General features: G+C 39.4%; 2 protein-coding genes and 1 non-coding gene across 3 annotated transcripts; 2 read left to right on the top strand and 1 right to left on the bottom strand.

The window, feature by feature from the left end:
- The first annotated feature begins 19710 nt into the window (after positions 1 to 19710).
- On the top strand, positions 19711 to 19991 carry sloth1 (sloth 1). Its single transcript, XM_068229235.1, has one exon. It carries the CDS (start codon positions 19761 to 19763, stop codon positions 19983 to 19985), a length of 225 nt encoding a protein of 74 aa, XP_068085336.1. The 5' UTR covers positions 19711 to 19760; the 3' UTR covers positions 19986 to 19991.
- Positions 19992 to 34341: 14350 nt separating this feature from the next.
- Positions 34342 to 59192, bottom strand: LOC136881001 (uncharacterized). The gene is made up of 2 exons (XM_067153576.2): positions 59102 to 59192; positions 34342 to 36035 (listed from the first exon to the last, which is right to left on the bottom strand). Exon 2 carries the CDS (start codon positions 36024 to 36026, stop codon positions 35331 to 35333), a length of 696 nt encoding a protein of 231 aa, XP_067009677.1. The 5' UTR covers positions 36027 to 36035; positions 59102 to 59192; the 3' UTR covers positions 34342 to 35330.
- TRNAS-UGA (transfer RNA serine (anticodon UGA)) lies at positions 45566 to 45642 on the top strand. Its single transcript has one exon. It is a non-coding gene; the product is annotated as a tRNA-Ser (tRNA).
- Positions 59193 to 72089: the final 12897 nt, after the last annotated feature.

Here is a 72089-nt window from a genome sequence, read left to right as displayed (position 1 = left end):
ATTATTATTATTATTATTATTATTATTATTATTATTATTATTATTATCTGTCTTACTCGTTGGTTTAAAACTGGACAGAACTCTGAGCTACAAAGAACATTTCACCAAGCTTTCTCACAAAAACGTTACAAGGAATAACATCCTACACAAGCTTTGTGGCAGTTCCTGGGGAGTCTCGGCTGACTGCTTACGATTAACGTGTATCAGTCTTGTCTACTCTGCAGCGGAATACTGTGCCCCAGTATGGCTGGAAAGTGCACATGTGCTTAAAGTGGATACTAAATTGAATGATGCCATGCGCTGCATAACTGGTACTGTAAAGTCAACACCTCGCCACTGGTTACCCGTACCTAGTCATATCCCACTACCGTACGTGAGGAGAAAGGAAGCTCTGCTGAGAGAAGCAAAGAAGATCTAGTCATCTCCCTCATTACCAGTTCACCAGGAATTTTGTTACCCATCGCCACGACGACTTCGATCTAGGGGACCAGCAAGTATACTCGCTGGCCGACTCTTGAGGGATAATTTTAATGTAAACAAGAGCTGGCTGGGTGAGTGGTCAATTTAAACATCTGGAACAAAAGCTCATGACCTAAATTCAGCCCTGAATATGAAGGGATTCGACCTCCCAAGAAAACTATGGTGTCGCCTCAACAGACTGAGAACTGGGCATGGACGCTTTTATTTCTTACGCCATAAGTGGGGTTGGATGGTTTCTCCAATGTGTGAATGCAATGAAGAGGAGCAGACCATGGACCATGTCATCCTGCGCTGCACTCTTCATGCCTACTCCGGAAGCCCCAGCGACCTGTTTTATCTTTCAGAAAGTGCTGTACAATGGCTGAAACTCTTGGATCTGGACTTATAAATTTGTAGTTATTATCACCATTCGATTAAATAAATAAAAGTTATTAGTTTTAGGTTCAGCCGTCTATGGACCACGCTTGACCACCTTTGCGGTATTTTTAGCCTTCTCTGCCATCACTCTCTGCCAATACTTTTCATTCTTTCTCCAACTTTCTTCCTCTGCTCTTCTGTATAGGACCTCCTTTTCCTCACTAGTGTTTCCCCAGTCTCCTGGAAACCGCGGAGCCTTTTTCTCTTCTGGATATCATCAAGTCCACCTCCATGTCCAATGTTTCTACTGCATACAGACTCTCGGGTTCAACAACGGTGTAAGATACAACATTTTGTTCTCCCTTTGATGATGACTATTATTATTATTATTATTATTATTATTATTATTATTATTATTATTATTATTATTATTATTATTATTATTATTACCGAATAAACAAAGATAAGTATCGCGACTGGCGTGCGCATGAGCCCTGAGCCAAAATAGGCAAAATTCTTCATTCCGACTGGGTTATGCTATGGATGTGAAAGCTAGACGGATGGGAAGAAGCAGATATTTCGGTTAGGGGAAATGGAGATGTAAATATGGAGGAGGATCACGGAAACAAGCTAGAATTAAAGGAAATCACACTTTCAAGTTCTAGATGAGATTGATTGAAGACAAATACTTGCCAGTACTTTTCTTATTTTTAGAAATCACACCTCGGAAACCTGAAGAATGTGATAAAATACAGGGACTGCAAAGGAATGTGGAGAGCGGCCGAGGAAAAAGGATGGTTACAGCAGATGATAATAATCATTGATGTAGTCTGCACTATGTACAGAGGCTGCCCAGCCGAGATGGTAAAGACTCAGGAGAACCCCACACGAAGTGAAAAATATTAGAATGCAGATTTCTATTTGTGGAGTGATACACGTATACCTTGGGTTACTTAAGTCTGCACCAGACATTAATGCAGGATGTATTTCTGTTAGCCACGGTAACATGATGTAGAGCTAACATTCTATACTCACCAAGTGCTGAGATTACAACTAGTAGAAACCTTTAACTTCTACTCCTCCGAAAACCTTCATGGGTTATATGAAGGTAGCTACACTGACTATGGTAGATACTTCCGAAGACTATTCCCTAAACAAGATGTTTTGGTGTTAACATTTATGCTTATTTCTTTTCGGACTTCAACATTTCTCACTCTGTCTCTCCTTGTCTTCCCTTGTAATAATAATGTTATTTGTTTTACGTCCCACTAACTACTTTTACGGTCTTCGCAGACACCGAGGTGCCGGAATTTAGTCCCGCAGGAGTTCTTTTACGTGCCAGCAAATATACCGACACGAGGCTGTCATATTTGAGCACCGTGAAATACCACCGGACTGAGCAAGGATCGAACCTGCCAAGTTGGAGTTAGAAGGCCAGCGCCTTAACCGTCTGAGCCACTCAGCCCGGCCCTGTACTTGTAGACATGTTATGGGCTTTTGGGCTTATGCCATGTCAAGAAAATAAGGTGAAATTTTTTACGTTTCGCAGAGAACTTTGCTCTGCGTCTTCAGAAGAAAATCTCGACTGTTCAAAAGGAATTTAAGAATCCTTTACCGTTGGGCATAGTAAGTGGTACGCTCATTCGTCACCAGATGGCTCGCTGTATGCTGGCACAGCGCTCCAAGCGGGAGCTGACAACACCATCTAAGCTACATTTAAGATGTCCCTGTTACACCGTATGTGCGTGTGATGTAACAGAAAGGTCATCAGACGGCATAGGGACGAATTTTCTCCTGAAGACACGGAGCAGAGATCTCTGCGTTATGTAAAGAATGTCACCTGGTTTTCTTGACACGCCATAAGCCTAAAAGGCTATATCATATCTCCAAGATGCTTTTTTAACTTCTTCCTCATCGCTGCTAAAGGTAGAAACGGATTGGCTGTATTGGGAATGCCCACTCATACCTCAAACACAACTCCTATCCGTCCTTAGAACATCTTGTAGATTTCTTTTAACTCACATGTTGGCGGCATCTTCGAGGTATGGCATTTCACTTCTCACCAGTGTTTCTCCCGTCTTCCGTTTACATATCTGGTAGTACTACATTCATATCCATTCATAATTGAAAAAATACGACCATTGTAATTCCTAGCTCATTGTTTACAAAACTGTCTGCTAACTCTGATAAATACAATGTTTGTGCATTAAAATAGGCTTACATGGTTTTTTAACTCCGTTTATACAGGAAAGAATATACTCATGAGCCGTATACCTTGTATACCTGTTTTCAGGCATACCTGTGAGGGAGGCGAACTACATGTACCTCTTCACCATACCTATACTAAAACTGCTGCCAATTTAAAATCTCCGCCAGCACCGGGAATTAAACCTGGGAGTGACAACAGCTGATAATTTGGTCGGAGGAGCTATACCAGATGAATGGAGAGTTGCTATAGTAGCCCCTGTGTATAAAGGAAAGGGTGATAGACATAAAGCTGAAAATTACAGGCCAGTTTGACATGCATTGCATGTAAGCTTTGGGAAGGCATTCTTTCTGATTATATTAGACATGTTTGTGAAATTAATAACTGGTTCGATAGAAGGCAATTCGGTTTTAGGAAAGGTTATTCCACTGAAGCTCAACTTGTAGGATTCCAGCAAGATATAGCAGATATCTTGGATTCTGGAGGTCAAATGGACTGTATCGCGATTGACCTGTCTAAAGCATTTGATAGAGTGGATAATGGGAGACTACTGGCAAAAATGAGTGCAATTGGACTAGACAAAAGAGTGACTGAATGGGTTGCTATATTTCTAGAAAATAGATCTCAGCGAATTAGAGTAGGTGAAGCTCTATCTGACCCTGTAATAATTCAGAGAGGAATTCCTCAAGGCAGTATTATCGGACCTTTATGTTTTCTTATATATATAAATGATATGAGTAAAGGAGTGGAATCGGAGGTAAGGCTGATGATGCGGATGATGTTATTCTCTATAGAGTGATAAATAAGTTACAAGATTGTGAGCAACTGCAACGTGACCTCGAAAATGTTGTGAGATGGACAGCAGGCAATGGTATGTTGATAAACGGGGTTAAAAGTCAGGTTGTGAGTTTCACAAATAGGAAAAGTCCTCTCAGTTTTAATTACTGCGTTGATGGGGTGAAAGTTCCTTTTGGGGATCATTGTAAGTATCTAGGTGTTAATATAAGGAAAGATCTTCATTGGGGTAATCACATAAATGGGATTGTAAATAAAGGGTACAGATCTCTGCACATGGTTATGAGGGTGTTTAGGGGTTGTAGTACGGATGTAAAGGAGAGTGCATATAAGTCACTAATAAGACCCCAACTAGAGTATGGTTCCAGTGTATGGGACCCTCACCAGGATTACCTGATTCAAGAACTGGAAAAAATCCAAAGAAAAGCAGCTCGATTTGTTCTGGGTGATTTCCGACAAAAGAGTAGCGTTACAAAAATATTGCAATGTTTGGGTTGGGAAGAACTGAGAGAAAAAAGAAGAGCTGCTCGACTAAGTGGTATGTTCCGAGCTGTCAGCGGAGAGATGGCGTGGAATGACATTAGTAGACGAATACGTTTGAATGGCGTTTATAAAAGTAGAAAAGATCACAATATGAAGATAAAGTTGGAATTCAAGAGGACAAACTGGGGCAAATATTCATTTATAGGCAGGGGAGTTAGGGTTTGGAATAACTTACCAAGGGAGATGTTCAATAAATTTCCAATTTCTTTGAAATCATTTAGGAAAAGGCTAGGAAAACAACAGATAGGGAATCTGCCACCTGGGCGATTGCCCTAAATGCAGATCAGTATTAATTGATTGATTGATTGATTGAATTGATTGATTGATCGATTGATTGATTGATCGATTGATTGATTGATTGATTGATTGATTGATTGATTGATTGATTGATTGATTGATTGATTGATTGATTGATTGATTGATTGATTGATTGATTGATTGATTGATTGATTGATTGATTGATTGATTGATTGATTGATTGATTGATTGATTGATTGATTGATTGATTGATTGATTGATTGATTGATTGATTGATTGATTGATTGATTATTACATTACGGAGGCAGACTACAGTTTTTGATATTCAATTCTCCACGAAGAAAGTACAACTCAAGCCCATCATCACCATCATCATCTTCATCATCTTTTTCATTTCACTATGTCCAGCTCCTGCCAGGCCGCTGTCATGACGGTTCTTCTCCTCCATTGTCTCTACTTGAACCACTCCTCTGCAGTAATTGTATTATATTCCAATCTTACTATTTTATACTCTTATTGACAGAGTCTATGCACCTCGTTCTGGGCCTCCCTCTTGCCCTCTTTCCCTTTGCTTTAGCCGCCAACACTTCTTATGTATCCTTCCCTCTTCCAACCTCATAACATGTCCAGACGATTTCAATTTATTCTTCCCCACCCTATCACTCAGTTTTTCTACCCTTACTTCTTTTCTGACTTCAACATTTCTTACTCTGTCTCTCCTTGTCTTCCCTAACATACTCCTTAAGGACTTCATATCACTGGCCAGAATCTTTCTCTCATCTCATATCTCGATGTCATTGTACAAGTCTTTGATGCATACGTTAATATAGGGGTACAACACATGTTGTACATGTTTAGGAACTTCTCTGTTCCACACCGAGTTCCTTACATACTGGTAGAATGTATTCCCCACGTGTAACCTTATGATAATCTCCTTATCCATCCTCGCATCTTGAATTACTTCACTTCCCAAATATTTGAAGCATTCAACAACCTCAGGGTTTTGTCTTCTAATATTAACGATTCGTTTTCCTTCTCTTTCGCCTCCTGTCATCACTACTGTTATGCTCTTCTCCACAGTGATTTTCATACCGTATTTTTCAATATTGTCATTTAAATAAGCCTCAAGTTGCATTTTCACTTCTGTATTGTTGACTCTCCACATCTCTATGTCATCCACACACATCAATATTTTCCTCTCCCAATGTATGTTGCCTTTGTTTCCTTCAGACCGGGCGAGTTGGCCATGCGGTTAGGGGCGCGCATCTTTGAGCTCGCATCCGGGGGATAGTGGGTTCGAAGCACACTGTCAGCAGCCCTGAGGATGGTTTTCCATGGTTTCCGATTTTCACACCAGGCAAATGCTACGGCTGTACCCTAACGAAGGCCACGGACGCTTCCTTCTCATTCATAGACCTTTCCTGTCCCATCGCCATAAGACCTATCTGTGTCGGTGCGACGTAAGCAAACTGAAAAAAAAAAAACCTTTAGAATTTTATCCTTAACCATAACATTGTATGTCCATGTAAGGTATAAATTTAGGAGACTTTACACAACTATGTAACAATAAATAAGTGCTGTTTGTCGAACCCATAACCTGTAACTTGAGAAATAGTCCATGCAGGCACCAGTGACCCATTTACCACTTCTATCGCGCGACATCCTGTGCAAGTATTACCCTACTTTACACCTTCTCTTGTTAGTATTGAGAGTAATTATGTGGCTGCTGTGTTCATCGTCCGTCCCGGCTAATGACTTAAGGGTCCGTCTCTTTCTACCTAAACTGTGGGGATAGATATCTGGAACAAGGCCCAGTCGCGAGCTTTTGGTCTTGAGCCTTAGCCCCCAGCCCCCGCAGTTCTCCCGCAAGTATCGTGTAGCACGGCAGCCGGCAATCCATCACTCACTACCCCCAAACCCCACTCTCACTGAGGGAGGGGGTGGGGCCGGTGCCTTGAAAACATCTTGTGACGTAATCAAGACGCTTAAACTTAAGTGCCATGCAATGTAGATTTAGACTAGTAAGTAAGAAGGCGACGCTGTTGCCATGTTTCATTACTGTAGTTGATCACGCAGCCGTAAGTCAAGTCACCTTACATGAGTGTGCGTGAGTCGGTGAGCCCACATGCCGGAGACAGGACAAGTCACTGTTTGAAGAGTTGAGGAATTCCCCCTGAAAAAAGCGACCTTCCTATGATATTAAAATTATGGATTTTTGGAAAGCAGGAATACTGTTTGAGGATTTGTACAAAATTAGGGTACAAAGCCCTCTTTTCTAAGACAGATGCAATATGACTTTAACAAATTAATATTAGCTTACAATGTACAGTTACAAATCCCGTTAAATGCCGGTAAGGGCAAGGGCCTACTTCCATCTCGTAGCTGTAGCTACTGTAAGCTGGACTCACTGGGTCCCTCTCAGTTTGTTTCTCCTGCTGTGGTTGATTCCATGCTATTAACATATAATTAATCACTAATAACTATCCTCTGTCCTTATTCCAGAACTGTCCGACTCAATGGCTAAATGGTTAGCGTGCTGACCTTTGGTACAGAGGGCCCCGGGTTCGATTCCCGGCCCGGTCGGAGAATTTAACCTTAAATGGTTAATTCCCTTGGCTCGGGGACTGTGTGTTTTTGCTGTCTCCAACATCCCTGCAACTCACACACCACACATAACACTACCTTCTACAACAATAACACGCAGTTACCTACGCATGGCAGATGCCGCCCAATCTCATCCGAGGGTCTGACTTGCCCGGCTAGAAATAGCGACACGAAATTAATTACTATTCCAATAATCTCAACCCTGAGAAAGTTTTGACTACTTATGTTTAAATTAAGAACGATTCTTTCCACTTCACTCTCTCTTGCTGTTCTGACCACATTACTGAATTCTTGAGGCCATCTCTCTAACGGACGGCTTCTGTTTCTTTTTCCTCTCGTGGGATCCCATATTGTTGCGGTGCAAGCCCCTATCTTGATGCATCCAGGCCACCTATCCACCCTAAGTCCATCTAAGAGACTTCGTTTTGATGTGTGCATCTTCCTTACCACTTCTTCTTCGTAGTTCTTCATCCCGCAATTTATCAGTGAGGTAAATTCCCAAAATTCGTCTCCCCATTTTCCGTTGACGCACTTGTAACATCTTCATCTGTCTCTTTGTGAGAGTCCAAGTCTGGCTTCTATATAGAAGAAATTGAATGATTTCAAAATTTCAAACCTTTTTTGAATGTTAATATATTTTCTCAGGAGAATGAATTTTAGTCCCCAGAATGTTCCCCATGCAAGTCTGACAAGTTGAATACATTATGCTGTATACCCCGGTTCCTGCCCGTTAACCGACAGTGCGAGAGGTCAGTACTTGAAAGGGTGACCGCATGGGAACACCTCTCAAAAGACGGACGAGTTAGCGTAGTGGCTTAGTTACTGATTCTCCACCCGGTTTACTGAGGTTCGAGTCTCAGTCGATATTGGATTAGTATTTTCTCCTGTACAATAAAATGGCGTCTAGAAGGGCATGCAGTCCTAAATCCCCAGACAATAAAAAAATATAAAATGAGAGGCAGCAGCAACCCCAGAATTACTAGGATAAGTTGAAAAAGAAATAATAAAGATACAAAGGAAAATGATTATGAAGAAGAAAATTCTGATGGAATACATTAAGAGATTCTGGAGCATGGGCAGTCGAGTATGTTGGGACTTGTGAAGAGCTTTCGCGTGCTCTGGTATCTTGACTCCACATTTCCCCACTCATATTCTCAGTCTTTCCCACAATACTCAGATACGCTGTGGATACAGCAAAGCTGCAACCAATCTTTCTACGCTTATTGTCACTTCTTTGCGTCTCTTAACTTTTCTGTTAAGGTAATATCGAATAAATAAGTTGAATAAGTAACATTTTTAAAGGTATTTCTTCACCTTTGGCGTGCTGAAAATATTTTCTTCGCCTGATGTATGCCCGTTGTTTCCATCGAAAATTTGTATTACACATTAGGAAGATGTACTTTTACACTTTCTTCTCCGGAAAAGTTACTGTTCTCATCCTCGTGGACATAATTACTTTGCCATTCTATTTTGAAATTTTGGTAACCGGCGATAGTCCGAAGGCATAACAAACATTTAGAATTTTTCTCTTCAGAAGTAAAGAATAACTGCAAATCCCAGTCCGTTTTAAAGGATTGTGAAGTATCTGCTCTTCTTCGCTACTTGATGAGGTTTCCATATTATCATGCGCGTGTTAACTGAAATCTTGAGATAAGAAATTCAGACTGAACCAGAGGAGTCAGGATCAGTCTAAGAACTTGCCTAACCACCAAGTAGTTAGTGACTTAGGCGCGGTGGTTCCCCCTTCACCTTACGTCTTTTGTACAGCGAAGGGAACGTACAAAGTAGTGGGTTGCGCTGAGTTCACACTTCGTGCTTGGCGGCGTTTGGCCAGCCCTCACGTAGGGTATGTTGTTGATATAAATAATTACCTAAATCATTTAGTGCATGAAACATATAAATATTATTGTTATTATTATTAATATTATATTATTAATTATTGGATTAGTTTTCAATAAATGTGATGCAATTTGTTTGGAATAAGAAAGAAGGGCTAGCTCCAGTTAAACATTTTAATCTCCAGTTTCATGGTAAACTACGTATTTTATACATTACTTACTTGTATGTCAATCTTACACTAGCCTGTGTTCATTAAATTCATCTCACTCGAGCATCCTCTCTCTTTTTCTCTCTCTCACACACACATACATCTCTCTCTTTTCCAACATAAAATAAAAATTCTTCAGTCAATCAGTTCAGCTTTCTCATGATCTTCAGTTTCTGGCGAAACTCAAATAGGGACAGCTGTTTCATTTCAGGAGGAAGGCTTTTCCAAAGCCGGGCAGACGGACAGTGAAATCCTGTAAGTACACTCCGGATGTTTGGCCAGTAACAGGTTAGAATGCACACTAATTTGGTTATTAAGAAGTGTCGTCTAGTCCATTCTCCCGTTATGTAGCAAAACTTAAATTCTAGGGGTTCTATTAGGTTCAACCCCTAAAGTTTAAGCAAAACTCATAACACAACCGTTGTGTAGGGTAGAAGTGTCGTCTAGCCCATTCTCCCGTTATGTAGCAAAACATAAATTCCAGGGGTTCTGTTCGGCTCAACCCCTAAAGTTTATGCAAATCTCATAACACAACCGTTGTGTAGGGTAGACTATACTTGTTGCCCGCTTCAATAAGTTTGCATTCTGTCTAGGAATCTGGACTCCACCTGTAAGGTATGCTGTTGTTCTTGCCTAAGGAATGGTGCAGTGTGGCAAGATGGTTGAAGGTGTTGAAGAGGGGGCTGTTCAATTACGTTGGCTATGAAATAACGGAAGAATCTAATGTCAATTTGTCTGTAAAAATATTTAATTGTTGGCCGAGATTTTTTAAATTTTGTTACCTGATTTATTAATTAGTCGCTTTGCTGAGTTTCAAATTTTTTCCTGTTTGTTAATGTTTTCGTCAGTGCTACATTGCCAGGCAGGAAGATAGTCCACCAGAATGAATATAGTAATTCAGTTAGCTCAAAAAGCTAAATATTTCATAAAAGGTTTACAAGGATTTTAAAAAATCTCAAAACTATTTTGTAAATGGTGACGAAATTACGTGTAAACAAATTTTATTTAACCCGGGAGAGGTCGCTTCAAAAGAGTTACGTGATTGTTCGCGCACTGTCGATTTGACCGGGGAGTATACAATACAAGTTTTCGTAGCAAAACGCATTGCATCTTTATGGAAAAACATGTCCATGGAACGAAACGCAATTTTTTCTTACAAATCACATCGTATTTTTTAAGAAAAGTATATCCGTGAAACTAATAATGAAGAATGTATTCATGAAACAAAATACCGACTTTCTTGCAAAACGCATTGTAATGTTAAGTAAAAATACATCCATGAAACAAAATACACAACAAAACACGCTATATTATTAAAGAAGAGCATGTTTATGATACAAAAAACCAGTTTTAGTGCAGAACACATGGTATTATTGAAGATACATATATCCATGAAACTCACAAAATACTTCTATACCGACAACAAAGACTGCGCATGGCGAACACTAGCAGTCACACACGGTGGAAATGACCCTGTAATAAGGCAACGTCACGAGTCGCGCACGGTGGAAACGACAAGGTTTAGAGGAAAAGCTTTCCACTGACTGAGCGGTGAGGAAAGTAGGGAACAGTGAAAGTAAGCACATGTAGTTGACGAGTCCATGTAAGAGTACAGTAACAGTGTTGCCAACTTACATTTTAAAGATCCGCTAAATACTACTATAAATCCGCTAAAATTCCGCCAAGAAATCAGATCTCAAATAATGAGCAATAAAAATTAGCAATAATAATAATAATAATAATAATAATAATAATAATAATAATAATAATAATAATAATAATAATAATAATAATAATAATAATAATAATAAATGTCTGCACTCACCTGATCTGTGAGTTTCACTGGGATTAATCCCCTGCCTGCGAGCCGGCGTGCTAAAATTTGTAGGTGTTTTAGGGCCGGGTGCAAACTGGGTGAATCCCCTACCTCAAGGGCACACATAAAAGAGGCCATTTCATTAAACGGTCTTCCTTCATAGCATAAATATAAATGCTACTTTCTCACAATTTCATTATCTGTCGGCATTCGCCAGCTAAGAGAAAAGTACCCTTTCCCCATGCATTACAACTGTATGATACCATCATCTCATAACATCAAATCCAAGTAACATGTTTTCCTCATGTGACTGCTAGCTTCTGATAAGAAATACGGAATGGCTTGGAGACAGGCTGGAGTACAAATTTTTTAAAAACGTAAAATGGATAAAACACTCAATTACGCTATAATAAATCTAGAATTCCGCCAAAAAATCCGCTGTCCCCTAAATGACAGACTTCTAATTCCGCCAAATTTAGCGGAAAATCCGCAAAGTTGGCAACACTGTACAGGAAGGGATGAAGCTTCATACCGATAAACTATTTCGAAAGAATAAAAGACCGCGACGAGCCCCCTCGCGGATTAAGGAGCATTTGTAATTACTGAGGTATAAAAACTTTGAAATTTCACACATTTAAGCTCACGAAAGAGGTACCGTCCTCCTAACCTTTGATTCTACAGATTCATTTCTTGTGTATTTGTAATATGTGTCATCAGTTATACTGAATTTTAGTGTGTCTTCGTGGACGTGGTAGATAAGCAGATATGCCTGCATTGGAACAAAATGAGGAAGAATATTAAAAGTAGGGTATAGCATTGTGAGGAACGAGATGCGCGAACGTTTATACAGATATCGTAAGTGTACCGTGACGGCACTATTGATGTTGCTCGTAGACCGTGACTAGCCAGTCAATGAGGCAGCAAAAACACTTCACTGTCTCTCTTGTGCAGTTTTAAATAGTGACATCTGTCGGCGTATTAACGTTTGTGAAGCTGCAGGACTAGCTAGAGTTTATGGTCCACAGAGTTTCAACCATTCTTAATTTCTTACTGTAGTTACACGCTATTTGTTGTATTAAAAAGGATGAGCCAGATCATTTATGACGTAGATTATGTCCCTCGTTTCCATCGCGTACTGTGCCCAGTGAAAAAGGGAAGATCAAAGGATTTATGTTGGATCAGGAAGAAGAAGAATTCAACATCTAGATGACGTGAAAGATGGGAAGAGATACAGCAGAATGAAGGGAGGAGCTGAAAACAGGGAACATTGGTATCATAAATTCTCCGTACGAAGACACGGACCTGCCACTAGGCGGAATACTGTATAATAATAATAATAATAATAATAATAATAATAATAATAATAATAATAATAATAATAATAATAATAATAATAATAATAATAATACAAGATGTGATAAGACTAGGCCACAAGAACAAGAACCCTCCTATTGACTGTCTAGCATTTGCAGACGATCTCGCGGTTTTCGCTGATTCCTTGGATGTAGCCACGAAGCAGGTCAACCATCTTCAAACACAAGCTGCAAAGGCAGGCCTCCAAATCTCCTTTGAGAAAGCGAATTTCATTACAAACATCAAACTGGCGCCAAGTGAGCTAGAAGGGACTCACGGAAAAGTCATGCGATTTGAAAAATTTAAGTATCTTGGTGAATGGATAGAACCTAACTTGTCGGAAAATGAAGCCTTTTCTTCACGCATGAATAAAATGGAAATGGCTTACCATCTGAAAAAATGTCTATAACGAACACTATGAACACTATTGCACTGTCATCCGGCTAGAGGCTCTATATGCAGCGGAATGTCTCGCCATGAACAAAAAAGGCATGATGGAGAAATTGGAGGCCAAGGAAAGAAAGATTTTGAGAAAAATCTTAGGTCCAGTCAAAGACAACGGCGAGTTTAGGAGACGGCACAACCAGGAGTTGTACTCGTATGTGGAGAAAATAACCAATAAGATGCGAAAGAGGAGGATTACTTATTATGGACGCATGGCCCGAATGAATTCAACACGGTTAACCAACCGCATTTTCACTTTCCTCCAAGAGAACAAGGCAAAGGGGGCATGGTTCAGTGAGGTACAGACAGATCTGCAGAGATTGGGATCTCATTTGAAGATATCCAGGAGCGTGTCCCACTTAAGAAAAAAAACTCCAAGAACATCAGAGTTTCCTACCAAAGCCGAAGATGAAAACTGGAAAGGCATAGACGAAAGAGCGAAAGGAGCAAAACCGTATACGAATGAAGGAATACTGGACCAACATTAAAGCTCAAAGGAAACAGTTGAAATGACGTGGTCCTTAGTTGGCCGAAACGAAACAAGAATACAAGATGTGATAAGATAATAAAGGCATCTATCTATCTATCTATCTATCTATCTATCTATCTATCTACGTTAGCCACGGGAAACACACAGAACCAGAATGTACCAGCAAACCACATGAAACCCTTTCTTAAATGAAATATAAAAAATGCTATTCGTTAGCATTGAAACAGGTACCGACCCGCCGTTAACCTCAGATGCGTAGACTTGTAGAAAATGAGTTCTCACATGAAAATAAATCGTTTTAAACCCATGTGTATATAACATATTTTGTTTTTCTCCGTGTGCGGAATGTATATCGAAAGTCTGTCCATACAGTATTGTGTCACCTTGTAGTTCATATACATGACATGTGCTTTACATTTCTAATGCTTCAGCTCAGAGAACAATGAAACCACATGCTGGCGCAAATAGGAGACGTATTATGTAGAAATGTGTTCATCTTAATGGTTGATCTATTTCGAGACTGCTTAGTGTGTATTAATACGAGTCTGATTGTGTGTGTATTTGAGTCACTCTGTCACCTTCGTGTGAAATAGTGATCTTGATGGACATGCAAAGAGCAAATCAACATGCACTAACTGACGGATGGAGGTACATTAAAGCTGACTGCCGAGTGTAGGTTTTATGAATACAGAACAAATCAGGCGAGAAATTGCTTTCTCATATGTCTCTTGATGGAAAAATATTGGAAGATGTAAGAGCGTGATTACGAGCAAGAAGTGCTCGGTATAAAGGTTTCTACGAGAGTTGTAGTCATTATTATTGATGCTAGTGGAAAAATTAGTTTCGGGAGAGGCACAGAAAATTCTAAGGAAGAAAATTAAATTTGAAGAATCTCATAAAATAACCTCTGTAATATTCGGAAGGGTAATATGAATTCATTTCTTAATTCAGCTCATCAGAAAAAGAATCTTAGGTCGGGAAATGACAGACTTACAGGGAGGAAACTGTATCACAGGGGGGAGCTTATTAATTCTAGGTAATTACTGGGAAGTGTGAAGAATATCAGTCCAAAAACATTTAGGCTTTTCCCAATCGTGAAATTACCAGCGTTTCGCCCCAGTGTAGCAATGAACTCATCACTTGGATTGCTTCACATTTCCAAGACGCTGGCGGCTAGTGCGCCTTTCGGACACCACTGCAAGCCTCTTATGTAGGACAATACAGTGACAGTGCACTAGGGGAAGCATGTGCCTCCACTTCTATAAATGCCTTTATAGCGATAATTATTTCCAGTTGTTGTATGGAATCCAGCAAATAATATATATACATTGCACAGGTCGAAAAAAACCAAAATAGTCATTTAAAATACTTACATTTCAAAAAGCCGGTAATTAGACCTGTCCATACACAGCATACAACGAACTTCTCCTAAATTTTGAAATGGAAAGCTTGGAACTGAGGAGACAAAACGATGACATGAAATTTCTGTACAAAACTGTAAATTCTGTTACTGATAACCCTGACTTTTTATGCCTCTTGAGCTTCCACGTGCCCCGCTTTAATGCAAGGACAAATGTAACTTTTCATAATAAAAATGTTAGAACAACGCTCACAAAATTTCCCCACTTTACAGGATATGCAATGTCTACAACGGTGCTGTTCAGAAAAATAATTCTTTAGACTTCTGTGCACTTCTAGACCTGTTTTAACAACAATTCCCCATCTCCATGAAAACTCTCCAATTTGTAATGCTGATTTGAACCACAAAATGTTAAGCCCTATCCCGTAAATGTAATTATAAGTGTTAGAACTAGAAGAAAATAATACTTTGTAAATATGATATTACGATTTTTACTTTTTAAATTTTTATTTTACTCTTTCTTGTAATGATTAAATTAGGTTAGATGTGAAATACTGTTCCTTTCTCATTGTAAATATTGAGAATGGTTCAGATATAAGGTTGTTAGACTAGTTTAGATACGAAATTATGTTTATTATCTACTTGTTTCTTTTACGGATTGGATAAGTAATATTTCTTTCTCAACGTAAATATAATATTAGAATGGTTGAGATACTAAGTTATTGGACTAAGTCGAAGCATTAAAACAACCTCATGTAAACATTTGCCACTGTAATTGGGATTAGAAATCCTGTAGTGCGCAACAAATAAATAAATAAATAAATAAATAAATAAATAAATAAATAAATAAATAAATAAATAAATAAATAAATAAATAAATAAATAAATAAATAAATAAATAAATAAATAAATAAATAAATAAATAAATAAATAAATATATAAATAAATAAATAAATAAATAAATAAATAAATAAATAAATAAATAAATAAATAAATAAATAAATAAATAAATAAATAAATAAATAAATAAATAAATAAATAAATAAATAAATAAATAAATAAATAAATAAGTGCTAATTTCTTTCCACAACCGTGTACCTCGTCATATTTTAGGCAGTCGTTTGTACAAATGCTGTCATATGCTTTACCTAGTGCACCGTCACTGCATTGTCCTACATAAGAGGCTCGCATTTGTATCTCAACGGCGCCCACTCCTACACTGGCGCGAAACGCTGGTAATTTCACCATTGATAAAGCCTAAAGAGCTTAAATGTTTTTAACATTTGCAATCGATAAAATTAAGTTATAGTTTCCTTCTGGGAACCTTATTTTTTGAAATTCCAGTCCAGGTCCATGGCGTAGGACTAAGGCTTTTGGCTGTTTCTCGGAACACCTGCGTCCAGTTCCTCACTCGTTTAGGGATTAAAATAATTTCATTTAGCACCGTGTAACAAAATGAGGAGTAGTTAATTTTTGCTAGCATATTTTTTAACGTCACACTAACAAATCGGAGGTTTTTGGCGAAGCAAGAATGGGAGGTGTTTGGGAAGGTAGCGGTCGTAGTCTTAGTTAATGTAGAGCCGCTGCATTTGCCTGGTGTTAAAGGATGAAACCACCAAAGCCATCTTCAGCGCTTCTGGTGGAGCGAATCCACCATCTACTGAATGGAACCTCACCGTTACACATCCTAACTGCATGGCCAAGCCTTTCTGTCGAAATGTGGAGCTATCTGATATGAGGGATAGTGGACTGAGTCACGAAAGCCACGCCATACAGCTGGGGAAGTAGTCATGCTGACAACGGGACACTCAAGTATTTTCAGGACACCTGGATGGCCAGTAATAGCATTGACGGGCATCTTAACCTCTCGAGGGCTAAGTATTTCCAGTTAAACAAATTATAATGCTAATTCATTACCACAACCACGTACCTCTATGTATTTTAAAGTCTGTTAAACGCATCCAGCCTCTTAAGTACTTCATCGTGTGATTGTGTAGTTCAGTATTATTTACAAAGTGTTTACTGAGATGAAAGAACCTAGATGATGTTTCTGTTGTGAAACGATTAGCCGGCAATTTCATCGTTGCCCTGGGAACGCCCGATTGCTTGGTAACTGCTAAATGAGTCGCAGTGTTCGTGGAGGCACCTTTCTTGATACAAGATGTGAATGTTGACAAGAACAATCCAATGCTCTCTGTACCCAACATTCTCACAGAGGATTATCTCCTACAAGCCACTCCGAGTGCTTTGGACATTTCAAAATACTGGGCAGGTGTATTATGAAGATCTCACATGTTATGCGTTATGTCCTTCAACATGACCCGTACATTAACTGTAAATTTGTATATTTTCGACTTGAGAATTGTAATAATAACAATAATAATAATTTACAAAGTTATCTTCATCACTCAACTGGAGAAATGGGACTTGGAGTGAACGAAGTGAAAATTAAGTATATGGTGGTTCATAATAACAGAACCCGTAGTTCAGCAGTGTCACATATTAAAATAATGGATCTCAAATTTGGTAGAGTCCAGACTTTTATCTACCTAGATTGCCTGGTGGAGGACACCAATGATGTAACAGAGACAAGTAAGGGAATTGAGAATGCTAACAGATGCCGTTTTGAGACGATGTCCTGCTACATGGCTAAATGGTTAGCGTGCTGGCGTTTGGTTCCTGTATTCCCAGATTCGATTCCGGGCCGGGCCGAAGATTTTAACCGTAGTTAAGAAAGGCTGCTCATATCGTTGCATCACCATGAACACCGACACTTTCTCCATGATACTTATCATGATCACTGATCACTCTCTACAAGCTCAGTAAAGCCATTAACCACCTCATAATAAGCCACATGAGTCAGCAGTGATTCAAGAATAGAACAATACTCATTACTTTTTGTCCTTGAAGCAGACACGGAGACCAACTGAGTCGTTGCGTTATGGGACATACGAGTACACATTGACACATTGTGGATTATTGAACTCGGTCCAAGAAAAAAAAAACAAGGAACTCAATGCCAACATTTAAAACAATACTCTAGCAAAGAAGACTGGCTGGAATTACAAAGCATGAGAGGTAACTCTTGTAGGGAGACAAAATTCTGGCATCGCGGTAGCTCTCAAAATGTTTAAAAAGAGTTAGTGGGGCGTAAAAACCATGAAAATTATTGTTACAGTTGTCCGGCTCCATGACTAAGTGGTTAGCGTGCTGGCCGTTCGTCACAGCGGTCCTGGGTTCGATTCCCGGCAGGGTCGGGAATTCAACCATAATTAATTTCGCAGGCACGGGAGCTGGGTGTACGTGCCATCTTCATCATCATTTCATTCTCATCACGACACGCAGGTGGCCTAAGGGAGGCACCTGGCGAGCCGAACATGTCCTCGGACACTAGAAGCCATACGCCATTTCATTTCATTGTTGCAATGAGATACTGAACACTGCCGTCGCATGTCTAAACTTTCTTGTTTATAACACTCACTGGCCCAGCAGCGGTCCCAAAACTATAGACATACAGCATTTGACTTCAAAAGAAAGTTTGTGCAGAGAGTGCAGACAAGAGCAGGAGGAAGCCCAGCCTTCCTCTCTAACCAAGTAGGAGTCATCGTTAATCTTGGTTGAAGCGGCCGCTTATCTCACTACAGGTTCATTAACAGCCAACTGCTGCTTAAAATGCATAACGATCAGCGACACGATACAAGCCTTGTCCGACCTTAAATAGGCGCCACAAGATGAGGCTGCTCTCCTCCCTCTCTTTAAAAAGCTCTTCACACAGTCGCTTTGTCTACCTCCTGATTGGAAGCTTGTCCTTTGTTACATTGACATTATCTCATGCTTTCTTCACTTTTCGTAAAAGAGATTGAAATCTGCCTTATTCAAGGAAGTTGATGGGAGAATAATCAAAACACTTCATCAAGTTCCTTCACACAAGCTTCATCACATAAAGGTACTTTATAAACAAAACAGCAACTTTGAATACGCATCCCATTAACGTGTTCGCAAACTTGATGAATGGTAAATCCTATAAATATTTTTATGGGCTCACATAAGGAGCTTCACAATTCATCATCCCTATGCCACTAAAAGAATTGTCAGATAGCATGCGTTAATGCGGATTATGTACTCGTAACTAATCAATCGAGGCAATCGAGGAAACAGATAAGTTATAACTTGCCGTTTTAGAGCGGAGCAGAAACGTCTTGTGTATTTAAACAGGATTTATAGTATATCTTGTAATGAGATTTATATATGTCAATCATAAAAGTTATACAAATGACTCCTCAAAATATAAACAGAACCCTCAAGATCCACCTAGACCGCCGCGTGTTCTAGCCTGAACAGCGTATAGAATTGTGAAAATTAGGATGTTATTGTGCCTCTAACTCCAGAAAAATACTCACTACTTATATAGATGTTAACTTATATTCTAATAATACGTTTATTGCAGCCAATGGCCATAGAGAAACTTACATACTGTACAAAGTAGATTATTATAAATTACAAATAATTCTCAGTCTGCACAGTATTAACTCTCTTCCGAGCAGAATTTCTTAAGCGACATACGCCGGTTCTCACAAAATTGCACGTGGTATCGATCGCATAGCTTGCCACACAATGAACAACTGCAGTCTTCACATAGCTCATGGAATCGATCCGTGCAACAGACTTTGAAGTGAAAGCCGTGGATCGCGAACCTTGTCACGAGGTGCCTCAGCTCGTAGTTCGCATCCTTCCAGTCATTTGTCGTCATCGCGTCTGTGCTGTAGAAGTCAACCCAGATGTCTTTCTTTTTCCTCTGGTGTTCGGAGACTATTTCTTCGTAAGCTGGCGTGGATGGCAATCCAAGTTGTAGGCGGAGGTGGAGCCCGGGTACGTCCCGTCAGGGGCTAACGTCGAGTTGTGCTTAATATGAGTTTTCATTGTGAATCGAGCCCAAATCAACGTCACGAACTTCATTGTGAATCCTAATACGCAGTTTTCGGGAAGCCTTTGATCGTAGTGATATTGATGAGGGTGTATAGCAAAACACTTAAGGAATTTCTGGATGCATGGCCTGGAAAGAAACGCTTTGGAATCTATCGATTCCTACCCCTATTCTTCTTACTGGGTGCAAGTTTGGAATTCAGTATGATTAACTGGCATGTTGGTGAAGTAAACTTTTATCGCACTTACAAACGTCGTCAAGCAAGGAAAATTGCCGAAGAAATACTAGCTAGTAGGGAAAGTACTTAACTAATGGAAACAATGCCTGCCGAGTTACTTGGCCGACCTACCTGAAATTCCCCGCTTCTGCAATGATATCTATGTTCGCAGGTGCCCAGGTAGTTCATGTGTATTACAAGCCTCTTGACGATATGAACGTTTTGGTAGAAAAGGAACTGGATAGACTAAAGACAGACAAATCTTCGAGCTAATCGATGAAGGTATTCTCTCGAGATGTGTGACTTAGCTGTTGATAGTTTTGAGGTTATAGGCCGAAATGAATGATTTCTTAACTTATATTTTGTTTTGTAGAATTGTATTACTGGTTCGTAGGCTTCGCCTTTCTCTTTACGAATATCCACTGGTAGAGTTTCAGAGGCCTCAGTTCTAACTGTAGGGTCAAACAATGAGTCGATCCGGATCGAATAGCTATCATATGGCAGGGTCCATTGAGCACAAGTCCATGTACATCCTCGTGTACTTTATTCTGACGATCCCTTCAGGTATCAGCGATCAAGGTCCAAATACGGTGATGACGGGCATTTCTAAAGACTTCACAACTTTTGCAGGCACTCAAGACCGTGCAAGTTTTTCTATCTCAATGTGGCAACAATCTCCATAGTATGATTTTGAACTTTGAACACCGTTCCTCAGGCCACGTTCTTCTTCTTCTTTTCGTTTTGGTGATTTGAAGGCCAAGTTAATTCCTTCTTCGTTCCTTCTGGTCCTTCCCCTTGTCCAGTATTCTTTCATTCTCATAATTTGCAAACTTCTTCGCTCTTCTGTTCATGGCTATTTTGTTCCGGACCTAGTTCTGTCTTGAGACCGGCGTGAGCCTGAATTTTTAAATCACTGTTGTATAACTCCAGTTCCTGTATTCCCATTTCTTCTAGATCCCTTTGTACCTCTTGGGTGTCTTGTTCTTAAGGAACTGTATTACTTGCAGTGTTAACCTCTCCTGGTCCATTCTCAGGATATGTCCGAAGAACCCGCTCCTTCTTTTCGGTATTATGTCCGAGCTTTTCTCTGACTTCTTATACAGTTCTTGATTCTCTCTTCTCTAAACTGACCGTCCTCTGTTCTTCGTGGTCGAAATATCTTCCTGAGAATCTTTCGTTCCACCATTTATAATCATTTATGTACTCCTGTTCTGACTAGTTTAAGAGTTTCTGCTGTTTAGGGACTGTATGTCTTCAGGAAGGATCATTGTCTGAAATGTCTCAGTTTACATTAATCGAAATATTATTCTTGTTGTAGACGTTCATATTTAGTTTGTATGCTAAATTAATTTTCTTTATTTTACCTCCAATTGTTTTTTCTGTTTTTATCCATTCTCCTAGGTGTTTAAATCTCCCCACCTTCGGCATTTTACCTCCTTCTATTGCCATGCATCTAGGAGCTTCTTTGATGTTTGTCATATATTGTGATTTTCGATAGAGATTTGCAGGCCTGCTTTAGCCCTTTGTCCCTTTAGCCCCTTGTCCCTTTAGCTGTGTAGTTTTGTTAACCACCCCTTCTAATTATTCCGACAATATCACAACATCGCTTGCTAAGGCTACATTCTCTCTCACTCTCCTCAACGTGATGGTTGGTGGGTAGCATGACTGTCCTCGTCCAATGACCTTCTATCCTGAGTCATCTGCTTGATTAGTTGATATGGATGTCGCCCTTTAATGCCATCGAGGAACCCTGCCCTTGGTCTTCTTCTTCTAGTCTTTCCTTCCAGTTTCCCTTCAAGCAGTGCGGTGCACCATGTTGAATGCCGGAGTAAATGACGTCTCCAACTACATCTTCTTTCCGCGATCATTTTCTCTAGACTGATGGTTTCTTCAGCTCTCTTGAGAACTTCTTAATTTGTTTGAGTCCAAGGAATTCGTAACATTCGACGCCGGCACCACATTTCAAATGCACTTATTCTTTTCTTATCAGCCTTTAATAGAGTCTAGGTTTCAGAGCCATAGGTCTCAATGCTCCAAATGAAGCTCTTGATGAAATGCTTTCTTACTGGTAGGGATATTGCCTTGGAGGTCAACAGGCTTCTTTTTTTAAGCTTCTTTAGCCTGGGCTATTCGAGAACGGACATCCTTTTCACACCTCCCATCAGATGTAATGATGCTTCCCAAATAACTAAACTGATTTACTTGAGTCAAATTTTCTCCTTCCAACCAAACATTAACATCCTGTTTACCATCCGGAGTACATTGCATTATCTTGGTTTTTGTTTTGTTAACCTTCGTATTACATTTTAGTATTAGTAGATCATTCAGTTTCTTTAGTGAGGTCTCTATCTCTTTCTCAATTTCAGCTATGAGAGCAATATCATCCGTGAAAGGTATTGTTTGGTATAGTTGGCCATCTATTTTTATTGCATGGGTGGAGGAGGCTGAAAACTCTTTCATTGCTTCTTCTAAATACACATTGAAAAATAGAGGTGACAGACCACATCCTTGCCTTACTCCTTTTTTGGCGTTGATTTGCTCCTTTTCCATAAGCACTGTCTGGTTCTTGTACAGCTGATAGATGATTTTCCGATCTCTGTAGTCCACTTTCAGACTTCTAAGGGCTTTAAACATAATATTCCAATTAACATTATCAAACGCTTTCTCTATATCAGTGAAAGCAATTAGGATGTTCTTATTGATTCTTAGGGTTTGTTCAATAATTTTTCTAAGGCTCAGAATTGCTTCTCTTGTTCCTCTGTTTCTTCTAAACCCGAATTGATCTTCTGAGAGATTTTTCTTCTATTCTTTTCTCCATGCGATGGTAAACACTTCTTGTAATAATTTTCAAGGCATGTGTTACCAGGCTTAACGCTCTATAATCTTGACCTCTCTTTGCATGATTACTACCCATATTCTTTTTTCCTTGCACCTCAGTCGTATTTCACCCACTACTTTCATTTCTCGTCTCCATTCGCTGATAACCCCATCACGTGCACAATTAAAGAGCAAAGGGGAGAGTCCGTCTCCTTGTCTCACTCGTGTTGTAATCTTGAAGGCCTGTAAAAGCTTTTCTCTGAACCTAACCTTGGATGCTGCGTTGCTTAAGGTCTGTTTAACCTGTTCACTGAATTTTCTATCCAAACTCATCTCCTCTAAAATTTGGAACACCATTCTTCTCTGTACTGAATCATAGGCTACGAATGTGAGCACATAATTCTTGCTGCGATTGTTGTTATTGTTATTATTATTATGAAAGTTATGTTTTGCTATCTATTCTGCTATCTAGTTTAAAATATAAAATAATTATCAGATAACGTTATGAGCGTAGAAGATTTTAAAAACACTTCACCATCTCCTTAATCTTTGATTTAACATAGAGAAAAGAGTGTTTGTGTGTTTTAGCTGTAAACGTCAGAGCTGGGAGTGGTAAGTAGTACGGAATGTGCTGTGTAGCAAGAAAAGAAGTAGAAGGACACATAAGACTGTTTTTCATGCCCGTCCAAGCATGACACAAGCCGGCCGAGATTACGTATTCCTTCTGCACTCTAACGGACTGGAACACAGAGCGGGAAAACACAGACAGCCGAAATGCCTCTGACTTGTGGATTCTGTTTTAGAGCAGCTAAATGGTATTAGAGGAGAAACTGGTGTTATTAATGCTTTCTCAAAAAACATAAAGCCAAAGCGGCGTGCTGAAACTGAAATCACGTTAGTTTTGTAGTCAGACCATGAGGAAGACGAGAACGCATATTGTGTCGGCGACTGGCTGACAGCTTTTGTTACGGAGCTTATTGTGTTAGTGGGAGATTTAACTTGACAAGCACTTGTTTCACGCAAAGAGGTTTCACAGTCTTCAATCTACACCAAAGGGAGGAATATACAACACAATTCTCAAAGTTAAATGAAAAGATTAACATTAAATAGGTGAGCATTATACGTCATAATATTTCACGTGTGTGACAAAATGCTTTTTCACAGGTAGAAAATGTAATTTCCAGGAATGTTATATATGGATAAATCTTGAGAACATATGACTTTCTACTATTTTAAGAGATAGCACAAAGAGCACTTCAACCCACAAGGTACGTAATAATAATAATAATAATAATAATAATAATAATAATAATAATAATAATAATAATAATTGTACCGGGAGGTACACCTCTACTCCGCTCATTCAAAATAAGCGCCTTAATAAACTCCTCTATCGACCAAAAGGTGAACTGATACCACATGAACTTAGAACTTTAATCAGAAGATGCCACCATTGAAATATTAAGTAATTGAGTTATGGTAAAGTTTCCTAAACTGATTGAATTTCTCCTTGTTTTATTTTGCTATACATCAATAAGTTTGGACATGTTTACATAGATGTCACTACCAAAAAGGAACTCTGATTTTGCACTCTGGTGCAAGGTTGAAGAACTTATAACTTAAAGAAGTTTTGTATTCCTAGGTTTTCCATAACTGAATCTATGTTCATTTATTTTTGGGTTGGCAACACTTCTCTTTCGTTCCGCAAGTTTTGAATCTGGCCAATCAGGAATTTTTGTAATTAATTTCCAACCAATCCCGCATTTCTTGTTCACTTTGACTTAACCAATAAAAATTAAGAGGGTGTGTCCTGATTAGTCCTGAATTATCTCGAACCTTCCCTGAAGGTATATAAACTGCGGCTTTTCTGGCTACCCTGCCATCGGCCAGCGGAACATCTACAAGGTAATGGCCAAATAAATTCTATCTTTCTAGCTGTTTCCGCTAATTAGTCCGAGGGGAAGGTCCGAATCTTTAATTATGTAACAAACTTTTCTAAAATGTAAACCTTCTTTCGGCTAATGTAAAAATTTCATAAAGTGTTAACTGTAAATCGGGGATAGAGAGTGAGTTACCCTCTCGAGCTCCCCTTCATCGTGGTTTAAGGTGACTACGTTTTCACAACCTTTCGTTTCTGTAATGTATTACAGTCTTTTTTCCATACGAGCCACCTCAGTAGTTTGGGAATAGCCCCAGTTTCATCAGCCGAGAGCCCTTTAGGTTTAATTTTTCATTTTCCATTCAGTTTGTGTTCGGGCCGTTTATTTAAACTGTTCTTTTTCGCAAAGGCCCTGTAGGTTGGGTACTAGACACCGCTGTTTAAAGTTATTCCCATTCGTAATTCGTGCCTTCTGAGGCCAAAGATTGTAATATTTTGATTGCAATGTTGCCCTGCGTGGGCTGTAAGAAAATGAGAGCGGGCAAGCTCTTTTCAAAGTGTTGTAACAGTAAAGAGTGCCTCTGGAAGGCTAAATATTTTAATTTAGGGAGCAAGCGCTCTTGAATTAGGGGATTTTTGCCCTTGACTAAATTGTTCCTCATTTTGAATTGAAATTGTGTAAAGTTGAGCTCGCAGCTCAGAAAGTGTAAAACTAGGGGCTTGAAGCCCAAAAATGTTAAAGTTATGAATCTTGGATTTTTCCAAGTCTTGTTTCAAGATTGCTAATTGTACCTGTCATGATGTTATTTGTTAATTTTTGAAATTCTAAAGAAATATAACCTTTGTTAAAGTTTTAATTCAATTCTTGATGTTGTAGTTAGACCCATTCAAGCCCGCACCTTCTTTCACCTCTCGGCGTTCCACAAATACCCCGGAATAATAATAATAATAATAATAATAATAATAATAATAATACTTCGGCCCTCATTACCATTACTATTATATAATAAAATATGAATAATATACTTAGTCACCCCATTTGGTGGTGCCACTTTGAGCTAACCCTAGGATTTCCACATCAAATATGCTCTACTTTTGGGCAATCACCTTGTAATTAACTGATTGATTACGCATACAATAAGCTGAAATTCTAGTACGTTAATTGGTGATGGCCGCCAGGTACAAAGAAAAGTAACAATTATAGAGCGAGACATTTGAATACCTCTAGGATATGCGGTAATAAGCTTACTTGACAGCATAACCTATAATAGGTTCTTGGAAAGTTCATGGGCATTTGGTTCTCACATAGAATTTGGGATTACTTGTTTTACCATGAAATAAAACAATTAACTGCACATGATACTAAGCAAATTGTATTCGTAAAGTTTGAGATGGAAATGTGAGATTTGCCGCGATACTGAAATTATGATATAAAAGTCTGAAATTAAAATGGAATGAAGCTCTAGACCAGGGCCTCTCAAACGCCCAAACTCTCACGCGTGCAGAGCGAGGTGCATAGGCTCTGTGCACTGTGCATCGGTACGCTTCGCCTCAACTCGGCTTGACTCGGATGGTGTAGTGTGCTGAGAGCGACGAAGCGTTTGGTGGTAGACGACGTGTTTATCAGTGAAATAGATAAGCGCACGACAACAACATAATAATGGAGCAACCTGTTTCGAAGAAAGCAAAGATTTCCGAAAGTCCATTTCAATCGAACTGGGAACTTTCGTTTTTTTTTTTTTTTTTTTTTTTTTTTTTGTCTGTCGTGACGATAACGCCAAATGCTTAATCTGTGGGACGATAGGGACGATAATTACGTGCGTAAGAAAATCGTCTGCTGAAAGACACTACAACAGACTACATTCGGAAAATTATTGTGAAATCATAGGAGACGTCAGAGAGAAAGAATTAAGGAAGTTGAAACATCTTGAAGAAGAGCATTGTATATCCACAAATGAGGTTTGTTCCAGTACTGTAGCATTTTCATTGTGGTTACGGGTTCTGCATTTTTTAAAATTATGTTTACATTCCTCTCAAACATGTATGTGTATTTCTAATTCACTTTTTTAATTTTTTTAATAACACTGGTAACCTTGTCCCATACAACTGAGCGTCTCCGCTCACCACACGTAAACATTTCGCAGTGGGGGAGAAACAGCAGTGAAGGTGAGGAACGCGGAGACAGGCCGAACGGGTGAGACAGGTGTGGGGAGAGAGGAGTGGAGGGGCCTGCACTCTGGTCAACCAAGCGAAGTCGTCTTTGCACCGTGCACAGTGCATGCACCACGCGCATGCACCCTGAGAGGCCCTGCTCTAGACATTAAATTTAAAATTCACTTAACCGGACATTTGACTTCATTATACGTGGTATCCCTGACTGGTTCACATTACATTAGACACTTTAAGTGTTGTTGTGACGTGTTTCTTGGAACTGGCATCAGGTGCAGTTCTCTGATCCGATTTGCGGACCGATCCTCTTATCGGTGACCCACCTTTACCAACGGAAGATAGTATGGCCTATACAATAAAAACATTGCCCAATCAGTTATACACGTTTCCCTCCGCACTGTTAGTCTCCATAAGTGACTCGACTGAACATATAATACGTCTGATCACTAAAGACTCCATCCGTATGATTAAGATTCGCCATCCATCTGAGAAAGACTCTCCATCCACCTGGCTACTCACTATAGGATACAATATGTTTTAGAGATTCTAATTGTCGCATGGTTTACCCTTAAGTTATGGGTAAATCAGACCATGACCTCATTCAAACAAAGCTTAAAAGTATTGCACCTTATTTACAATAGCCGTGGGTAGGGTAAATTTCCCTGAGAGCACTTTCTGCTTCAAAATTAACGCAGTGACGTATGATATTAGCTTGACTGTACACTAAATGTAACTGATTGCACCACCTATTGCAACTCCTTAAACTTCCGTTCACATAATAAATTAACCTCTTACACGTAGAAGCGAATCTCGCCGTATATACATTCCCTTAATTCTAACACACACATGCATATGGTACATATTAGATGAAGTGAAACTGAACGAGCGATAAAACAAATTAATAGAGAAATCAGATATTAGAAATTAATATAAAAATAATAGTGGATAATAATAATATATGCTGAGGTATGTTTGTAACGGGATTTGAACCTTACAGTACACACAAGTACGCACGGAACGACTATCGTTTGTTTGTCTCTTGCGGCCTTCTCGCAAAGGACTGAGTCGAGCGGTGCACAATGCTGCCAACCTGCTCACTTTGGAACTAAGACCATTGGTCTGGATTGGTTAGAGTAGGGCCTGGACAGGACCACTGGTCTTGGCTGGTTAGGTTAGGGCGAGGACAAGACTATAAAATGTGCTTTTAATCTGTTGGGTTTGGTAACGTAACCCAAGTAAAATCATTAACGACAATGACGTCGCGTGGCAATTCCGTTTGGCCAATAGGAATGCAAGTTGCTACTTCAGTAATGAAAAATGGCGAGTAATGCTCTTCCTTGGGTTATGGAAGTGCGCGTACTTCTGGGGCCGAGATGGTTGGTTCCCAGACATGGCTATGAACACATCTCTCCTCTGACATGCACTCGAAGTCAGATTCCTTTCATTTCTACTTCCTTAATATTAGACACGATATGTAACGAGGGATGAATATTTGCCAATGATATAAATCCACAGCCGGTTTTCAGTCATTCGACCGGGTCAGGAATGGAATGAATGAAGCCCCCATCCAGCTGCGAGGATAGGAATTGTTCCGGCTACCTAAGCCTGTCGCACTCCTCAGGGGCAGTGATTATTGACTGACAGAAGAAAATAAGTGATATTGGAGAATATTGCCAGGATGGGAGGAGACAGGGAAAACCTCAGTACCCGGAAGGAAAACCTGACCCGCCTGTCCAAGACAATTCTCACGTTGATTGGCCGAAATTTGAACCAGGAAACCGAACAGTGATAGGTTGACGCGCTGCCACCGGAGCTACGAAGGTTCTAGTAATAATAACAATGTAGTAAATTGCATGTATTTGGATAGAAGAATAATTGCAAATTAAAGATTTAAAATTAACAAAATACAGGCACCAAACACATCATCCAAAGAGTCTATACCACCATCTTCTCCTTGTTTTAGCCCCGTTTTCTATTGTCTTTTTCCGTACTGCCAACACCAACGGTGCAATAATAATAATAATAATAATAATAATAATAATAATAATAATAATAATAATAATAATAATAATAATAATAATAATAATAATAATAGTGCCGGACTGAATGAGTCATACGGTTGAGTCTCTGACTTTCTGACCCCAACTTGGCAGGTTTGATCCTGGCTCATTCCTGCGCTATTTGATGGTGCTCAAATACGACAGCCTCGTGTCGGTAGATTTACTGGCACGTGAAATAACTCCTACCAAGCAAGTGGCTGTGCGGTTTGGGTCACGTAGCTATCAGCTTGTATTCGGGAGATAGTGAATTCGAAACCCACTGTCAGCAGCCCTGAAAATGGTTATCCGTGGTTTCCCATTTTCACGCCTTGTAAATGCTGAGGGTGTACCTTAATTAAGGCTACGGCCGCTTCCTTCCGGTTCCGAGAGATCTCCTATCCCATCGTCACCTATCTGTGTCGGTACGACGTAAAGCAGAGCGTAACAAACTCCTGCGGAACTAACTTCCGGCACCTCAGCGTCTCCGTAAACGGTAAAAGTATTTAGTGGGACGTAAAGCCCATGACATTATTTTATTATTTCATAACAATAATAATAATAATAATCATAATAATAAAAAAATATTATTAAATTATTAAATATTAAATAATTCTTCTTCTTCTCCTTCTCATTGACATTCTTCTTCTTCTTCTTCTTCTTCTTCTTCTTCTTATTATTATTATTATTATTATTATTATTATTATTATTATTATTATTATACTGGGACTTTGGAGTGAAGTACAAATGAGCAGCACTACAAGTACAGTGAAAAGATCACGGGCACAATGCGGAAACGAAGGCTGGACTTCTACCGAAACCTTGTAAGAATGTATGACAAACGACTGACCAAAAGGATCTTCAGATACATCATGCGGTTAAAGGTCACCTCCAAGTGGGTAGATGAGGTCAAGAGGAATGCGGAAGAAGTTGGAATTACACTAGGGATCATCCAGAATATAAGAGTTCAGAACAAGAGCCGACAGTTTAAAATTCGTTGAAGAGAAACCCCCTTAAAAGGAGACCCAAACTGATAATCTCCGAAGAGGAGAGAGAGAAGAGAAGAGATAAGATAAGATGCCTTAAAGTCTATGCGGTCTATAGAGGGGAAAACATGGCGGTAGGCTGTTAGTATTGTAACGTAAGTGCGTCCAGTATCCAGTATTCGGGAGATAGTGGGTTCGAACCCCACTGTCGGCAGCCCTGAAGATGGTTTTCCGTGGTTTCCTATTTTCACACCAGGAAAATGCTGGGTCTGTACCTTAATTTTAAGGCCATGGCCTCTTCCTTCCCACTCCTAGCCCTTCCCTGTCCCATCGTCGCCATAAGATGTATCTCTGTCGGTGCGACGTAAAGCAACTTGCATGGTATACTAATGTAACGGCTGTATTGTTTTGAGAGTTATTAGAAATAAAAATTACATTTTATGCGGGTAAAATATTTTGTTCAATAGAACGTGATACCCGGTGTAGTATAGGTCTGTGATATGATAATTAAATCATTCTTTCCCATTATTAAATTTGTTACTCTATACAACTGACCACAGTGTATTCACAAAGACAACTAACCTCCAACTGAGTGCGCGAGTCAACACAGCGCCATCTCATAACGGAGTATGCGTGTGACGTCACATATTTAGCACAACCTTTTGCCTCACATTGAAGCGCTATTTAATGAAAACCACGGTTCAGATTTTCATTTCTTTTTTTGCGACAGGCAGGCTCGTCTTTTATCTGTAAATTGAGATAATAAACATAATCGTACGTTACATATTCTCGGCGATCTACGCGTTCTGCACGAACACTGAAAGAGTCTTAACATTTTTCTTTCCACCTACCCGTTGTCGGGGAACGTTAGTCTACGTTAGAAATTCTTTGGCCATTTCTAGCTGGGTGTAGTCCTTGTAAGGCAGACCCTCCGGTGAGGGTGGGCGGCATCTGCCATGGGTCGATAACTGCATGTTATGGTGGTGGAGGGTAGTGTTGCGTATGGTGTGTGTGAATTACTGGGATATTAGGGGCAGCACAGCTCTGAGCCAAAGGGATTTCACAGCTTTAAAAACCGAGTTTTAACCCTCGAACCAGTCGGGAGTTGAACTTGAGGGCCTGAGGACTCAAACCCAAGACGCACTCCTCCAAATTATGGAAAGTAAATAGCCAGGGTTCTCATATTTTGAGGCACGTTACAATTGAGTTTCTGTATTCGGAAGATAGTGGGTTCGAGCCGCACTCTCGGCAGCCCTGAAGATGGTTTTCCACGGTGTCCCACATTGACATCAGGCAAATGCTGGGGCTGTGACTTAATTAAGGCCACAGCCGCTTCCTTCTCTCTCCTAGTCATTTCCGGTCCTATCATCGCCATAAGTCCAACTCATTGGCTGAACGGTCAGCGTACTGGCCTTCGGTTCAGAGGGTCCCGGGTTCGATTCCCGGCCGGGCCGGGGATTTTAACCTTAATTGGTTTATTCCTACGGCACGGGGTCTGGGTGTATGTGTTGTATTCATCATCATTTCATCCTCATCACGACGCGCAGGTCGCCTACGGGCGTCGAATATAAAGACCTGCACCTGGCGAGCCGAACCCGTCCTGGGATATCCCGGCACTAAAAGCCATACGACATTTCATTTATCGCCATAAGACTTCTCTGTGTCAGTGCGACATAAAGCAACTTGTAAAGAAATGAGATTTTATAAAAATGTCAAATTCATGTTTAAAGAATGTTCTTTGAAGCTCAGGGTTGGACAGAATTTAATTTAAGAAATCCATCAGGGGCCATGTCATGCATCAAGTTGAACATGCAGAAAAGGGAAAATACAAATTTTAGAGGTAGATATACTCCAATAAACAAAAGTCAGATGTTTTCAAATTTGTCATTGTTCTTCTTCTTCTTCTTGTGTCATCTCCGCTCCCCCAGACGTTGACGTTTACGCTAGAGAGAGCACCCCTTTGTTCCCTAACTTGAAAAGTTCTTCGGTGTTGTTGTTTATGGTGTTTCGAAACCGTGACATCCATGGTCTACCAGCTCTTTGCTCTTTTCTTGTAACGTGAGATGTAGAAGCCCGTACTTTCTATCTCGTAGAACACGGCCTAAATAAGCTGTTTTCCTGGATTTGACAATGTTTGTTATCTCACGCTCAGCTCTGGCTCTCCTTAACACTTCATTATTCGTTACAAAATATGTCCAGGCTGTTCTGAGCATTCTCCTATGTAACCACATTTCAAAGTCCTCTAGTATGTTCATGGAGGAAACTTAGAGTTACCAGGTCTCTACTCCATAAAGCAGCGTTGACCAGAAATAACATCTCAACAGCTTTTGCCTGAGTTTGAGGTTTAGGTTAGCATCACAAAAGAATGACTTCATATTTTCGAAATATGACCTGGAAATCTCATTACGGAGTGTGACTTCTTTTCCAGAGTCCAGATTGTCTATTATGATGCTCCAAAGCTATGTGAACTGATTCACTCGTTCAATGATTTGATTATTTACTGAATTGGAGAAACCTTCATGGTGGATTCTGTTAAATGCCATGAACTTGATTTTTGTAGTATTTGATGTTTAGACCATACTTAATCCACTGAGATGAATTCTACAGAGCAGTCCTTGAAGATCTTCAATGTTGCCGCATATAATTAGGGTGCATCTGCATATATAATATTCATTATGGAGACTCAATTTTAGACCTAGCTCAGTATCCCCCTGTGGGTGGGGGCGGTAGAATAACACCCACGGTATCTCCTGCCTGTCGTAAGAGGCTACTAAAAGGATCCTCAGGGGCTCTGAACTTTGGAGCGTGGGTTGGCGACCACGGGGCCCTTAGCTGAGTTCTGGCATTTCTTCCACTTACTTGTGCCAGGCTCCTCACTTTCATCTATCCTATCCGACCTCCCTTGGCCATTCTTGTTCTTTTCCGACCCCGACGCTATTTGGTTTGCGAAGGCTAGGGTGTCTTTCATTTTCACGCCCTTCGTGGCCCTTGTCTTCCTTTGGCCGATATCTTCATTTTTCGAAGTGTCGGATCCCTTCCATTTTTTTCCCTCTGATTAGTGTTATATAGAGGATGGTTGCCTAGGTGTACTTCCTCTTAAAACAATAATCACCACCACCACTAGCTCAGTATTATCTTCTTTCAAGATGTGATCGGAATAGAGGTTGAATATGAGCGGTGAAAGTCCTCTTTTGATTCCCATTCCTGAACATCTTGTTCGTCCAATCTTGGGTGAGATTCGCTGGTTTCAGTGAAGAATTTGTATGATGCGGATATGTGACACTAATCACAACAAAATGAAAATAATAAATTACATTTCTGCGGGATTGAGCACAACGATCTTATTCAACATAGATTTCTGGTCTGTTGATTGATAACATTGTTATTTCGTACCCCTTCTAGCAAACAAACGAATCTGTAAATTGTCAACAAATTAGGGTAGCTGAAAGAAGTGATTACTCAAGTCAGATCTATTTTATAATTCATGATTGGTTTCATATGTTAGCCATACAGAACGAGCTTCAGATGTGAGACTATGTCAGAGGGTAGACGTTATGTAAATCATAAAATCCAGATAAAAACTTCATAACTACAGATTCTCCAGTTTGTCACATTCGCTAGTTTGCCATAGTGTGGAGGATTTTTGAATATGGCAAACCATTTCCAATTGTGCGTTTGACCTTAAAGGAATATTTGATAGTGATAACACTAAATTTTAAAGCCAATTCCTCTTTTCTAATTTTACTTGTTTCAGTAAAAAAATGCTGTCAGCCACATTAAACAACTATTTTTGTTGCTTGATTCAGATGATCCCAAGGAATACTATGTGAAGAAGACTCGTGTGAATATAATCAAACATTTGAGCGTTGGTGGTTGTAGTATGTATATTTTCTGGTTCGTAGATTCGTGGTCCACTCCAACAAAACTTCCTTACAAATTTTTCATCTACAACTTCAGTAGATATCGTCAGTGACATGGCTGCTACGGTAGAAGTTTACTTCGCCTGGTACAGACCTTAATTTCGCCCATACATGTTACAGGTGGAAAGAGGCATTCTGTATTTATACAAGTGAGAGCAGGAATCCTAGAATATTTTTGAAGAGCATATATTCTGCTTATGAAAGACGTCAATGTGTTTTAGTCAGATCTCTTTACCTTTCAGAAGGAAAAATTAGATGAGATAAGGAAAAGCGTTAGTATTCAAATCTAGTAGTGATAGGCTTATTGTTAGTTTGAACATATTTTAGCATAGAGATGGCCAGATCATTAGAATGAGTGAGAATTATGATCGAATTGACCGTCTTGCAGATAGATAGGTAGGCTAACTTATGGTTGGTTGAGGAAAAAGTGTCTGTTGATTGATATTCCCAGTTACTTACTGTACAGCTCCTATACGTCACACATTTTCTCAATAAGAACGTAGTCAAATTCTTTATTGTGTCGATCTGTTTCCATCGCTATTGAATTGCTATAAATGAATAATTGACAGTATAAGCAGGGAGAATGAAAACACAGCATTCACAAAATATTTAACAGAGTTTATTATTTTTTCGTTGAACTTACAGAAACATATTTCTAGATAATTTTGACATCTGGGATACATCAAATGTATTTATTCACTGGTAGCAATTGATGATAAATCTGGAGGAAATTCATGTATTAGCCACAAGGTATATTTGGGGCAGTCTCTATGAAGGAGCTCCAAAATTTTCTTACTTCTCTGATATAAGGTGGAGATGAAAAGGGGTATTGTTATTCAAGATTTAGGTTTATTACCTGCTGTAACATGTTTTCAGTCTGTATGTGCGTGTCCTACAAACAGGGTACAGGGCCAGCCTCTCCGTGTACGCATTCGTAGGCACCACGAATCCAAGGTTTTCACTGAAGACGGTGGATGAAACGATCAGCTCGCAGACACATTCACTGTGAGTACCATCCCTTCCACTCCACATATTACTTGCTCCTCCTACACACGCTACTCCCATCTTGCTAGGGTCATAGATCTGACAAAGGAAATGTCATGCCCTTCATGCCGAAATTCCTTGCAAGACACACATTTCTGAATGCTCAGGGTACTTTATATCCTTTGTTTAGAAAATATAATTTGAATCGCCTGGAAGATTCATGTGGTGAGCCAATTTCCGTATCCTTATCTATAAAATCGTGGTCATTAGATCAGTCCTGCCTCATAGGTTTGATTTATCGAGAGTTTGGAAATGAAGAAGGGAAGGTTAACCAGCGCACTAAACCTTACATTTAGTCTGGTTAAGGAAACACATGTAGTAAAAACCAATCAAATGCCAAGTGGATACCAATAATATCCCACCCGAATAACTTAAATCGGTAACAGGCAATGTAGCATTTAAGAGAATAAATTAAACATTCCCAGATATACGAAAAGAGTTTGCGAAACAACCATGAATGTTGATGGTGAACGGCATGTATTCACGACGACACATAAACGTAAGTACGAACTGTGGTTACTCTAGTGGATATTATTGAGGATGACGAGACATGAAATTGTTGAAACCACCATCGATGAAAGACTGTCATTTTCTACACTTCCCACAGGTAAATTCAGCTGCGCTGGTTGCTCCTACACAGACCTCATGGTACCACACTAGACAGGACTGGCACTGAACCTTGGAGGCGAACTGTGCTGAGCAGGGCATGGAGAAATCCCTTTCACAGAAACCGCACTTCCTATCCGCATCTTCTCTCTCTTTTAGAAGTCTTTCTTCTTGCTTTTGTCTTTCCAGTCTCAATTTCTTCTTTAATCTAGAGTCGTAGAATGGGTAGTTTTCCGATACAACCACCTCCTGCCCAGTGTCCTTGAAGAGTCCCGTTGGTTTTCGAAGCGTCAGGTTGTGCCGCTTGATGAAAGACGCAAACCACGCAGATCCTGCCATCCTCTGCTTCTTATTGAACGGATGGTCCAGTTTATTTTCCTCAACATATTCGTATGCCAGTCGTCGGACATCATCTCTAGTAGGCTCAAACCCTCTTTCCTGAAGTCGGATTATGATGTCCTTGAGTTTCTTCTCACACTTGCTGGACAGAACAGTCTGTCCCCCTCTTGAGCTTACGAAACCCTTCGCACGACGTATGATGGATGTTCTTGGGATCTTGTACCTGTGAGCGGCCTCCCTCAAGCTCATACCCTGACGAACGGACTCCACCGCAGCTTCCGCATCCTCCTCCGTCCACGCCTTCTGAGAAGTCTTTCTCTTGTATACTCGCACCATGGGGTTGACCTGAAACATAGCACCACAGATTTATCAAAATAATTATTCCAATTTGCTTTGCGCCGCACCGATACAGATAGGTCTTATAGCGACGCTGGGATAGAAAAGGCCTAGGAGTGGGATGTATGCGGCTGTGGTCATAATTAATGTACAACCCCAGCATTTGCTGGTGTTAAAATTGGAAACCGCGGTAAACCACCTTTAGGGCTGCCAACAGTGGGGTTCTTACCCACTATCTCCCGGTTTCCAGCTCACAGCTGAGATCCTCTGGCCAACTCGCCCGGTCAAAATAACTAGAAATAAATATTTTTGTCAACTAAGATTTTCATATTTTTTATAACTGTTAGGTTCTCCAGCCTACCGAAACTTTTATTAATTAATGTATGTACAAACTGTCCTCCTCTGTGGCGTAGTGGTTCGTGTGATGATTAGTTGCCACCCTCCGGAAGCCCGGGTTCGATTCCCGACTCTGCCAAGAAATTGGAAAAGTGGTAAGAGGGCTGGAACTGGGTCCACTCAACCTCGGGAGGTCAGCTGAGTAGAGGGGTGTTTCAATTCCCACCTCAGCCACCCTCGAAGTATTTTTCTGTGGTTTCCCGGGATTGTACCTAACTTAAGGCCACGGCCACTTCCTTCCCTCTTTTTTGTCTAGTCCTTCCGATTTTCCCATCCTCCCACAAGGCCCCTGTTCAGCATAGCAGGTGAGGCATCCTGGGCGAGGCACTGGTCCTCCTTCCCACTTGTATCCCCGACGAAATCTCTCTTCCTTCAGAGCACTGCCCTTGAGGCGGTAGAGATAGGATCTCTCGCTGAGTCCTGGAGAAAAACCAACCCTGAAGTGTAAACGTATTAGAAAAGAAATGCTTAAACTATCTGAAATAAAGCGCATGGTAACAGTACCATGTGTTTTAATTTTCAGGTAACATTTAAATTTATTACTCAAAATTAGTTTTGGCAGACTGAAGAATCTGATAGTTCTAAATTAACTGACTTGAAACTGAAAATTTGTTACAAACTAAGAATCAGGATAAGTGCAATATGATTGAAAGCTATATAAATGTTTCTGGACTAACAATGAATGGTCGCGATTAGCATGAAACCTGGTCATGGAAATCCAACAGATTCCTTTAAAAATTTCTCTCCTATAAGAATTCGTATTATACCTATATTTATATAACAAGTGGCTAAAGAGAAAATCACATGAGTAAAATATAGCACCCGTTTAATCATTAGTTATATATAGACCCCGGATTTGTATGTAGTAATAGGTTAGAATGCAAACGAATTTGGTTATTAGGAGGTGTCGACTAGACCGCTCTTCCGTAGTGTAGCAAGGAAAACATAAATTCTAGGGGTTCTGATGAGTAGAACCCCTAATGTTTATGCACATCTCATAGCATAACAATTGTGTAAATTAGACTATGCTTGTTACCCGCTTCAGTGAGTTACACCGGGCTCTAGTTATATACAAAAATGTTTTCATTCGAATATTTGCCGAAAAATGTATAACATGTAATGATGAATATAATGGAAACAATCCAGTTTTTTGTACTGTAGCATATTATTTCTGGAAGGCTGTGGTTATAAAGGTTTAATTGTTTCCAAGTTAGCTACGATGTAAATTTTGTTATTAAACTTTTTGAATTGATCATTTTTTGATTTGCTTTACGTCTCACCGACACGGATAGACCTCATGGCGATGATGGGATAGGAAAGAGCTAGGAGTGGAAAGGAAGCGGCCGTGGTGGTGGCCTTAATTAAGGTATAGCCCCAGCATTTTCCTGGTGTGAAAATGGGAAACCACAGAAAAGCAACTTCCCGGATGCAAGCTCATAGCTGCGCGTCCCCAAACGCCAACTCACCCGGTTTCGAATTGATCATCGACTGAGTTAGGGTAATTACAAGGGAAAAGTCTTGCATTTAGTTCCTCTGTGTTAATACCAGCAAATTATTGCACTTACAGTGTAGATATTGATTACTAGATGGAAAGGCAAATCTAACCTAAGACCACCATATCTTCAATAAGAAAGTTCCACAGTGTGTCCATAAATTAAGGATCAATGTATCATCCGATATTTTATGGTAAGTAGATGCTCACCGCATGATTTCTTGTGTTACGGTTAATGGTCCTTGTAATGCACGTTTTCTTTAGAACTCACTCCACAGCCTGAATCTAACAACTTCATCTTTTACAAACATGGAGAATTTGTTTCGTGATGTCGATTGAAATCACTTGAAAATAACTTGACATATAGAAGCATCAACTCGTAAAATCAACAAAACAAGGACTTGTCAGTCACCTGTTTGTGATGCCGCTGATATATTTGTCGGAGATACAGGTAATGTCCCTAAGTGACCAACTAGCGAGTGGATTCCAGATACCACGGAAGGCTCCCCGAATAGAATTACACCAGTGCGGGTTTAATGCTGCATAACTGGAACGTCCTGCAGGCTCCGTTGTGTGACTTTACAGCTCTGTGTTAGACTATTCGTATATAATATTCAGCCATAAAAGTTTGATCGAGAAATTTCTCTATACAGTCCCGGAAACTGGACTGTGGATTAAAATGTTCAGCTTTGAGTTGTAAAGATCAGCGGTCCTTGTTCGTCCAGTACACAATCTTATTCAAATATTTATAAAACATTTTATTTGTCAGATCAATTTCTGAGCTTTGGCTATCCAATAAAGAAATAACTGCCAAGGTACCACCCCTTATTTCAAAAGTACCTGGGCGTCACTCTAGATAGAACTCTATCCTTCAAGCAACACCTAACGTGTGGCGCTGCAAAATTGAACAATGGAGACAACTTTCTCCCCAAGCTGTGTGGTGGAACATGAGGATCAAGCATCACTACCCTGGGCTACTCAGCCATTGGTCTAGTATTTCCTGCTGCTGAGTACTGTGCCCCGGTGCCTTTAAACAGTCCACATGTATGAAAATTCATGTACAACAAACAACACGTTGAGAATAATTTCAGGCACGGTAATGTCAACGCCAATACAGTGGCTTCCTGTTCTCTGCCATATTACTCCCCCATACCTTTGCAGACTTATCGCTCTGGTCAGAGAATATCAGAGGATACAGCTAAATCAACAGCTACCAATCCATACTGATATCGCTAACCTACAGACTAGTAGGCTCAAATCGTGGGATCCAGCCCTATGCACAGCTCAGAGACTTACAGTTGAGAACTTCGACCTTATAAACCAGTGGAACCTGAACTGAAAATCGACTTCTACTTCAGAATTCCATGGTATGCCGTCTATAAAAGTGAAGGATCCTGGTTTCCATGTACCCAGAAGGACGTGGAGTAGGCTGAATAGAAGTTTTGATTGACCATGGTGTTTTCGCTGATGCACTGTTCAGTTGGAGGAAGTTATCATATCTCGCGTGTGATTGTGGTGCCGATGGATAGACTGTCGCTCACATTGTACATGAGTGATCTTTGAGAATTTACCACGGCAACCTCAGGGTAGTTGTATACGTAGCCCCTGACTTAGTGCAGTACCTAAGAAATTTGGAAATTAATTTGTGAACTGTGTGAGTATTTGTCGACCTCGTGGTATAGGTGTAGCGGGCCTGCCTCTCACCCGGAGGGACCGGTTTAAATTCAAAACCAGGACAGGCATTTTTACCTGACCTGAAGACTGGTTCGAGGTTCACTCAGCTTACGTGATTATATTTGAGGAGCTTTCTGGCGGTGAGATGGCGGCCCCGGTCTAGAAAGCCAAGAATAACGGCCGAGAGGATTAGTCGTGCTGACCACACGGCCCCTCGTAATCTGTAGGCCATCGGGATGAGGTCAAGGCCCTTCGGGGCTGTTGCGCCATGGGGTTTGGGTATGTAAATATGTTTGTATTCATATTGTCCTTGTATAACAGTATTGTATGCCATACTATTAATAATAGCGGATTTGAAAAATGCACTTTCTCCTAGATGATGATGATGATGATTATGACTGGAAATAAGAGGGATGTAATGTGGAGGTCATCGATTCATTCCCACCTAGAAAATTGCGTCGATTGAGGGGGCAATTATTCAACTTTATTTCATAATATGTTAGTACTTCCGGACATGTAATGTATAAAGATCTGAAATGTAATTGTTCGACACCAGGCGAGTTGGCCGTGTTGTTAGGGGCGCGCAGCTGTTAGCTTGCATCCGGAAGAAAGTGGGTTCGAACCACACTTTCGGCAGCCCTGAATGTGGTTTTCCGTGGTTTCCAGTTTTAACACCAGGCTGTACCTTAATTAAGGCTACGGCCGCTTCCTTCCCACTCCCAGTCCTTTTCAATCCCATCGTCGCCATAAGGCCTATCTGGGTCGATGCGACGTAAAGCCAATCGTAAAACAAGTTCGACATCCCATGTGCACGTTGGACATGTAATTAGAATACGTTTGGCAAGCATAGTATGTAGAACTCAGGGAATACGGACACTATATTTAATGACTAAGATAAATCGAAAGTACTACACCCACAACAAACCCAATTCCTGGGTCATATACTACCCATTAAGAAATTTGTTTTGCAGGAGATCAGTCAGATACCCTACAGATATCGGAGTGCCTTGCGGTCGGTGTGGCGACGGTTCCAGCCGCATTGCACAGATTCTGTACTTGAGACTACCATCTCTTCGGTCAAACCCAGGAGACCCTTGGTCAGCGGTTAAAATATCTGTATTTCAAATGAATCGAATCAGAGACCTTCCGGTAAGGCGTATAAACAGGTTGGACTAATTGGAATAGCGTACTGGCTAACAATATTTTTAACTTATTGATACACTGAGTGATTGCTCGATAGATTGTTTGATTGTTTGAATAAATGTTTATTTGTTGGCTTGATTGGTTGATTGGTAATTTATTTTCAAGTATTTGTTCTGCGGTCTGAAATTTACTCTCTGTTATCAACTGGTTATTGAAGAATTTAGTAAATAATATATTGTGTCCAGGTTTATGTGGACATAACGTGGAAAGTGTAATTTGGTGTGCAAATAACACTGATTGACTCCTAAAAATGCCCTGTGAAGTTATGAGTGAGGACTTACAGTGATGTATAGGAGAATGGATGAATGATTTAACACTTTGAGGGCCACAAGGGACACCGATGACTGTTTCTCTATTTCCTACTACGTCAAGGCACATACGAATGTCTGCTTGCACTGGGTACAAGTAAATTGTCGGCCCACAGAGCAAAATTTCTACTAAAAAGAGAAAGATTGGCGTAAAGCGAGTTAGAGGCGGATGGAGGAACGCTCAATGGAGTGGCAGACGTTCTCCCCTTTACACCTTTATGATACAGAAAGTAAGAATTCAAAATCTTGATTAACTATCTCTAGTTAACTGCGATGGGGGGGTCTACGAATGGGGGATTCATTGTGCAAAGTTTTACTTCATTCCTTGGTATGTTCTTCTCTTAATTGTGAGATGAACGTTCCCTCCTCGCAGGGGTATAGAAGCTACCCTATTCCCCGGGGGGTAATCAAGCTACTCCACCTTTCATAATGCGTGTTAAATGGTGCACTTCCCTTCAATGGCTGCACACACACAATGAAGCGAATCTGATAATATCAAATTAGACTAGGGGGTGAAGTTTCTACAAAATTACAGTTGGATCCTGGAGGGCAGAAAGATGTTAATTTCTGCATTAATTGTGAGGTGGGGGAATAGAAATTTTAATATTGGAAAGGAACGTAAAACTTCCTTGACAGTCCGGGTGGTGGTAAAAATGGCTTGCTTTATTGGAGTAACTTCCACTAAATTAACAAAATGTTTGCTTGTTATCCTGGAAAACCTTTTGTAATTTTATTATTACTTAGGATAGCATTTCTCTATATCTGGATCCTCTGGTAAGGTTCTTAAAGGGAACAATAGAAACCAAAACGTAATAATGTACATAGTTATAAACCAAGTTAAATCTTGAAGATAGGATCGGGTAAAATACAAAAGGACAGTTGACGCAATGCTTTTTATTCTGTCATTCATCGTCTAGTATAAATTTTTATTCGTAATCAACTAACTATATTTATCTCATCCAATGTAAAGGTATGTCATGAATGCCATCAAGGTTTTTGCCTATTTTGTAATGTATTCACTTAGACTATAAAAAATACCTGAAGGTATGAAGAAATTAAACTATATGAGAAGCAAACTAATTTCCAGTCTGCGTAAGGTGTTTTGCTAAACACAATACTGCCCTGTACATACATTTATGAACTCAGTTTAGATATGGGAAAAATAATATAGCAGTTCCTTTCGATCCGTTACACTGTTGTCTCCATTACTATGTAGCGATCTTCCATCCCGAGATCGTCCTAGGTGACTGCAGCCGGAAGAGATGAGAGGAAACAAACATCTTTTCGCGCTGTTATCGTAGCCGTTGTCTGCACGATTACGCCAGCAGCATCTTTAATCTCAGATGTAATATAGTGACTACTTCAAGTAGGTAAATTTACGTGTCCCGCGGTACTTTCGCGTAGATATTTGTTACAGACCAATCTGGATGAGCAATTAATTTCGTGTCTTTGTACATTTAGTACTGGCTTATATTTGTTGTGAATGCTATATTTATTACTATCGCTTTTTTATTACATATATACTGAGTGTGTTGGCCATGCGGTTAGGGGCGCGCAGCTGTGAACTTGCATTCCGATGATAGTGGGTTCGAACCCACTGTCAAAAGCCCTGAAGTCGGGTTTCCCTGATTTACTATTTGTACACCAGGTAAATACCAGAGCTGCACCTTAATTAAGGCAATGGCCAGTTCCTTCCCACTCCTAGGCCATTCCTTTCCCATCGTCGGTGCGACGTAAAGCCAATTGTAAAAATAATATCTTTAAGGTATAATAAGTATGTCAGTGGCTGAAATATCAGCAATGTAAGGAAACTATATCTATATAGTCCTCGAAATAATTCGGAATATAATTGTCTATAAATGTAAATACTTCATTTTTACGAAGATTATATATACAAAGATATATAAGGCTTAATCACCTTAATAGGAATACCAGCCTAGTTATGTGTTGCCCCGCTTTGCGGCTGACAAACATCTGGGGACGGATTTCACAAGGTGATGCATGCCAACCATGTACAATCCAAGCCATACCTCCCACAGGATGTCGAATAGTTGGTGCACATTTTGTGGAGCCGAGATTATGAGTCAAAGGACACTTAACTTAAATTGCTTTTACTGTTTTTCCGTATGATAGCAGCAAAAAAAAAAAAAAAAAAAAAAAATGTGTATTCCTGACTATCAGTGTTTACATTTCTGTACAGCGTAATTCAACCTACCAGTAATAAAACAGTGTGGAATGTACAGTACAGTAATGCTATTTTCAGTACGAAAAGAAGGCAATTATATATCGAAATGTGAATTAAATGTCGTTAAGTATATTGATGAGCTTTATCTGCAGCTGGTAATGTATGTACTGTAATTAAATATTTCGGCTTTTTTTTCACAGAAGTATACTCTGAGTAATAAAGTAAGCGGTGACAGTTCATGCCTGATGACACTATACCACGTGGAGACAACGACACAGATAACGAGCTGAACTCTGCTCTGCACATGAGACAGTGATGGGTAAACGAAGCGACTTCAGCGACTTCGACTGCAAGCAGGTGATTGGAACCCGGTAGTGCGTTTCTACATTAGCCAATCTCGTTGGCTGTTCCCGTACAACGGTATCGAGGGTATACCATGAGAGGAGGAATCGTGGTCAAGCATCGAGCAGGAGAAAAATCTGCGGTTGGCCACGATTGATTGATCGCGAGGCGAGCGTGGGATGTCAGGACTGATATCACTACAACGACTGTCCAAAGTGGAGCATTCCAACAAAGACCATGTGATGTACCTTGAGTTGACTCGTATTTTGTAGCCGTATATTAAGAAGGATGCTCCGGATGACATCACATAATCGGAAACAACACCTCGCACTGGCCCAGGAAAGGCGTCAGCGGACCTCGGACGCACGGAGGAGGGTTATCTGAAGTGACGAGTTCCATTTCCTGTTTCACCGTACTTACTGCTGAGTGCTCACGGAGCATTGTCATCTATAGGATTGATTATTGCATTCATGGTATTTTTGTAGACCATGAGTCAGTTCCCCATTTTCAATGCACTGAATCCTACACTTCTCCACTCCAAATTCGTTACACCGAGCTCGATAGCTGCAGTCGCGTAAGTGCGGCCAGTATCCAGTAATCGGGAGATAGTGAGTTCGAGGCCCACTGTCGGCAGTCAGTCCTGAAGATGGTTTTCCGTGGTTTCCCATTTTCACACCAGGCAAGTGCCGGGGCTGTACCTTAATTAAGGCCACGGCCGATTCCTTCCAATTCCTAGGCCTTTACTATCCCATCGTCGCCATAAAACATATCTGTGCCGGTGCGACGTAAAGCAAATAGCAAACAAAAGCATAGCAAATTCGTTACAAAAGTCTTTCAAAACCGATTCGTTAGATACAAATAAAACAAATTAATGGATAACAATTTGAGTTTCATTTAATGAAAGACATATTTATGATAATTTGATTTTCCGAAAGTGTAATCTGACACCACTTTTCATTATTATACACCAGCATGAACGACAAGGCATATTATGTATTTCCCACCTGCTGAAATTCACCTGTCTCAGCGAGTATAGAAATCGTAATGGAATTTTCAATGCTAGACATAAGAGTGCCGGCCCAGTGGTGTAGGGGTAGCGTACCTGCCTCTTACCCGGAGGTCCCGGGTTCGGTTCCGGGCCAGGTCAGAGATTTTTACCTGGACCTGAGGGCTGGCTCGAGGTCCACCCAGCCTACGTGATTAGAATTGAGGAGCTATCTGACGGTGAGATAGCGGTCCTGGTCTCGAAAGCCAAGAGTAACGGCTGAGAGGATTCGTCGTGCTGACCACACGACACCTCGTAATCTGCCGGCCTTCGGGCTGAGCAGCGGTCGCTTGGTAGGCCAAGGCCCTTGAAGGGCTGTAGTGCCATGGGGGGGTTTAGACATAATAGTACAGCCCCATAATTCCTGCAACATCTATGTGGTAAACGTACTTCAATTTGAGAGGAGCAGGGTGATAAAAATGGAAAGGGACAAATAAGTTTTAGTATTGAATATTGAATTTTCACGACCGCATTGTAATCGAAACAGATTTTCAACGTATTAGGTCGTGTTACGTACATGTAGTACGTGTTGAAGAGATGTTAAGTACAGAACAAAAATGGCCAGCCGGACACCAGTGGGATCCGAACCCACAACCTCCCGATTTCGCGTCGGTTGCTCTACCAATTGAGCTATGGTGGCCTAGGCCATCTTTGCTCTGTTTGAAAGGATCTGAGCTACAGGTCTGGCACTGCTGCTAGCACACTGTAGAGTGCGTTTAAGTCGCCCGTTGTGGGGCATGTCAATGAATATTGAATTTTCACGACCGCATTGTAATCGAAACAGACTTTCAACGTATTAGGTCGTGTTACGTACATGTAGTACGTGTTGAAGAGATGTTAAGTACAGAACAAAAATGGCCAGCCCGCAGTGGGAACAGAACGAAGATGGCCTAGGCCACCATAGCTCAATTGGTAGAGCAACCGACGTGAAATCGGGAGGTTGTGGGTTCGGATCCCACTGGTGTCCGGCTGGCCATTTTTGTTCTGTACTTAACATCTCTTCAACACGTACTACATGTACGTAACACGACCTAATACGTTGAAAGTCTGTTTCGATTAAGTTTTAGTATTATTTAATGATAATCAATCAAATTGTTATTATTTCTCCCAAGCGATCAATTATAATGAAATAAATTTTCTTTACTGTTCTATCGCATTTAAAAAAAGAACTCTAATTATTTTATATAAATATTTATTTCTAGACCAATCCACCGAATAGTGATGAACCAGGGATATGGTTACAAAGATTGTAGTTCCAAACGAAAAGTAACAGCGACAAACAACGGTTACTTTCACGTTTCATATAATTTAGTTACCAGTATTGTTGGGCGTTGTGTTACGCCGAGAGGCAGTGAAATGTAACTACGGTAATCACCTTTACACGTATGGCCACAATGTAATCTGCGCACAAGGATCAGTACCGGTAAACGCGATATGAACCGTGGTCGTACTCACATGATTCACCACGACTATTGCTTGTTTTCATCATTTAAAATAGCAAGCTATAACTTGGCGCCCAATAACAAGTAGAGTTTGCCTTAAACTATGTAATAATATAATAAATATCTAGAGCCCGAAAGTTAGGCAATATGGCTATTTTTAACTGGGTGATATAAATTATCAAAGTGTCGAATAGAGATAAACCTTGTTCCCTACATTTAGGAATATTAGGATTGGTTATTATTTTACCTTTATTTGCCTAATTTCGCTCCCGTTGCCTATTTGAAAGATTAATATCTCTTTGAGTTGTTATGGATATTTTCTGCTATTATTTACATATTAAAATTAATAAGTGGAAATAAAATCAAATCTAAGTCCAATGTACTGTATTAATAAGAAATAGATCAATTTCATTTTATTTAATAGATAACAAATAGCATTTGCACTAACAATATTCTTTTAGTACAATATTTCTACTGAAAATCTCATTCCACAAGTGTACGGATTGAGGAGTTCACAGGTCCCATACCTGCTAAGTAAGTTTCAGAAATAAAATGAGGCTCGGTTGTGTAATAAGTAAGTTACATTAAATCATTTCTCTTAATTCAATTGTGGAATCAGACCCCGCTATATTCAATCGACCTCCCGAGGCTGAATGTACTTATTGGTACATTGGAGACTAGCATCTTCAATAGCTAAGAAATGTCGAGTAGGCAATATCGCCTGTAAGAACATCTAACTCTTTAGCACTAACATACCGCGATCTTCGCTGTGTATCGCAGGCCAGTATATGTAGCTAGGAAACACGTAGCGCGGGACTGTATCATCGCCTGTGTCGATGCTCAGCTGCAAGGTGCATCGGAGAACTGAGGATTATTTGCATAATGTACATACGATTGCCTCTATATTCTCGTATTTACTTGTAGATTAATAAAACTTATTCTAGATTTTATTATTAATGAATCTTTCAATATCAACAGAATAATCAGAGAACCATGAACATAATTCGTCCAAACAGTGAGGGAGGAACTATCTCTGCATGAAATGAAACGATGTCTTTGCTAATGAACATGTGAGGAATAAAATTAGAGTCAAGATATGATAATTAAGTAATGATTCCTATAAAGATAACACAGAGTTTTATTGCGGTAGTTATGAGTGTATTCTTCATTAACCGGACCTCTTCCGGTAAGAATTAATATTAAAAATTGAAGTTACTGTACATGCATGTACATAAATAGTGTCCCTATATATGTAAAACATAACACATTGTTGCAGATAAACAGCCCGTTACAAGAGTGTTGTGGTTTAAATGGGCACAGTGTTGGATGTATAGCAATTCAAACACTGTACCTTCAGCATTACCCGATCACTCCCTTCCTCTCTTTTTCCGTACTAGAGTGGATCAGTGTTGATTTTTTATGTCCGGACACCATTTCTCTGCATGTGTGTACATATGTTTTGCGAAATCTGTCTGGTAATCTGTCTCTATGGCATAGAGCTATATTTATAGCTATTCCCTTGGTTTGATTAAGGAACAGCCCATATATCAGATTTCATTTTAGATTTGTGTGGGATTTGAAGGAAATCATGTCTGAAATTTTAGAATGTATGATTGACTCAGGACCATTGCATTCCATTTCACATTCTCACGACAATGCTAAATTTGCGACAGGGCCGGAAATCGAACACAGGGCAATTGGATTAGGAGTTTATTTATCAAACCCTATTCCGTGAATTCAATTTCTTTCTAAATTCTCCAAAGATATATTCGTCATATCCAAACCATGTTAAGTGAATATTAGATTATATTTCCCATATTCTTTGCTCTAGAAGTAACATGAACAAGGGAAGAGCGTCCTCGAAGATTGTGAGGATGACTGCCCAGTCCTACTTCCTCTTAAGACAATGATAATCTCGATCGAAGATTGGGTGATACACATTTTTTGCGTTCCCTGGGCAACGCTGTAGTATCAGCCAATATTTGCAGAACCGGTAAAAATACGAATTCAACTCACCTGATAATTTCTAGAAACTCAAAGTTAGTCCACATGCTGAAAAGAGAAGAAAGCCCATACTATTACAATATTCGATTTTATGGCTCTGTTGGTGGTTCTATTTCATACCAATACGTTCTTAGGATACCTCTTCTGAATTCGAATCTGCTATTGAATCACAGACCTTCCGCAGCGAATTGACTGTTTCTAATTCCTGACAACGAAAGGAAGTGAAAGGAAGCAATATCATGAGTATTGAATATTAAATTTTGTTATAAAGGTTACTATGAGAAAATTATCAAAGGCATTAAGTTGAAACCTCTCTGGGGGCATACAAGTCTAAGTCTAATTATGTCGTGATAGGAAGAGGCGAGAGTAAGGAGAAGGTTCGTGGAGATGATTAAATTAACTCCCTAGACAATAATATTAAACTTAGGTAGATGCTGGAAGGACAACGCTCTAGATTCTCAAGTGAGTATCCATGGAAATATCGTTTCCTGTTGACCGTAAACACAAATACGTAAGGTGTGTGAAACCTGATTGTAGACTTGTACAACACTAACATGGTGCATGAGGATATAATAAAATGGGATTGGTGTTAGCTCATTAATCATTGCTCTGGAATTTATCTGCAGTAAAAGTCTTTGAAAGTTTTATAAGAATATTTGAACCCATTTTTCTTCCAAATTGTCCTCCCAAATGTCGTACCAGAGCATGACTTCATGGCTTTTCATCCTTATAAATAGTCTTAAATTCATGAGCAATCTGAGAATCGAACTTGGGCCTGTCAAGAAGAAATCTACCTCCCTAAATCTTAGACCACCAAGTATTCTGCGTATGTGCAGTAGGTCAGAAATAAAATCCTCGACCTACCTTACTACTCTGAGCCTAGCCCATGAAGCCATCCAGTCGGATTAGCTGGCCAATGCAACCGAAAATAACATTAACCGAAGGTGGAAAGAGTGACCATGCTAACTGTGAAAAAGAGAAGGGAAGAGATTCAAATATTCATATTTTGAGGAAGCAAAATACGCGATTGGTTTCCGTCATGTCAGTATATCCAAAATCCATAAAAACAGTAAAATAGCGAGGTCTATAGAGCTAATAGATATTTAGCTATGTAGTCTCATTTCCCCCATGGCGCTATAGCATTGATGGGCTTTGGCCTACAACGTGACTCATGCTCACTCCCGAAGACCTGCAGATTACGAGGAGACCCATAGTCAGTTCGACGAATTCCCTTGGCCGCTATTTTACATTTTATATATCAGGATCGTCATCTTTTCGTCAGATGGCTCCTCCATTGTAATCACGTAAGCTGACTGGACCTCGATTAAAATGTCTTGACCTGGCCGGGAATCAAACTCAGGGCCTCTGGACGGCAGACAGGCTCGCTACCGCTAGACCGTCGGGTCAGCAGAATAGTACGTACTAAGGACTATTTTCAAAATTTATGCCATATCTCACACAAATGCTAAAGTGTTGCTCCTTCCCCATCATGAGCACGTATTAATGACGCCAAAATATTTTCCACAGCAAATCGTTGGGCTTTAAACATCCTTTAACAAAAGAGAAACATTTTCGGTTCATAGTATAACCTACAGAGGCAAGAATATCACCTTTAAACTATATTGCATGGCATATCAAATATGTATGGTATTGGCACATCATTTGAACCGATATTGGAGTAAGTACTTTCTTTCTTTCTTAGTCTGTGGTAGAGGGTACCACCTTAAGGGCAGTGTCCTGCAGAGTGCGTCTTCGAGTCGGGAGATACAACTGGGATGGAGGAGCAGTACCTCGCTCATGTGGCCTCACCTCGCATGATGAACATGGGTCTTGTGGAGGGGTTGGGAAGTTCGGAAAGAATATATATATATATTTGCTAGTTGCTTTACGTCGCACCGACACAGATAGGTCTTATGGCGACGATTGGCAAGGAAGGGCTAGAAGTGGGAAGTAAGCGGTCGTGGCCTTGATTAAGGTACAGCCCCAGCATTTGCCTGGTGTGAAAATGGAAAACCACGGAAAACCATTTTCAGGGCTGCCGACAGTGGTGTTGGAACCTACTATCTCCCGAATACTGGATACTGGCCGCACTTAAGCGACTGCAGCTATCGAGCTCGGTACGGAAAGAATAGACAAGGAATACGGAAAGAAGCGGCCGTGGCCTTAAATGAATTACCATTCCGGCATTTGCCTGGAGGGGAAGTCGGAAACAACGGAAAGCCACTTCTAGGATGGCTGGGGCGAGAAATGATCTCCCCTCTACTCAATTGACCTCACGAGGCTGAATGGACCGTGTTCCAGGACTCATACCACTTTTAAATTTCATGGCAAAGCCAGGAAGCGAACCCGGGCCTCCCCTCCGAGGGCGGCAGCTAATCTCACAAATCACCACACACACAGGCGGCCTTGAGTAAGTATGTTGCAATATTACTTTGTCCTCGTTTGAAGACAGGGTTTGAGGGGAATGTTACTTCTAGAATTAATTTGAATTTCCTTAAATAAGAAAGGATTCAGAGTTACACGACAAACTTGTTTTCCTCTTTTGGAAATAAAACTCTGAATAGGGGATCTTCTATGTTAAGTAGATTTAACCCGACTATTACAATACCAATCCAATGATAATAATATGTGGGTAACTTTTCTATACATTCCGATACAGTTATTTATCCCCTCCCACACCGAATTCCAGATACCTTTAGTCATTATTCATATAGTGGAATCCAAGGTTAGTTGGAGTTCTGGAATAACGGGGCGGCCTGATGAATTCAGTAGATCAATCTGTTACGTTACTGGCATGCCAGGCTTGGTTAAAAGTAGTGGAGGTGCTGCCAGGCTCATACCAGTGTCTAATTTTGTGGCAGTGTTATGCCACGCGGTGGATTAACAACGCAAATGTTACGGGTTAAATAGGGAGAGAGAGAGAGAGAGAGACGACCAGTCAGATAGACGTAGTCGTAAATCTGATTAATTCATTTAGGCAAGTTGCTCATAAGACTGAGGTATTTTATGTGAACTTTGACTAAGTGTGATTACGTTTAACATGTTGAAAATATTATTTGTCCAAAAGTAAATGTACTAATATCAAATAGATTTTTTTTATTGAATAAGGAATGATGTCTATCAAATTAATCTGCATTGTAGAACATGTTGGACATTCAACAGATCCAAACTAACCAGGCCAGTTGTACTGATCTAACTCAGAAAAGCAGCAAGGTGCCTGCAGTTGAGCGCAGTAGCAGCCTCCGAAGGCAGAAAGTCCAACAAGTTGAATAGTGAACTCTGAGCTTCTATTGTAGGATCCCCAGAGATTTCTTGAGAACTGAACTAGAGAGGAAAGACTACTTAACATGTAAACGTATGGAGTAGCATTTCTGCAACAAAGTTCAAAAAATTATGTCCGCGCCCCTGGAGGGAGTTTGGTAAACTATTACGTAGTTTATACTGATGAGCGGAAAGAGGATGCTCCATGCTAAATAGGTTTATCATATCAAATTACTTTCATATCCTTGCCAGCAATTTGTGAAGAATCAAGACTCAACTTATTACTGGTCCGAGTGACAAATCAAACAAAAGCGATGCAAGGTTTTGGATACAGTGAGTTCCCTATTCATTCTAAAACAAACTGTGAAATGTTTCTTTGTTTCATCAAAGACAAGAACTGCACTGCTAGCCTGGAGTGATTACTCTGGTGTTACTGGTCTTAAGAAACTGAAGACAAGAAAGCAGGATGAATCACGGTTTCATAAGGTACAGTGAATAAATTCACTTCATGTATTCCAATCATTTGTAACGAATAAGTGAATAGATAAGACTAAGAACTTTTGTTCTTGTACAGAGTAACATGTCGATTGCGAAAGGAATGGTTTTGCATGAAATCATAGCATATACAGTATATGAAACGTGGGATACGTGGTTCACGGAGGTCATGAAGGGTCTAAAAAATTGGACTAAATCGTGAAGGCATTGCTAACCGAAACAAGATCAAAAACTTCAAGGGCTTTCACGAAAAAGAACATCAGAACAGCGGGTGGGCAGCAGAAAGGAGACCGGCTGCCAGGGTGAGAACACAACGATACTGAGCTGCAAAAGTAGCTTCTAAAAATGTGTAAATATTGATTATTGTGGTCTGTAATGGCCGTAAACATCTAAAAACTAATACAGTAGATGAAACATAAAACAAATACCTCTTTGTTTTCTAAATTACGGACAGAATTTTTTTTTAACTTTTCGTGGAAATTTTTTTAAAACATCTCACATACACGGAATAGCACAAAACCATTGGTATGATTTGGACTTAGACTGCGAGAGAGTGAATACATATTCCTTGGTTGGTCCCCTCTTAGCAGCATCTTACGGGATGCAGGGGCATGGGTAATACATATTTTAACTCCATTCACTGGGGAGATAAGGAGATCCAATAAATCGAAAGAAATATGAGTGCATCCGCGAAAGAATGAAACGGCCCATGAATTGTGAAAACATGAAATACATTCTAGACCTCATACATGTATTGCTAACCTGATTATTATTAGCCAGTCCTGTGGAGTAGAGGTAGCGTGACTGTCTGTTATTACAATGCCCTGGGTTCGTTTCCCGGGCAGTTCAGTGATTTTCATTCTGAAAGAGGGTTCATTTGTCACGGGAATTTCTCAACTTCTTGGTAACCGGAAGAAAGCGCACAGTGAGAAGATGGCGTTACTGACCTAATGTACATAGACGAACACTGATTGCCATGGTTACAGTAACGTCGGAAATTGATGACGTTACTGACCTAATGTACATAGACGAACACTGATTGCTATGGTTATAATAATGTTGGAAATTTATGACACTAACTCCTGATATACCCCCAGCCTGAAGAACATGTCCATGTTCATACCACAAGTCAAACTATGAAGAGTCACATTAGAACAAGGAGAATATATAGTGTAGATTACATCCTTAGCCCTACCTGTAAATCATTTTATTAAAAAGTGATATAAATTTACTTAGAGAATAGCTGTCACTGGCTAATAATAATAAGGTTTCTATTAAATGTATGAGGTCTAGATAATCATTGCCCTCTCGTTTCCACATTTTGTCAGATTCAGTACTTTTACCTTGAATGTACACCCCACTACAACGTGAGAAAAACTCAAGGAGGAAGAAGAAGACGAAGAGAGTGTTCCTCTTGAATTGGCGGTCGATTTAGTCGTAGTAAGATGTTTCATTACTTAAATGTCTAACATCGACTATACTGTTCTTCGGAAGTTTGTCTTATCAGCGATTGCATTGATTTTAATTAACTTTGAGATAGTATCGACGAAACTGAACTGCGAGAAACTTCAGCAATACAAGCATAAGCACCTCTGTAAGCGAGAATCTTACGTGCTTCACCATTACTCTGATAATGACTGTCGTATTCTAAAGCAAAACCTCAACTTCGCCTTATATAGATTTTGATGTCATGTGAAGAAAGGAAGTCAAAGATTTCCACTGTCTATAACTTTGGCACTAATTAAGCCAAAACTGTTATGCCTGTGTCTATGCCTCCAACTTCATAAAGTTTGTTTTTGTAATGAGTGAATCCAATGGTTCTATGCATTTCCACATCAGGAATTCTAATTTTTAATTTTCTTGTTTTCCTGAAGCAGAATCGAACCCGTGTTTGAACTCAGAATACCTTTAGCACTGCAGTTAGGAAGGCACTTATAATAATATAAGTGCATTAGTAGATCAAAAAAGTAATTTTTAATCAAACGTTTGTGGAAGGTAAAGCCGCGAAGACCATCTTTACAGCTGACGACACTGAGATTTGAACGGACCATCTCCCGAATACAAGCTAATAGTTAGATGAACTAAAGCACGGTTCCAGCTCGCTCGGTGATTATCTGTTAGATTACATTGGAAAATTATATCAACTTAATAACTTAGTAAAGCTTCTTTTGTTAGTTTCTTTGTTTGATTTGTATAGACCAAAGTATATTTTTGTAGATGTATTTATAGGTTGGGGGGGGGGAGATAAGGTTCATGGTGTATTAATTTTAATTTAAAAAAATACTAAGAGTCATTAAGATATTTGAAACTTCCTAGACCACAAAGCTATCTCCTTACCTTACTAAGGTTGAATCAAAAATGAATATGACTTCTTACATTCAGTAGCAAAAGTGATTTGTAATACACACATGTTGGAATCTAGTAACTTCCGTCGCCGTTGCCACTGAAGCGTCATAATGTTGTGCTTTTGAATGGGTACTTTTTCAGCTTTGTTTATAATCCAAGGCAATAAGAAGTTAAGTTTAAAATAACAGATCTTTACACAGTGCCGTTTCGTTTCCATTTACTGCATTATAAATACCATTCAACGTCACTGAAATCATTTCCCTCTTTACTTCCCGGAGAGAGCTGTTGGGAGTGGTAATTTAAGAGGAAGTACAACGTGGCAACCATCCTCACAGGGTGGTATTGTAAATGAATGATATTCGACGTTCGGGAAAACGCTATCCGACTTAGCAGAAATGCTTGTATTATTTCTTCTAACTGACATGGTCAACCTGGAACTCTGTAGCATATCTTAAGTCACTATAATGCCTGTCGGCATACTACCAACATTACGAAAGTGACTAATTGCAGTTCTACTTCTTTTCCATTCTTCACATTTTGCTCCAACATATTTCTGATCTTCATACAAACACTCTTTCCTTAAGGAATCGTCTTTGATAACGGACATTACTTAAAAATTCACAACGTCAAACCACCACATTTGTTTGTATGTGAAAACATATAAAGCCTTTCATAACGTTTAACGCCCTGGTATTCCTTATGTTCACATATCTCCGAAGAGATAGGTGTTATGTGAGGTACCGATACCGGTGCGCCGATTGGTGCTCCTCTGTCAGTTTTGTTATAAGTGTATTTCAGTTATAAGTTTTTCATGTTATGTTTAAGTTATTTATTTTGTGTGTTGAAATGTGTTATTGGGTACGTTCTGCATGTTTGTTTGTGTGTGTGTGTGTGTGTGTGTGTGTGTGTGTGTGTGTGTGTGTGTGTGTGTGTGTCAGGGGGTTCAGTATTCTGTAGGGATATGGCTGACACAGTTTTTTGGTGTTTACAGTGTGGCAGTATTGAATGGTGACCCATCCACATACTGGCCACGCCGAATGTTGCTTTAGTTATGAGCAACTGGCTGCACTGTGAAAATAATAACGTTTGAAGGCAGAGAAAGCCAACGTATGAAAATTTCTTATTGATTTATGTGTAGGTAATAATACTTTACTTATTTATTACTGCAAACTTGTGCCGGCCTCGTAGTCTTCAGATAGCGAGGCTGGCTTTTACAAGGAATCCTCGGATCCGATTCCCGGCCAGTTCAGAGATTTTTAAGCGAATCTGGGTGCTGGTTTCACTCAGCCTACGTGATTCAACTTGAGGAGCCCTCTGGAGGTCAGACAGTGACCTCAATATAGGAGGCCATGAATAGAGGCCAAAAGAATTCGTCGTCAAGCTCCAAAAAACTGTTGTGCCATGGATTTTGGTTAATGCAAAATTACTATCGAAGTTAGCTATTGGCACAGAATAACAAAAATAGTAGTTTTCGCTAAAATCTGTATCCCATTTACGGCTGTGAAGGTTCTTTGAAAGAGAAAAAGAGAGGATGCCGAGAGATCTCCTGACTGAGGTTCTTCAGAGATGAATACCAAGTATCTTCTACAAAATTGTTGTGAAACGAACCTAACAAGTTTGGAATCGTCATGTTCGTAGCTAACACCCGCAACAGAAAAGGTACTAGAAGAAAGAAGGGGAACAAGAAGAAACAAATGGTCAGCGTAAATGAGACTAAAATTTATCTCAAAACTTAGTGGTATAAACAGGTGATGCAAATGTATGTGCCAGTACCAACAGTCATTCCCGAGACCTTTCACTGGTTAAACACAGGGAAATGTCATAAAATCTGTGTTCTTATGGGTCATTGATTTTTTGATGGCATTCCATACAATGGAACGTGGTTTTTCAAATATAATAAGTTGTATTTTAATCGATTTTTCCATAATTTAAATATAAATATCTCTTCTAGAGTTATTGGAACGCATTTCTGTACTATACACTGTATCTTTCAGTTACAAAGATATCTTTGAATTTTACATATTCTGCTTTACCAATTATTTCTTGCACGTTTCTCGGGAGAAAATAATTTGGCTAAATGGAAGCTTACTTGAAGAAAAGGCAGAAATAAGCCGTTTCCTTAGAATATTTCCAGCACTGATGGTCATCATGTTAAAAACCCCTAAGATGTTAGTCGATTATACAAAGATGAAATTTTAACAGCCTTCACTTTTCTTATTACTTGGTTGTAAATTTGAGTCCATTGTCGACTACACTGGGCTTTCTGAAACGTTGTAGTATTTAACCGCCGCACAGGATCGTTCAGCGTACACAGGTTGGTAGGAGGTAAATCGCTCCTTCGCGGAAGAGTGCGAAAGTTGGTTTCATGAGAGATCTACGAAGCATCACCGCACTAAAATCTGAGGTTCCAATCCTAGGGCTAGTAATGACCATCTTGAGTATGGATTCCCTATGGCATAGTATTCATATCAAGACTCCTAATTAACTAACAAGCTAAAAGGGTTAACTGCTGAGGGTACCATACAGCGAACATTCATACATTTCCTTGTACAGCAAATACAATGTCATCTATTTGTTCACACAGTTTTACATTATGTTAACAAACCAGTAGGCCATTGGTAAAGTAGAATAAATCCAGAGCAGAATAATCATGAAACTTTATACACTTTTGCTCTTTTTAGCATCGAAAAAATATATCGTTGGGTTAGAACTCAAAAATTGAATTTTTGTGATTTTACCGTTGTTGTGTAGTTCTTTCGACCTCTAAAACCTCCTATAATATTTCAACACAATATCTAATGTATTAATGCCAGAAATCACTTCTAATGGTTTTTAATATACTGACATTGGTCACTTTGCTTAATTCGAAATTGTAACATTTTGAGTTGTATCGGTAACACTCTTCCATATTATAATAAATGGTATAAAACTATGTACACACCAGTTTTAATATGATTCTTTCTTTTTAGAATTATATTTCGTCGCACTGAAATAGATATGCCTTTATGGGGAGGTTGGGACAGGAAAGGGGTAGGAGTGAGAAGGAAGTGACCCTGACCTTAATTCAGCTACCGCCCCAGCATTTGCCTGGTGTGAAAATAGAAGATCAAGGATAAAATATGTGTAACAAGTGTATTTTTGGAGGCAAAGATGTAAATTGATAAAACATTAAACTCTTTTCCTAAAATATCATGGATTTTAAATTGCAACCCCTTCATTCTCAGTCATGGATATTTCAGTCATCTTCCTCTTCTTTTGATGATTCCAAAATACGAGCAATAAAATACGTGTTCAGTAATAATAAAATAATTACGTGTAATGTTCCATTGTATCTGACGAACTAGTCATTGCAATTAGGTAGTAGTCAAAGAAGAGTAACTAAATTATTTTCAAAATAGAACTAAGTACTATTTAGCCAAGTTAAAACTACAGTGATAAGTAATTCACTTATGCAGATTTATGATGATTTTACTAAACACTAAACCACACTCAAAGTGGATGTAAGGTACCCTCTGCAAGAATCTATGTATGCTACTGACTGGTAAATTGACTGCAAATTAGTGCACAGTTGAAATGAAAAGGGTTTAATTACTCTCCCAGGTTCTTTTCCTTCATTAATTTATTTATTAAGCTTCATTTACGTGTGATAACCACATTTAAACCCGGCGTCACCAATATATAGTATTATGTGTAGGCCAAAATTGCGTTCGTGTATATTTGCCATCGTGCAGAATAATTCGAATAATATTTTACGAGCATGAAGTTGTGATACTCAGACAGCGAACCAAAGCACAGAATGCAATGTACAGTAGGAGTGGGATAACGCAAGGTTGAGAACAACAAATAGTGAATAGGGCGTTTACGATCTTGCAAGAACATTCTCGTTGTGATAGGCAGAAGTAGGGTACGGGAAGCACTCCCTTCCACCACAATGTAGCCCTAGCCAATAAGAAACAAGATATACCAACACCTCGCTGCAACAGTGCAGAAATGCTAAAAGGGCAGACTTACCAAGATCTTCGTTCGAATACCAGTACCAGTCAGTGTGTGTGTAACGTCAAAATATATTAATTTAGTAAGGATGTTTAATTGTTCAACAGGTGGAAATTTTCGAAATGAGTTTGGTTTGATAATTACTTTTTCTGCATATAAAAATATCTGTAATTATAGACAAGGTGTAAAATTAATAATAACACCCGCTGTTGAAATAACTGGCATGGCACTAGAGTAAATAGAATAAATGGCTTAAACTTTTGAACCAATAAGAGCAAATCTGTGCAATTTGAAATACGTAAGAACTATTACAAATTGACAAGTTCATGAAGGATAAAAAAGTGCTTGGCATTTTTAAATAATTTATTTAATAACTAATGCTATAGTTATTTCCTTGATTTCAGAGATGATCACTTGGAAATTTGAAACCGAAATTTCTACATCTCACTTTAACATTATAGCATTTATCCACTAATATCTTTTGCTTCCAGCTGTTTTATATTTTTTCATTTATTTTACTTTGCATTTTTGGCGTTTAATTTTTTATTAGCATCAATTTTATTAATTTGTGTAAATTCTACCAAATAATTTATTTAGCATTCTTTAATTTGATTATTCTACAAAATTAAAATGAAATGTACATCTTTTGACTGTTTGGAAGGCTTATTTTATTATTGTAACTCCACTTAGTCAATTAAAAATTTAAGGCTTCGAAGTAAGTCTTAAAATGGTAAGTTCATTTAACTTTATAAAAAAATACTCACAAATAATAATTGGAAGCTGTCAGCTATTCGAATATGTGCTGTGATAGGAGACTTGGACTTATTTGAACTTGAAATTGTCGCGTGTTGTTAATTTGTGTTAGTAAACAGGTGTGAGTTTTGCTTACCTTATTTATGTGAGTTGATTGCCCCAGTGGTGCCTCGCCCTCTTGATGCAGCTGCAAATGGCGGCTCTTAGGACAATAGGCGGGGGATGTTGTTGCGAATTGCGCGCTATCTTGTGCCAGAATTGAAAGTCATGTTCCTATCCACCCCTCTGAAGCAGAGCCTATTCGCCTCCTCCATGTTGTATTGATCGAGTCCCGCTTCTCTGCTAGGAGTGCGGGCGAGATGAAGTGGGAGAGAAAGAGGAGTCTGACAAACTCTTCTCCTCATGTACAACAGTTCGATTCCCATCACGTAGAGCAGGATATACGAGGCAGAAAATGTGTCCTGTTAGACGATTTGTATGTGAAATAGCTAGCTCTTCCTGACTATGAAACATGAGAGAAGCCTTCTCCACTCTCAGAGACATCACGCCTAGGTCATCGTTCTCACTCCCCAGTGACCGCTTTAGACCATTCCCTCCCCAAGTCATGTAGCAAACATTTCTTACTAGAATGGATAGTCTCAGCCTGGTAGGATGATTTGATTCTAAGACGAAACTTCATACCTTACATTCTTCAGCAATATCCATAGAAGAATCTATATTCAAATATTGCATATTCTTAGCCTAGGATTTGGTACTTCTTTTCGTACTTCCATGTAATCCAACATAAGGATGCGTTGATCCCGAGATTTCTTCATGAAATTTAATAGGAAGTAACCTCTAATTTTATTTCTCCTCTCATTTCTTAATTATCTATTGGAATACAACCGTAACGACCGTGTGTCTGTACATTTAATATTTTGACGAAATTTTCGTACAGTTGTCCGCTTCAGGGATTTGCTGATGATATTGTTACTTTATCTGAGACTGCAGAAGGTCTGGATAAATTTCTGAATGGTATGGACACGGTCATGGGTAAGGAGTACAAGATTAAAATATATAAGTCCAAAACAAAAGTAATGGAGTGCAGTCGAACGAAGTCGGGTGATGCAGGTAATATTAGATTAGGAAATGAAGTCTTAATGGACACTTTCGCACTCAGCGCGCCGATCTATCGGCGCGAGAGGTTATGGCGAAAACGCTCACTGCGCCGATACATCGGCTCTGTCTTATTTGCGGATTTTTGTCTTTTGCGTAGCTGTTAAATCGTAACAGTTGATTGTGACGGTACCTTAAAGCGTTGAATTTGCGTTTAACTCAACATATATATCCACCAGCCCTACAAAATATTTTTATTTTCAACAAATGAAATCTGTTGACCGTGAATGTTTATGTTGTGGTTATTTGAAGTTGTTACTGCGTGGATCTGTTTTGATTGGCTTATGAATACAACAAGTTGATCCTGCTATGAGTTTTGTTTATAGTTTATTTCGTTCCTTTGGTATATCGTGTGTTCGATGTACTTCGTAAACTACAATTTTACTCCTTTTCATAACCCCGTTGTTGCACGTGCTTGCGTCATCTTTTTATCGTAATGGCTAGGCCATATTCAAGGCCGAATGAGGGCGATATCCTTGAATTTTGAGATGATTTAGACAGTAGTAATGACCTTCTTTTGCCGAAAGTGATTCCCGTTATGTGGGAAGGGACACGGTTGTAACTACTCACCGTGCATCGGACCGCGAGGACCTGACATCGATGACCGTTACATGTACACTGAATAACTTTGTGCAATGCTTCATGAGTGAATTGCAGCACACACACATTATATTGATATCAAATTATTCAGAATTAAATGTTCTTTCATTCACGTCTAGGAGTAAAGAAGGAAGACGCAACAATGTCTAATTTTTCTGTCATTGAAAACAATAATTTATTTTTTTAATTTATTTTCGAAATTTAATAATTTTTTTGAGCTTAACCATTAACAATACGCCCAAATTATATTAATTTCTGAAATGCTCATAGTTTTCTGTATTAGTGTGATTAATTTTATTTTAATGTGTGTTAAACACTTTACGTGTTGCATTTTTGTAATATGCTTTGGAAAATCACAAAATTTAGTCTGAGTATCTTCGAGCAAACCCCTGCATATAGGCTGAGTGCCAAAGGGTTAAAGGAAGTAGGTGAATATTGTTACTTAGGTAGTAAAATAGCCAATGTTGGAAGAAGCAAAGGAAGACATAAAATGCAGACCAGCACAAGCAAGGAAGACCTTTCTTAAGAAAAGAAATTTGCTCACTTCGAACATTGATTTAGGAGCGCGGCATTGTATGCAAGTACGAGATCGATTTGGCTAAATTTGACAACAAGAAGATACACAATATTAGGACACATCTTAAGACACCCAGGGCTTGTTCAGTTGGTTTATAAGGGAAGTGTAGGCGGTAATAACTGTAGGGGTAGACCGAGGTATGAATATGACAAGCAGATTCGAGCAGATGTAGGATGTAACAGTTACGTAGAAATGAAAACGTTAGCACAGGATAGGGTGACACGGAGGGCTGCATCAAACCAGTCTATGGACTGATAACTCAAACAGCAACATCCGCTTCAGGTGTAATAATGACCATCCGTATATTTTCTAGCTTTGGTGTCTGTTTTGTCTTCCTATATGAATTCTTATAAATGCGGGAAATATTTCTACCAAACTTCATTTATAGAACCCACCAGTCCTTGGGTAGGTTTTTGGGCCAACAACATTTCTAAATACATTAATGGACTTAGGGTTATAGGAAGATCGAAACCTTGATTTTACCCTCGAACAAAATAGACACGACCAAACTTAATGAAAATCAATTTCTAAAACTGTTTTCTCATGTGCACATTTTCGATATAATTAACGGACCGTTTTTCAGTCAAAGTTTCTGCGGACTTAACATAAAAAAGGGTGCGTGTAAAGTTTATTTCTTATAAATGCAAAACAACTGGACATATCCTAACTAAATTTCATATTTAGCATCCACCTGTCCAAAAGTACCTTCTAGGATACATAGCATTTCAAACTCCTGGAATAGACTGGAGGTTTTTAGGAAACCGAAACAGTGATTTTACTCTCCCAAAAATATACAAGATCAACCTGAATGAAAATCTAACCCACCTTGATGAAAATCGTTTTCAAAAACTATTTTTCTCATGTGCACTTTTTCAATAGGAGGATAGTCCAAAAAGTGTTGCACGTTGAGCAAATTTCTTATCCTTATAAATAAAATCGTCTCGAACGTATGTGTGTACATTGAATATTTTGGCGACATTTTCGTACAGTTTTCTGTTTCTGGTGTAATAATGACCGTCCGCATATTTTTTAGTTTTGGCGTCCGTTTGTCTGTTTGTCGGTTTGTCTGTTTGTCTGTCTGAGTTCTTATAACTGGAGAACTGTTGGAAATATTGCTCTCAAACATATATTTAATCCACCTGCCCTTGGATAGAGTTTAGGGCCAATAGTATTTTAATTTCTCGAATGGAATGGTGGTTAATAGGAAGATAGAAACACTGATTGTACCCTCCCACAAAACAGACATGACCAAACTTAATGTAAATCTACCAGCCTTAAAAGAAATTAATTTCTAAAACTTTTTCTCACGTGCACCTTTTCGGTAGTGGGATTAACGTGGGAGATATCATTAACGGACCGTCTTGCAGTCCATGTCCTAGTACAATTTGTAATCTACTCATTCAGGATTATGTTATGAGGGACATAGACGTCAAGGTATCATTTGGAGTTAGCGTTCATAGAAATATTAACCCTACACTGCATGAGTTTTTGTTTTTCGTGAATTAATTGTATGGGTTGAAATATGTTTAAAAATAAAATTCAAATAATTTTAATGCAACTTACCTTTACAGTATGATGAAGAAACTGGTTTGTTCCTCATGAGCGACACTATGCAGTGCTGCTGCTTAAGGTAGCAAACTGTAGCCCTAGTAAAATTAAGTTCAAAGAATTCACCTCTATGTTGAAACTGCATAATGCTTCCTATTTCCTGCAACTTGGCTTATTGAAGTATTCCCAATACATTTTACAAGACAGTTACTATGAAAACTACAAGTTAATCAGTGTTTTCCACATGTAAATTTTTGTGGTACATAGTGAAACAATTTTTATTGCCATGGAAGACAAGTATACTCGACATTTCATGCACATTGAGGACCTTTTAGCACTGCACTGAGGATGTTTGCATCGCTGCCTGTCATTGGTGAACTCTAGCCAATGGGAGACTTGATCCTGAGGAGGTGCTGTTGCAGCAGGTCCTTTCCTCTTCTTTTCCTGTATCTGAACCTCAATGCCACTGCGAGGTTTCCTCTTGTAGGAGTAATGTTAGAGCCACATTTACCCAATGATACAGCAAGTTACCGAGTTCGATAGCTGTAGTCGCTTAAGTATCCAGTATTCGGGTGATAGTAGGTTCGAACCTCACTGTCGGCAGCCCTGAAAATGGTTTTCCGTGGTTTCCCATTTTCACACCAGGCAAATGCTGGGGCTGTACCTTAATTAAGGCCAAGGCCGCTTCGTTCCCACTCCTAGCCCTTCCCTGTCCCATCGTCACCATAAGACCTATCTGTGTCGATGCGACGTAAAACAACTAGCATTATTATACGATACGGCAAGCTCAACATCAAAACGAGCTAATGACATAATGCATCGAAAACCATTCTGAGCACAACATAGTTTGATTAAGAGCCACGATGTGAATACAGTCAAATCTAACAAGTAGTAGAACAGTCCTAAATACCATTTTTACCTCTTATTTTGTTCTGGTATCTCCCAATGAGACTACCCAGCAAATCAACTCCACCCATGTGAACATTATAGACACAAACTATCTTGGGACGAGGAATTTTCCCGCCTTTTCTTTTCTGTCAAATTGATTCACGGTTGTTTTTGGCTCCTCGCCAACGAATGTTGAAGCAAGAGATACAGATTTGTTGTCCTCCCACATAACAGTTGTAACTTCAACATTATGTATGGAACATACACATTCCTCACTATATCCTCTTGGCTGACTGTTCATTTCGTTGTCCTTGGACAACTTGACATTAGGAAATCTGTTTCTCGTAAATTTACCAAGACAGTGGATTTGCTTCTTCTCCAGCTCAACTAAAAGAGGCAGATATGTGTAATAATTATCGAAGTACAGTTTGTGATGACAACCGTTCGAAATAATTCTTTATAGCCTAATGAAAATACTGGAGCTGGCACCTAAGTCAGGTTCTCCTAGTTCAGCTCTAAGAAGGGCATCATTCTCCAAACCACTATTTATCCCCACTCTATAGGCGAAGTCACTAACACCACAGATGATGAACATTTTGTATCCCCATTTGTGGGGCTAAGGTACTGCTACAGGAAGTGCTTTGCTTTAGTTTAACACATTTTTTCATCAACAAGGACTCCTCCGTAGGAACAGTAGAAAATTTCTTATTTAGATGATCGACAATTGGCCTTATTTTATGTAGTCTGTCATGTCTAGGTTCACCTGAAGGAATTGCTAAATCATTATCATCAAAATTAAGGAAATGCCTCGTTTTTCCAAATTTGTTGACAGACATTGCTTCCTTAACGGTTGTGTTGCCTATTACGTCTTTCCAATAGTCTCTCACACTGGGAACTCTAACTATGGACATAAGTATGCAGATAACTATGTACTTTCTTATTTCTCCCTACGTTAGGACAAAAGGTTTGTTGGAATCTACTTGTATACTGTACTTATTAGTCACATGACAATTTTTTTTTCTAAAAGATCATCATCAAAGAAGAAGCTGAATAACTGAAAGGGAGTTTGTAAACACATTGTATCTCCTTACAATGTTGTTACTCCAGTTTAGTTTATATCATTATCTGAACATTCAGTGATCATCATCTTCCATATGGGATGTCTGTACTTTGCACTGTATCGGAGAGAATTGATGTCACTTGATCGTCGTATGGTAGCAGCCCGCCTGTAGTTTCTTACAGATGCAGTTGATGTAGATGGGTTGGATCATCCTCACTGGAACACGCCTTTTCGTTGGAAGCTGATGAATATAGTTTCCTACAGATGCAGATGATGTCGGGAGTTGATCATCAGACACAGTAATATGGTAATTTTCGCTCTCGCTGTCATCACCATAGTCATCGTCATCATTTGAAGAGTCTATAGCATCTTCACTGACAGAAGGAACAGCTAATATCTCCTCCAAAGCAGACTCTAGGTGATCATCATCTAAGTATTCTGCATTCATCCTGATAGCTTACAACGCTATTGAAAATAACAGGTTATGCCGTGACTTATAAATTGTTTTGTGATGTAAAATACCGGTATACATTGTTTAGTGGCTGATCACTACACTGTTCCGCCCCTCAAAGGACAACAATAACTAACATACTCCACGCACACCGTATTTATAAATGCATCGTCCGGCTCAATGGCTCAATGGTTAGCGTGCTGGCCTTTGGTCACAGGGGTCCTGGGTTCGATTCCCGGCAGGGTTAGGAATTTTAACCTTAATTGGTTAATTTCGCTGGCACGGGGGCTGGGTGTATGTGTCGTCCTCATCATCATTTCATCCTCATCACGACGCGCAGGTCGCCTACGGGAGTCAAATCAAAAGACCTGCATCTGGCGAGCCAAACTTGTCCTCGGACCTCCCGACACAAAAAGCCATACGCTATTTCAAAAATGCTTCACACGTCTATTTTTACGAAACACACGTATACAAAGGCCCATACGTAAACACATGTTTACATTCACTGTCTGGCGCCATTTTGACCTCACTGCATGATGGGTCTCGGAATTTAACTCATTGCGGACCGTGGACGGCGTAAGACGTTTAATGTTCCGCGCGAAGCAATGCTGTTTATATTCGTCATCTATGCATTCTTACACCTTAGTCAGCGTTACTGGTTGTAGCAGGAAGTTGGTTGAACTTGTTAAGATAACCCTCGCGTTGAGTGGGCTCATGTTTATCTCAGCAGTTTTAGCTGGAAAATCTCAGAACTTCCTCGCGCGTCAAGTCGGTACTTGAGATTCCAATGCAGTGCGTGTCGTCCTTACCGAGTGTAGTATAATGGCTTATAATACAAAGTTTCTTACGGAAGATTAAATAGATATTGTTCACAATGATTATTCTGGTGATGAACTTATTCCTGAAATAGACTCAGGTAGTGAAAGTGAGAGTGGTGAGGAAATTGCGATTCCCGAATCCGATAGGCCTATAGAGAAAAGTGAAGTGCCTGATACATATCATTCTAGTTACTGTCCACCCGTTCCACCATTTACAGAGAATTCAGGTATAAACGTTCAAATAGAAAATAAGCAGGATATTTTGAGTTACGTGAGTATTTTCATGAATGACGAATTTTATCAGTATGTGTGAGCAGACCAATCTTTACGCGAGTCAAGTGATAAGTGCGGCACCCCGGCCTTTCTCAAAGAATTCGATCATGCAATCGTGAAAACCGATTAGTCCAAAATCCTGATATAAAAATGTACTGGACCGAAGACCCTGTTATTCATACTACGATATCTTCTAAAACAATGTTCCGAATACGCTTCCTTCATATTCATTTCTTCACTTCAGTGACAGTAATCGTTATGCCGAAAATATAGATAGGCTGTATAAAATTAGACGTATTTTGAAACCTGTCACATCATATATCACACCTTAAATATTTGCTACAGGTAAGCACAAAGTATCATTTTTCTAACACTTTTAGTTTAGGAGTAAATGTAAGTTGTATTAAGTGATGCACGTCTAGAGGGCCGGGCATTAAAATGGCCGGTCCAGGCATTCAAGTGTCCCGCTCAGAAGCAGGTACTGAACGTAAGGGAATCGAAAACTACCTCGTTCTCCATTTCCTTAGCATACTTCTTCAATGATGCCCAGATATCTCTGATAGCTCGTGGTGAGGCTGTTGAGGATATACCCAACCTTCAGGTTGAGTAGTGAGCAAACGAACGAAGAAACAAAAAAAGAAACTAACAAACAAACAAACACACTTACTTATTTACGTACTTGCTTACTTAATTACTTGATTACTTGCATACATATTCACGTACTTACTAACACTTTTTTGTTCACAAGTTGCCTTTCGTCGCACCGACAGAAATAGGTCTTATGACGATGAAAAGGCTACGAGTCGGAAGAAAGCGGCAGTGGTGTTAATTAAGGTACAGCGCCAAGTGTGAAAATGGGAAACCACGAAAAATCATATTCAGGGTTGCCGACTGTAGGGTTCGAACTCACTGTCTGCCGAATGCAAGCTCACAGCTGCGCAACCCTAACAGCACGGCCAATTCACTCGGTGCTTTCCTTCTTTCTTTCTTTCTTTCTTTCTTTCTTTCTTTCTTTCTTTCTTTCTTTCTGGCTTGCTTGCATGCTTGCTAAGGAACAGGGCTACCCATATAAACCTTTACAATTGTAATAACATAACCTATGAACCAATAATAGAAAATGTGTACAATCTTTTCTGAATTACAGAATAACTGTGGGAGATAAAATAATCACCACCACCAATAATAAATTAATTTGATATAATATAAAAGTCTTTGGATTTGATTGAGGTTTGATTGATTGGTTGAGGTTGTATATCACTTTACATTATATTTTTATCATAAATATTGCAAGGTACGAAAAAAAAGACTTATTTTGAAGTCTCTATTACACCGTATGTCAGTCATACGGATTTGTACAGGATATTAGGTATTTATAGCTCAATCAGTGACAATAATACGATGAAAGAATGAATGAATATGTATTTACAATGCAATTATCTTCATTCTTCAGCCTTGCTCTATTCAGATGATTAATATCAAATAAATCTCGATTGTCTTCATCAGTTGAAGATTTATTGGAGTCACTCATAAAACTAATGTCTAACATCTGAAAATATATAGTTTTTATATCGTCAACGATCTGTGATATTCGTGATTAGTTACCACCCTGTCCGTAAGTATAGACTAACAGATCATTAAAATGTACCTAGTTTGTCTAAAAAACCTAGACTTACTTACATTGACAGTTCACAAGTATTTTATCATGATATTGTTTTAAATTAAGAATATGTACTAGGTGCAAAATAACCGTTCATGTATGTTTACTAAATAGAATGCACAATTGCTACATTTAATTAAGAATTTATTTATGAATACCACCGTCAAGGTATGTTATTTTCAAGAAAAACACGGAACTAATTTATTTACAAGGATCTGTGCTTTGTGAACCACGTGCGACGGGGGCTGATGCGCATGCATCATTAGACATCCGAAAACAATCCCCAAACTTTGTTCACTTTTCTAGAACTGTACGAAACTGGAATCCTCGCCTGCAAGAACAGCAGACTAGCAGTCAGAATACCACATTTTCGCTGTACGAACAAAGCTAATATGTCTTTCAATAAAACATATGACACGATGATGTGATGCGAAGAACTGGTGGATGGCCATGATGTATAGATCCATGGCCTGTGCAGCTCTCAAAGTATTGTTGCTAGGTAACATAGTGTCACAAGTTCTTCTTCATGACACTACTTCGTTACAGGACGACCCTCAGCTGTAAGACATAGTTATATCAAAAGTAATAATAAACTAAGTAGTTCGAAGTGTAGGCTACGAATGTTCTGATATCACCAAGCTGAACGCAGAGAAAATGACTTGGCCTATGGTATCCTAATTACCTTCAGCAATAACATAATAGTGATTGCCAGTTGTTAGCTGGAACCGGTAGCGGCGCTAAGAAGCTCGCCACCCCCCCCCCCACCACCCACGCCGCAATAGTTGAAAATGGACCCCTCCTTTCCTGATAAGGAACGTTGCAAGTTTATTTTGAAGTACAAGGTTGTATATTATTAAGATGAACAGCAACGACGATAATAATAATAATAATAATAATAATAATAATAATAATAATAATAATAATAATAATAATAATAATAATAATAATAATAATAATAATAATAATAATAATAAGCAGAATTTTGGAGAAGCTTTGGAAAAATATACAACCTAACTGGATAAAACAAGTAAAAGAAGACATAAAATAATTAGACAGAACACTGGAGGATTAAAAGAATAAATCAAACGAAGTAAATAAATTGAAGAATAGTAAAATTATATTCCTACAAAAAATTGAAAGAAAAACAACTAAAAGGGTATTTTAGAAGAAGAACGAAAACGAAGATCCGATGAAATGAAGAAATACTGAAAGAACAGAAATGAAAAAACCATAAAACATCATAAAACACCGGAAATAAATTGACTACAGTGGTCCAATACTGCCTTAAAAGCGTAATAATAATAATAATAATAATAAGAAGAAGAAGAAGACGAAGAAGAAGAAGAAGAAGAAGTTAAACAATTTAGTTTTCAAATCCGAAGAAATTAAAATAATTAACTTATATGGTACGAACACACACACAAACACACACACGTGAAATGCATATTCCAATTATAGTTTCCAAAACACGCTGACCGTCACAATATCCTGCTGCAATTTCTTGATGGATACAGTACTTTTGTATCCATGTCTTAGCACAGGCCAGAGTAAAGTATAGCTTCCACCGAAGTCCCAGTCTCATCCATGGCTGTGACAATATGGAAGCTGCTGGGGTATGGGTGGTGCTGAGTAATGACATTCAGAGCACGACTAGTGCATCCGAGTGTTATGAAAGGTGTTGCTCATAGGGTCAGTCGTGCTGCAATAGCACTTTCTGACCCAGTGAGGAAAGCAATGGCAAACTACCTCACTCCTCGTCTTGCCTAGTACGCCTCATTTTGGTGCTGCCATTGGTTTTTCCTGTTTCCTTATAACCGCATAACCTTTGGTGGTGCTATTTGAGGATCCAACCAGCCTATGGGCTAATGACCTAACAGACGTCACAGTATTAGTAAATATCTCGTTCCTAGGACCAAACAATTTACAACTCAGCAGTGCATCGTAGGCCTACTTAGCTACACTCACCGCCGGCAGTTATAAACAGGCTCCGAACTTCGGTATTTAGAGTTTAGATACGGAGCATGTTTTTGTTACCACATCTTCCCTGACTACTGGGTTCTCCGAACTGGCTAATTACTTCAAAAGCCTTGTTGATTGTCGTGAGTGGCAGCAAGGGATGGTTATTATTGGAACAGGTTGGGAAACTCACCTTCTTTCAGAAACAACTACCGTACTCCTATTGATGAAAGAAGCTTTGCAATACGATGGCCAAAGTTTGGAATAACCCTCTGTAATACAAATAATAATGTGTTGTGTGCTGTAGCTTTATCAATATGTAAAAATCACTCTTCAGCTACTGAATTATGAAACAGTCATGTACCCCTCACAAGCCATGAGCCCCACGCCCCGCGGTGTCTGCGGACTTCTTACCGCCGCCACTGGCCTGCGAGGTATTGTGTATATCCTGTTGCTAATCCTCTCCACTGGATCGCATTGCTGTTGTTACTCTTAAAAGCAACCCCTCAACGAGAGATAAAATGACTAGTATCACAGATATTTATTATAATCAGTAGAACAGTACTTAGTCGTATCTAGGATGAAGAAATATGATGCTGGAGAGGTGTTGGTATATGCGTGATTGGTACTTGTTATTCATTGCCGAAATTTTTGGAGATGGAGAGGTAATTTTATTATGGAGTGTTATGGCGGAATGAAATGAAATGAAGCAATGTTAACGCGGATTGGTAAAAGCTGTGGTAGGATGGATTGGAATGCAATGACGGAATATTGTTGTTATTATTTAGCCTCTTACTATAGGAGGTGGAATCTGAAAGATTGAATGCAATGTTAGTGTTATGGCTGGTTTGGTATGCAATCGTGTAATGTTGCTGTTGTAGCTTATTTTGGAGTAGGTCAGGGAACAATAGAGGTGATGAAAATGCTGAAGTAAGAAGGTTGCGTGATGAGTGGGTACGTGTGAGTGATAACAAGCAGAAAGTTGCAACACCAGCAGTAGAATGTAAATATACAACAGGCGGAGGAGGTAAGATAGTTTGGGAATGGCAATACTGGTGTTGATGGAGCTGGTTCTGGTATAGAACCGTGGCGTTAGGTCTTTTTGTTTTATTGTTCATTTCATTTTATTTTGTATGTGGTGGAGAGTGGTGGCTTAGGTAGAACTCTATTGTGAACATGTATTGGGGCTAAACGCCTGTGTTGTTCATCAATAAATACCATACTTAGTCGTATCTGTCAGAGAAAAAAATCATCTGATGATGTTCTCCCTGTGGAGTGAAATGTTCATTACAAACATAAACATAAGCACCGGCTTCCTTTATCATTTATAAAAGCTCTAGATTTCATTTAACAGGTTCTCGGGCAACGAATAGAATATTTAATTAACTTTATGGAGCATCATTTGTTTTAGAGCGTCCTATGCGGAAACAGTGTGGTGTTCCTTTCTCATTAGGTGAAAATAAACGGACATCTCTCGCTCACACACACAGACAGACAAACACTCACATAGCTCATTATTTCTGAACCAGCTCGCATATAATCTTATCAGTCAACATTATGCAACAGCAAATATTTTCCGTAACGAGCAATATTCCTTTCCTCCTGGACATTGTTTACTGTAGACGCTCTAATAGATTTCAAAATTTATATTGAAATACACAAACAAAGTCTCTGGTTTAATTGCCAAAACCTTTCCTCGTTAATTAATAGAAACGAACAAGATTAATTAGTTGGCTAGAAATCTGAGAGTCAGCTGCTTTGTGCAATTAAAGCAGAGTGCTCTAGTGCCATTTCATTTAGAAATGGATGAGTGCCTTTTATACATTTTATCATCGTCATCATCCTACCCGATACTGTTTAATTCTGCGGTAGATATCTGAGGTAATTCGTACAACGTTGCAACTAATTTCTGCATATAAAATAGAATGCATTTTATGATGGAGTATGAAGCAAAGATATAATATTGTAATTAAAAATGTCAAACATCGTATATAAAGTTCAGACAAGTGTATTCTGTTCAGTAGTTAAAACTGAATTATTACATGGAGCACAAATTAAGTGAGCAGATAATTAATTGTAGCATTGGATGTGATCTTTAGCAAAATTTGCCTGAATAACTATCGGACTGCCAACGTGTTCTA

This window comes from Anabrus simplex, chromosome 9 (assembly GCF_040414725.1).
Source record: "Anabrus simplex isolate iqAnaSimp1 chromosome 9, ASM4041472v1, whole genome shotgun sequence".
In the NCBI taxonomy this organism is placed as follows: Eukaryota; Metazoa; Arthropoda; class Insecta; order Orthoptera; family Tettigoniidae; genus Anabrus; species Anabrus simplex.
This window is presented reverse-complemented; position numbering and strand designations above follow the sequence as displayed.

What these genes read in the sequence shown, in the direction of transcription:
- LOC136881001 (XM_067153576.2), bottom strand. Translation starts at nt 36,026, where the DNA reads ATGGTGCGAGTATACAAGAGAAAGACTTCTCAGAAGGCGTGGACGGAG.
- sloth1 (XM_068229235.1), top strand. Translation starts at nt 19,761, where the DNA reads ATGAGGGTGTATAGCAAAACACTTAAGGAATTTCTGGATGCATGGCCT.